Source organism: Scomber scombrus, chromosome 17 (genome assembly GCF_963691925.1).
Source record: "Scomber scombrus chromosome 17, fScoSco1.1, whole genome shotgun sequence".
Taxonomy (NCBI): Eukaryota; Metazoa; Chordata; class Actinopteri; order Scombriformes; family Scombridae; genus Scomber; species Scomber scombrus.
The window spans coordinates 3544829-3616273 of NC_084986.1; the positions used below are offsets into that span (position 1 = coordinate 3544829).

At 37.8% G+C, this 71445-nt stretch overlaps 5 protein-coding genes and 1 long non-coding RNA gene across 7 annotated transcripts; 1 reads left to right on the forward strand and 5 right to left on the reverse strand.

The window, feature by feature from the left end:
- Positions 1-4987: 4987 nt before the first annotated feature.
- On the reverse strand, positions 4988-20224 carry LOC133998019 (uncharacterized). Its single transcript, XM_062437757.1, has 12 exons — positions 20173-20224; positions 19933-20063; positions 19078-19150; positions 17570-17902; positions 17152-17427; positions 16907-16954; positions 16529-16630; positions 15910-15990; positions 15757-15785; positions 15228-15275; positions 5669-5737; positions 4988-5546 (listed from the first exon to the last, which is right to left on the reverse strand). The coding sequence occupies exons 1-12, from the start codon at positions 20222-20224 to the stop codon at positions 5442-5444; spliced, it is 1347 nt and encodes a 448-aa protein (XP_062293741.1). The 3' UTR covers positions 4988-5441.
- LOC133998098 (uncharacterized) lies at positions 5915-6775 on the reverse strand. Its single transcript, XR_009927333.1, has 3 exons — positions 6671-6775; positions 6061-6141; positions 5915-5936 (listed from the first exon to the last, which is right to left on the reverse strand). It is a non-coding gene; the product is annotated as an uncharacterized LOC133998098 (long non-coding RNA).
- An 8126-nt stretch (positions 20225-28350) lies between the features above and the next one.
- On the forward strand, positions 28351-33203 carry LOC133997132 (cytochrome P450 2K1-like). The gene is made up of 9 exons (XM_062436665.1): positions 28351-28639; positions 28803-28965; positions 29075-29224; positions 29315-29475; positions 29601-29780; positions 30724-30865; positions 31021-31205; positions 32187-32328; positions 32415-33203. The coding sequence occupies exons 1-9, from the start codon at positions 28433-28435 to the stop codon at positions 32600-32602; spliced, it is 1518 nt and encodes a 505-aa protein (XP_062292649.1). The 5' UTR covers positions 28351-28432; the 3' UTR covers positions 32603-33203.
- A 7518-nt stretch (positions 33204-40721) lies between these two features.
- Positions 40722-46257, reverse strand: LOC133998020 (uncharacterized). Its single transcript, XM_062437759.1, has 7 exons — positions 46197-46257; positions 44536-44844; positions 43574-43861; positions 43265-43390; positions 42787-42812; positions 41704-41793; positions 40722-41333 (listed from the first exon to the last, which is right to left on the reverse strand). Exons 1-7 carry the CDS (start codon positions 46240-46242, stop codon positions 41235-41237), a joined length of 984 nt encoding a protein of 327 aa, XP_062293743.1. The 5' UTR covers positions 46243-46257; the 3' UTR covers positions 40722-41234.
- Positions 46258-55388: 9131 nt separating this feature from the next.
- On the reverse strand, positions 55389-57319 carry LOC133997937 (uncharacterized). Of its 2 annotated transcripts, none has more exons than XM_062437674.1 (5): positions 57178-57319; positions 56208-56507; positions 55904-56002; positions 55793-55821; positions 55389-55705 (listed from the first exon to the last, which is right to left on the reverse strand). In XM_062437674.1, exons 1-5 carry the CDS (start codon positions 57290-57292, stop codon positions 55634-55636), a joined length of 615 nt encoding a protein of 204 aa, XP_062293658.1. In that variant the 5' UTR covers positions 57293-57319; the 3' UTR covers positions 55389-55633. The 2 variants fall into 2 exon arrangements, with proteins under 2 accessions (XP_062293658.1, XP_062293657.1); XM_062437673.1 differs by having other exon boundaries at positions 56181-56507.
- A 4621-nt stretch (positions 57320-61940) lies between these two features.
- On the reverse strand, positions 61941-63950 carry LOC133998021 (uncharacterized). The gene is made up of 5 exons (XM_062437760.1): positions 63620-63950; positions 62529-62837; positions 62225-62323; positions 62114-62142; positions 61941-62026 (listed from the first exon to the last, which is right to left on the reverse strand). The coding sequence occupies exons 1-5, from the start codon at positions 63948-63950 to the stop codon at positions 61955-61957; spliced, it is 840 nt and encodes a 279-aa protein (XP_062293744.1). The 3' UTR covers positions 61941-61954.
- Between the last annotated feature and the right edge of the window lie 7495 nt (positions 63951-71445).

Consider the following 71445-nt stretch of genomic DNA (forward strand, 5'->3'; position numbering starts at 1 on the left):
GTTGTGGATTACTCACCTGGGGCCTGTACTACAAAGAAAGTTAAACATGCCCAGGACATTTTTTCATTATCTGGCTTCACTGAGCCTAACATTGGCCATCCAGCACCCTGCTCCTGAAACTCATTTACGTTTCCAATTATCATCAATTATCATCACACAGTTGTCTCCTGTTATTCTGATGGAGTGATGGAATCAGGGTGTAAAATCATCCACACTGTCAGCTTTCACTCAACAGTAAAATCAACTTTGCATTATAAAAATGCAGCTAAAATCCTCATGATGTGTTTGGCGTTGGAAACTATATCCCTGTTTGTTAGATGCTCTGTTTCAAAACCACAGAGGAAACAGAAAAGTGAGAGAATACTAAACTAAATGAGGCAGTTTACTCACCTGAAGATGGAGGGATGAAGGTAAACTGCTGCACTTTTCTGATTTTATCTGTCACGTTACACTTGAATGACCCAGAATACTTTGACATCTCAGTAAGATAAGAAGTTGTAAACTCCACAGTGGAAGAACAAGAAGACTGTGGCTCCTTCATGTGCCGCGTGTTCACTTCCTGATCATTACCCTCATACACCAACTTCACTGTGTGTTCACACCGTCCATATATCGACACAGAGCAGCTTAACTTCACCTTATCAGTGTCCTTATGTTCAGTCACTGGTGAAGATGGAGATATTGTGAGAGAAAGACAACAAGAGTCAAATTAACTTCATCACTGTAATCATAATTATTGTAATGTTTCAGTATAAGTAAATACTCACTGATAACAACAGACAGATAAACCGGAGACTCTTGAACAAGATGTTCTGATCTGTCGTACTGTTGGCATAAGTAAAGACCAACATCCTCAACTGTGACATTCTTTATAACCAGAGAACAGTCCGCTGTAACATTCAGTCTTTGATTCAGCTTTGGCACTTTCACTAATTTGCCCAAGTTCAACCAGCTGTACTGTTTCTGTCTTTGTTGAACCACTGAAGATCCAGGAAGTACTGTTACATTTATCCTGATCAGTCATCACATTTTTACAGGACAAAGTGGCTTCATCTCCATCTCTGACAGTGATGTAGAGGGGTTTTTGTCCAGTTACTGCTGTTGAGAATTTGAGAGAGAAATGTGATAAGTGAACTGAAATGAGAATACGATTGTAGTGTGAATGTTAAAAAAAAACCAATCTTTTAGACTATCTCAGTAAAATGGTAATTTACTAAAGGTTCATTGGTAATAGTCTTACCTGTAAACTGAAGCCCCAGAATCAGAATTAAAAACGCTTTAATCCATCTGAGTTCAACCATCGTCTTCTTCTCACACTCTCGGGTCTCAAAATGTTCTTAGTAGTGCCTCATACTGAGAAATGCGGAAATAGAAAATCTACTTCCTATCAGAAGGGAAGTGTCTCCTCCTCCTTTTGTAGCCGAATCATATTAGCTTTCCTCTTTATGTTTTTGCATTTTACGAACAATGGCGCTTACATCTGCTGTATCATATATAATCTTATAAATCAATCAAATATCCATATGTCTACCTTATATAAACAGCAATAGTAAATACATTAATCATTAATTATTTTATGAGTTAAGACTGATTGTCTCCACTCACTCACTCACCACCAAAACCACTTCCCTTCCACTGCTGCATCTCAAAGATCATGTTTGTAATCATGAACATCAGATAATACTTTTTGTAAAGTGTCAAAACAAAAAGCTCTTTCACATCCTGTTCACAGTAGCAGCATTTTTGTGCTATGTCTTGACAGTGATGAAGAGGGATGTTTGTTCAGTTACTGCTGTTGAGAATTGAGAAAGAAATGTGATAAATAAACTGAAATAAGAAAATGACTGTATTGTGAATGTTAAAAAAACCCAACTTATTTATAAAGTGTATTCAATAAGATTTGATTACATTTACCTACAAACTATCTACTTCCTATAATGAACAAAGTGTCTCCTCCTCTTTGCGGCTTCAGTCTTTTTTTCTCACTTGTAAGTTGTCAACTTTTTGTAGGCGGACCACATTAGCTTCCTTTAAGGGTTTTGCATTTTACAAGAAATCTGCAATATGTTAAATAATCTTGTAAATCAATAAAATATTTATCTATCCACTATCAGCAGCCAATAGTAAATACATAAAGGATTAGATATTGTAGGAGTTAAGGGTGAATGTTTCCACTCAATCACCACCAAAACCATTTCCTTTCCACTGCTGCATCTCAAAGATCATGTTTGTACTCATGAACATCACGTAAAACTATTAAGTGTGAAAACATTGTTCTCTCACATCCTGTGCAGAGGAGCAGCATCTTCCTCTCTAATATTGGTTAACCACACAATTAGAAGTTGACTGTAGTTCAACGATGAGACTGAGCCACGATTCTTCACGTCTTTCTCTCTGGTACAGAATCTCTTCTGTTCTCCTTCCACCCATTTCATCCCATTCATACAGTCACTGCATGCATTTAAGCCTTCTATTACACCTCTTATTCATAAATTGTCCTCTTCCACATTGTCTGCTTGCTTTTCTTACAGGCATCCACCAGCACCACAACTCCACAACCACCAGAGAGATCAGGACTCCTCACTGGGTCAGACTCAGATGTCCTCCTGCCAGGATCTGGTCCAGCCTGAGTCACGCTGACCATGGAGTCTGAGTCACAATTTGCTTTCTAACTCTGCAGCAAGAGCCAGTCTAAAACTGAGGCTCACATGAACAGAAACGACCACACTTTATCAAGGCACAAGACAAACCCAATAATGAAAAATTAAAATTAAAATTAAAATGTCCCTATCGTTGGACTAATAAAGGAATATATTATCTTATCTTAAAGACACAGTCCTTTCAGTTGTGTTGAAAATTACACGCCAAGATGATGAGCATTTGACACCTTTCTAAACCCGATGACAAACACTCAGTATAATAAATCAATCTAACTGAATGTCTGTCCTGATGTGCGCTGCTGAAAGTGGTAAAGACCAACATCCATGGGTGTGATCCTTTTCACAATAAGTTTGATGTAACACTCAATCGGTCTTAATCAACTGTAAAGGGTTGAAAAAAATGTGTTTTAAAAGACATACATATTCAGAGTATATGGTTAAAAAATACAGTGTTGTACAATAATCTAAAATTTCTTAAACATGCTTAAACATTAAATAAGTTAAGTGTGGTTAAAAATATACACCCTTATATTTTTCTTTTATTTTCTTGTGTCTTAAATAGTGATTAAAATGCCAATTTCATTGTACTTCATACTGGTCACAGTGTTAGCGTAATACTCAAACATGTCAACAGAGGGCGCATAGAGTATGGGAGGAAACTAAGAGGCAGCCCTGAAGGGAACATGAGCTAAAGTTGTCTTCCTCTTTGTTTACATCTACATGTGGGTTAATATTCCCCTAAAATACATATATGTGCTCAGGTATAAGAGTTAAGAGTAGGGTGTTTAGTAGTTGATGAGTAATTTTGCAGTAATGTGTTGCAATAGAGATGTTTTTTCTGTACTGTGCATTGCTAAGCTAGCGCACCTGTTGCTAACGAGTCACAGAAAAGGACTGGGGGAGATTGAATGTGTGAAGGGTATTGATTACGAAACAGGAACTAGTCTTTTTTTTTTTAAAGACCGCATGGAGTAAAAAACAGACAGAATAGTGTAAAGACAGAATTGGACTCTAGTGGTGCAGCATGGTGATACTGCAGCAGCTGGAAAGAACATTGTTAAGATGGTGTATTAGTGGTCTGACACCTGTTAGTTTCTCTTTATACCTTTGAGGTCAGTTATTCTGAGAACTGAGGGGAAGTGTTTTGGTGAGAATGTGGGTACAACAGCAGCAGAGCTCTGATGTGACAACATGAATACCACAGAAAAGGACTGAGGAAGTTGAATGTGTTAAGATTACTGATTACGAAAAAAGGAACTAGTCTTTTTTCTTCTTTTTTTCTAAAGACAGCATGGAGTAGAAAACAGTCAGAATAGTGTCAATACAAAATTTCACTCTAGTGGTGCAGCATGGTGATACTGCAGCAGCTGGAAAAGAATACAAATAAGATGGTGTATTAGTGGTCTGAGACCTGTTAGTTTCTTATTATACCTTTGAGGTCAGTTTTTCTGAGAACTGAGGGGAAGTGTTTGGTGAGAATGTTGTGCAACAGCAGCAGAGCTCTGATGTGACGACATGAACACTACAACCACACGAGGCTCACAGTCACAGACAGGCCAAACTTTATCAAGGCACCAGACAAAGAGAATACTTTCATCTCTGAAAATCACCAGTGAGACTCCAGCAGTATGTTTCTGATGATAACTGGTGTGCTTGCTGCTCTGTGTTTGTCCCAGAAGTGTGTACATGAATCAGTCATCACTAATAACCTACTTAGTGGTTACTTAGACCTTGTCTCTAGTCTTTGGACAGTAGTTCTGTGTGAGGCCACTGAGCATGTGCAGAAATGCAGTTGTGTTGACAGGACTTTGTTAGCTTGTTGAGCTACATATCACAACCTCTCCACTCAAAGAACTTCAGTACAAAGTGAAGAGGTTGTGATATGTAGCTCAACAAGCTAATGAAGCTTGCTTCTGTTTACACAGAAGCAAGTTCCTGCACATGCTCAGTGGTGTCTGCCTTACACACAAAAAACAGCAACAAGAAGAATTTGTTTGTATTTGTTTTATTGAATATTGTGTATTGCTAATATCTCTCATAGATAATATACAATATAATATATAATCATCAAGCAAACATGTTCACAAAAGTCTGAAAAAAGCATGAAATATATTAAAATATATTTTAAACTCTAAAACTGTACAATGAATCTACAACCTGTTTGAATCTCTCAGGTTTCACTCATTCAGATGTTTAATATTTGACTCTAAAAGGTGACACCACTTATTTAGTCAGTGATGTCACATGATCACATCACACCTCTGTTCAGTTTGTCTTTTGACACTTTAGTACCACAACAAAGCAAACTGAGCAGAGGCGTACATGTTTAAATTATGACACTAAAAAATACCAAATACATGCTTAGAGAATTCAGTTCAGTCCTAAAATGATAAGAAATAAAATAACAGTGAAAACTTTCACTCAACACCAGCAGACACATCACTGAGCTCAATAAAGGGCCTGATATAGAGTTCATTAACGATATTTGAACTCACTGTATTTCTTTCTGTATAAAAAGATATTTACAGCAATACTATATAAAAGACAAAAAAGCTGTTAAAAATCTTATCCAACAGTAAATCATCATAATACTGAAAAAACATGACATTTTTTATCATTACCTTCAATAAAATATACATTTCTTTGCACTGCATAGACAAATTCCTCACAAGGATACAGTCTCTATTATGACGTAAAGGCTAATTGCTTTGCTAAAGCTTTAACTAATCAGTTATAAATGAAATGTAATGATATTAACACTGTGGTCTCTTATTTGTTGGGTTAGTTGACAGTAGCGTAGAGGTTGCTGGGATCAGTGGAGGCTCCAGCTGAAGAGGAGGAAGCTTTCACAGTGCTGTAGGTCACTGCATCATCATCACCATGAACCTGGGAAACAAAAGGGAAACAACATCACATATAAATGAAACATGATGACATGAAAAAGCAAAACTCAGCATAACTCAACAAGAGCTGGAAGCTGTAGCAGTATAACCAAACACTCAGCTTACCCGGGCTTTACTGTTGGTCTTCTTGGTGTAGCTGATGGAGGCGTAGGAAACACCTTCTTCAGGATCAACCTACACAGTGAAGACAACATGATGGCTGCTCAGTAACATCTGGATTCATATTAATGTTATTTGATTCTCTCTTTTAAAAGAAATTAGGATCAATAGTCACTGTGTCACATTTTACAGGACGGTTATGTACAAAATAAAGTATAACTTTATAGTGAGTGTTTTAAACTCACAATGTTTTCATCCGTCTGTGTTTTGTTCCCTGAAAAGACAAAAGAGTCGACTTCAGCTTTTACAGTGAAAATCTATATTTAATTTATATTAGTATTTAATTAAATAATATTCAATATCTTGTTTATGAAAGTTTCATCTGTAAATGTACTCACGTTTAGATTTCTTTAATCTGATGAGCACCAAAACAATTATCAAGAGTGATGCTAAACCCACAGCCACACCGATGATGGTTGCTGTAAAATATGAAAATGTTAAAAACATTTTGACTGCACAGTTCAGTTCTGTTCAAAATCATGATCAAAAGAGAGAAAGATACAAATTGTTAAGTCTCTATATTAGGAAGACTGAGGAGAGAACTTAAGTTTGTTGTTGTCGTTGTTTCCTTCCTGTCCGGTTTATGTGTTATACGCTATGAAGCATCACTGAATGATAAGTACATTATAATAAGTGATGTTTGACTGATTGTTGTTTAATCACAACCTGTTCAGATATAACATTTTTCTGTTATCGGTGCCATAAATAGCAACAAAGTTATTTATCATCAGTAACACGCTAATATATCGCTATGAGAGACATTGTAATGTAACCACACATCCTCCATCACTATGTCATCACCTGTACCGTCTGCTGATGAAGAATTATAATTAAATGTTCACTAAATGAAGATCTCCAGTCTCTGACTCTTTCATGAGAGTCTCCTGTTCATATTGCTGCTTCAACCAGTGTTAAATTATAAAGTGTAGAAGAGCTACTACACTCTACCTTGTTGTTTAGTTTGATTGGTTGTTGGTGGTGTTTGGTTCATCTTTGCCTCTGTGCTGTTTCCCATTGTTGTTTCTGTTGAAGGTTTTGTTGATGTTGATGCTGTTGCTGGTTTTGTTGTTGGTGTTGATGATGTTGTTGCAGCTGTTTTTGTGTCCTCATCTGGACAAATGAAATCCAGGCATACCAACAAACTATGATGAGAAAATACTCCATAATTACCATCTATACAAACATGAGATACTAAATGAAGCAGTTTACTTACCTGAAGATGAAGAGTTGAAGGGAAACAGCTGCACTTCTCCACTTCGTTTATCTGTCACTCTACACTTGAATAACTCAGAATACTTTGACTTCTCAGTAATCTCAAAACAAGAAGACTGTGACTCCTTCATGTGCTGAGTGTTCACATCCTGATCATTACCCTCATACACCCACTTCACTGTGTGTGTACACGGTCCATATGTCGACACAGAGCAGTTTAACTTCACCTTATCAGTGTCCTTATGTTCAGTCACTGGTGAAGATGGAGATATTGTGAGAGAAAGACAACAAGAGTCAAATTAACTTCATCACTGTAATCATAATTATTGTAATGTTTCAGTATATTGTTCTAACAAGACAGTTTGAGCTGAAAACATTATGATGTAAATACTCACTGTTAACAACAGACAGATAAACCTGAGCATCTTGACCTTGTTTTTGTCTGCAGGTGTAACGACCAAAATCCTCAACTGTGACCTTCTTTATAACCAGAGAACAGTCCGCTGTAACACTCAGTCTGTCTGATTTAGCTTTGGCTTTTTCACCAATCTGCCCAAGTTTAATCAGCGCTACTCCTGCTCTGTTTCTTGAATCACTGAAGATCCAGGAAGTACTGTCACATTTATCCTGATCAGTCATCACATTTTCACAGGACAAAGTGGCTTCATCTCCATCTCTGACAGTGATGTAGAGGGAAGTTTGTTCAGTTACTGCTGTTGAGAATTTGAGAGAGAAATGTGATAAATGAACTATAATAAGAATATGACTGTAGTGTGAATGTTACAAACAATCATCTTATTTGACTGTCTCAGTTAAATGAAGGTTATTTAATAAGATTTTTGTATCTTACCTTTAAACTGAAGCCCCAGAATCAGAAATAAAAACATTTGAATCCATCTGAGTTCAACCATCATGCTTCTCTGTCTTTCTCTCTTTCTTCTTCTCACACTCTCAGCTCTCAAAATGCAGAAACACACTATCTACTTCCTATAAAGAGCAAAGTGTCTCCTCCTCTTTGTGGCTTCAGTCTATTTTTTCTCCCTTGTAAGTAACAACTTTTTGTAGGCGGAGCGCATTCGATTTAAATCAGAAGATCTTATATCATAATCAACCAAGAGTAAATGCAAAGCTAGCATTCAAATCGGCAGTATCTTATATAATCTCATTTATCTATATAATATCTTATATTTTAATCAGTCAAGAATAAATACATAAAGGATTAGATATTGTAGAAGTTAAGGGTGAATGTGTCCATCCACTCACCACCAAGACCACAACACACTTCCTTTCCACTGCTGCATTTCAAAATACTTCATGTGTGTTGTAAGTGTTCGTGGCAGATATTGATGCCTTGATGTCAGAGATTATACATTGAACATTGTGGGCTGTTTGGGTAGAGCGCTACACAGACTCGTGTATGAGAACCTGCTCGCAGAGGGGGACAAAACTACGTAGTTTCCAAATTTACCCGGCAACAAGAAATACTATTTTCTGATTGGCTGGTAGGTCACCAACTCGGGACAGCTGTGAACTCAGCAGAGAAATGTGCCTACGCCTCGCTGTTCATATATTATATTAATTTCTGTGCGGTGGGCTCTATCACTTCTCAGCGTCAGAAATGACAGATGTGGCGTGTGAGCGTGTGAATTGCTTGAAATGCGTGAGAGTTAACTTACTCTGAGTTTTCACATAACCCGCCTTCTGGAATAAACCCCAGAACCAATGAAATCCAAAATACCAACAAACTGTAATGACATAATACTCCATAATAACCATCTACACAGTAAATGAGAAACGTAATGAAGCAGTTTACTCACCTGAAGATGGACGGATGAAGGTAAACAGCTGCTCTTCTCCACTGTTTTCATTTGTCACTCTACACTTGAATAACTCAGAATACTTTGACGTCTCAGTAAGATGAGAAGTATTAAACTCAACAGTAGCAGAACAAGAAGACGGTGACTCCTTCATGTGCTGAATGTTCACATCCTGATCATTACCCTCATACACCCACTGCACTGTTCGTAGACACCCTCCATCTGTCGACACAGAGCAGGTTAACTTCACCTCATCAGTGTCCTTATGTTCAGTCACTGGTGAAGATGGAGATATTGTGAGAGAAAGACAACAAGAGGAAAATTAACTTCATCACTGTAATCATAATTATTGTAATGTTTCAGTATATTGATCTAACAAGACAGTTTGATCTGAAAACATTATGATGTAAATACTCACTGCTAACAACAGACAGATAAACCAGAGAGTCTCGACCTTGTTTTTGTCCTGATCCGTCGAACTGTCTGCAGAAGTAACGTCCAGCATCCTCAACTGTGACCTTCTTTATAACCAGAGAACAGTTCACTGTAACACTCAGTCTGTCTGATTTAGCTTTGGCTTCTTCAACAATCTGCCCAAGTTTAATCAGCTCGACTGCTGTGTTTCTTGAACCAATGAAGAACCAGGTAGTTCTGTCACATTTATCCTGATCAGTCATCACATTTCCACAGGACAAAGTGGCTTCATCTCCATCTCTGACAGTGATGTAGAGGGTTTGTCCAGTTACTGCTGTTGAGAATTTGAGAGAGAAATGTGATAAATGAACTAAAATGAGAATATGACTGTAGTGTGAATGTTAAAAAAACAAAGTTTATGTAATAAGATTTTTATATCATCCCTGTAAACTGAAGCCCCAGAATCAGAAATAAAAACATTTTAATTAGGGATGCTCGATATTGACTTTTCTACCGATATCCGATATTCTGATATTCCCCAACTCTTAATTTCCGATACCGATATCACCTGATACCAATATATGCAGGCTTTTTACACCAAAACTGTTAGGTAACAACATAACATATCTCCTATTGTCACATTAACACATTATGCCTAATTCTATTGTGAGGACCCACTGGATGCAGACATAAATGCAACATGGCTTTCCAAATGTAAACACTGTCTGTGCAAAATAAGAGAACAACTTCAACTTAAGTTATGGAAAAAAAGTGCCAATATGGCACTGCCATATTTATTATGCTGCTTTGCAGTCATTGCAAATTACAAATTTACTATCCGTAGGACACTCGGAAATAGTTCCAAACCACAGAAATAAGCCCCGTTTCTGGAGGCGGGACCTTTATAGAAACGTCCTCTCACTTGCTCCTCTCAGCTGTTGTGTCTCCATAGCAGAGTAAGATAGGACCCAGATAGGACCCAGATAGGACCCACCGGACTCTGACGGTGATGTCACAGAGGCGACTCGCCGAAAGCATAACAGAGAAAATGACAACGAGGAGGTAAACCTTCTGTTTGTGTGTGTTTTCGTGTACATGGCGGTGGACGCTATGAACTTGTTAGCCACGGTTAGAGACCCACGAGTCTAGCGTGTTGTTGTTGTTATACGTCATCAAGCGTGCGCCGGTAAACGTCCCATGCTGCATCCACGCAGGCTCGGAAATGCTGAAGCCTACAGAACAAATATCGGCTATAAAAACCAGATACCGATATATCCTGATATTAAATTTTTAAGTGAATATTGGCCGATAATATCTGAAATCCCTAATTTTAATCCATCTGAGTTCAACCATCGTGCTTTTCTGTCTTTCTCTCTGTCTTCTTCTCACGCTCTCAGCTCTCAAAATGCAGAAATACACTATCTACTTCCTATAACGAGCAAAGTGTCTCCTCCTCTTTGTGGCTTCAGTCTTTCCTCACTTGTGAGTTTGCAACATTTTTGTAAATGGAGCTTATTCACTTTAAATTTTAACATTTTTGTATTTTATTAGAAAGCTAGCACTCACATCTGCAGTACCACTATATAATCTCACATATTTATATAAGATCTTATATTTTAATCAGACAAGAATAAATACATAAAGGATTAGATATTGTAGAAGTTAAAGATGAATGTGTCCACCCACTCACCACCAAGACCACAACACACTTCCTGTAGTGACTATGCCCTGTATTTTAGCACTACTGGAGGAATAATCTGACGTGTACGCAGGTTTCCCATTTTATTACCTTTATATAACTTGACCATAAACAAAACAGAAAAACAGCCCATTGCCCTGAGCACAGTCAAAAAACTTTTCCTCATCATAGCACACACCTGGGCTTGATTGGCATCATCCCTTTAACTGTGCACAGCCAGCCTTTTACCATGCTCCCCCAGTGCTTGGGAGGAGCACTACCATTCATAGAAATCAAATATATGGCTCCTACACTTCCTTTCCACTGCTGCATTTCAAAATACTTCATATAATACTTTTAAAATGTGTAAATACTGTTTTCTCACGGTGCACAGGACCAGTGTTTGTCAATATTGTGGTGCCCCAATATTTATTAAGACACATCCTACATAACTGCAACATCTGACAAGCATAAAGTAGTTTAAAGTATGTGTTCAAACAGAATTCATGATGTTTGACAGCACACATGAACGGACAGTTGAAGGGTCAAACTTTGACTCTTGATGCTCATGATGCAATATGGTGATACTGTAGCTGCTGGGAAAGAACAGATAAGATCTGGTCTGAGACCTGTTAGTTCCTCATTGTATATAGCACTTATTTTTGCCTGTGAACTGAGGGGGAAGTGTGATGGTGAGAATGAGCGAAAGACAGCAGCAGAGAAGTGTTGTCTTGTAATGATGACCTCACAAACATCACAACCACAAATGCTTCACTTTGTCCTGACTGAACATCAAATTCTCAGTCTTACTTTTGCACATATGTACTGTCAATGTTGTTCATGTTGTGAAGCTAAATAAGTGATTAGTAGCATTGTTCTTTCCTTCTCACAAAATAGCACATTTGTGGTCAGCTGAATGTGGTGAACTGTGGTGTCTGTGCTGCTGACGCTTGATTTCCGTCACCACTCTGTGTGTGAGAGGTTGTTTGTGCTACATGCACACTGCAGAGATGACTGGAGATGCATTTACATACATTTATGTCACAGTATGTTCATGCATTCACAATCATCACCTCTGAATGTAGATCGAGCAGTCGTGTTTTTGTGCATTCTCATGTAGGAATGGATGCATTTTGTGGTCTATGAGCCACTGGTTCCTCATTGTAGCTTTGTCTTAAGAATTAAGAGGGAAGTGTCATACTGAGAATGTGAGTACAACAGCAGCAGATCTATAGATATAGCAGATCTACAGCAATTATAATGGTGGTCTATCTTCTCTGACTTTCAAAGTTTATAAAGCCCCTGTTAAGTCTCTTTATTATAGCTTATTTGACTGTCTCAGTAAAATAAAGGTTATTTAATAAGATTTTTGTATCTTACCTGTAAACTGAAGCCCAAGAATCAGAAATAAAAACATTTTAATCCATCTGAGTTCAACCATCGTGCTCCTGTCTTTCTCTCTGTCTTCTTCTCACGCTCTCAGCTCTCAAAATGCAGAAATACACTATCTACTTCCTGTAATGAGCAAAGAGTCTCCTCCTCTTTGTGGCTTCAGTCTTTCCTCACTTGTGACTTTGCAACTTTTTTGTAGATGAGGCATATTCACTTTAAATTTGAACATTTTTGTATTTTATGAGAAAGCTAGCCGTCACATCTGCAGTATCTTTATATAATCTCACATATTTATATAAGATCTTATATTATAATCAGCTGAGAGTAAATGCATAAAGGAAGGTAGAAGTTAAGGGTGAACGTTTCCATCCACTCACCACCAAGACCACAACACACTTCCTTTCTACTGCTGCATTTCAAAGTACAACCACACGAGGCTCACAGTCACAGACAGGCCAAACTTTATCAAGGCACCAGACAAAGAGAATACTTTCATCTCTGAAAATCACCAGTGAGACTCCAGCAGTATGTTTCTGATGATAACTGGTGTGCTTGCTGCTCTGTGTTTGTCCCAGAAGTGTGTACATGAATCAGTCATCACTAATAACCTACTTAGTGGTTACTTAGACATTGTCTCTAGTCTTTGGACAGTAGTTGTGTGTGAGGCCACTGAGCATGTGCAGAAATGCAGTTGTGTTGACAGGACTTTGTTAGCTTGTTGAGCTACATATCACAACCTCTCCACTCAGAGAACTTCAGTACAAAGTGAAGAGGTTGTGATATGTAGCTCAACAAGCTAATGAAGCTGTAAACAGAAGCAAGTTCCTGCACATGCTCAGTGGTGTCTGCCTTACACACAAAAAACAGCAACAAGAAGAATTTGTTTGTATTTGTTTTATTGAATATTGTGTATTGCTAATATCTCTCATATATAATATACAATATAATATATAATCATCAAGCAAACATGTTCACAAAAGTCAGAAAAAAGCATGAAACACATCAAAATATATTTTAAACTCTAAAATTGTACAACGAATCTACAACCTGTTTGAATCTCTCAGGTTTCACTCATTCAGATGTTTAATATTTGAATCTAAAAGGTGCCACCACTTATTTAGTCAGTGATGTCACATGATCACATCACACCTCTGCTCAGTTTATCTTTTGACACTTTTGTACAACAACAAAGCAAACTGAACAGAGACATATGTGTTTAAATTATGACACTAAAAAAATACCAGATACATGCTTAGAGAATTCAGTTCAGTCCAAAAATGAAAAGAAATAAAATAACAGTGAAAACTAAGATTTTGACTTTCACTCAACACCAGCAGACACATCACTGAGCTCAATAAAGGGCCTGATAGAAAGTTCATTAAGGATATATGAGTTAACCGCATCACTTTCTGTATAAAAAAATATATTTACAGCAATATTATATAAAAGACAAAAAAGCTGTTAAAAATCTTATCCAACAGTAAATCATCATAATACTGAAAAAACATTACATTTTTTATCATTAACTTCAATAAAATATATATTTCTTTGCACTGCATAGATAAATTCCTCATAAGGATACAGTCTCTATTATGAAGTAAAGGCTAATTGCTTTGCGAATGCTGTAACTAATCAGTTATTAATGAAATGTAATGATATAAACACTGTGGTCAAGGGATGTCCGATAATATCGGATATTTACTTAAAAATGTAATATCGGGAAGTATCGGTATCGGTGGGTATCGGTGGGTAACTGTGGCTAACCGTGGCAAAAAAGTTCATAGTGTCCACCTCCATGTACACGTGCACACAAACCAGAAACAAGGTTTACCTCCTCGTTGTCATTTTCTCTGTTATGTTTTCGGCGAGTCGCCTCTGTGACATCACCGTCAGAGTCCGGTGGGTCCTATCTGGGTCCTATGTGGGTCCTATCTGGGTCCTACTCTGCTATGGAGACAACAACTGAGAGGACCGAGTGAGAGGACGTTACTATAAAGGTCCCGCCTCCAGAAACGGGGCTTATGTCTGTGGTTTGGAACTATTTCCAAGTATCCTACGGATAGTAAATTTGCAATTTGCAATGACTGCAAAGCAGCATAATAAATATGGCAGTGCCATATTGGCACTTTTTTCCATAACTTAAGTTGAAGTCGTTTTCTTATTTTGCTCAGACAGTGTTTACATTTGGAAAGCCATGTTGCATTTATGTATGCATCCAGTGGAGCATCACAATACAATTTGGCATAATATGTTAATTCCGCAATGGGAGATATGTTATGTTGTAACAGTTTTGGTGTAAAAAGCCTGCATATATCGCTAACAGGTGATATAGAGTTATTAATCGTAAATTAAGAGTTGGACAATATCGGAAGATCGGCAAAAAAGCCAATATCGAGCATTCCTACTGTGGTCTCTTATTTGTTGGGTTTGTTGACAGTAGCGTAGAGGTTGCTGGGATCAGTGGAGGCTCCAGCAGAAGAGGAGGAAGCTTTCACAGTGCTGTAGGTCACTGCATCATCATCATCATCACCATCACGGACCTTGGAAACAAACAGGAAACAACATCACACATAAATTAAACATGATGACATGAACAAGCAAAACTCAGCATAACTCAAGAAGGGCTGGAAGATCTGATCATCATCATTTTGATTATATTTAATAACTGAAATTAACTAAATATTTCCTTTTTTCTTCATCCTGATGGAACTTTTCTCTTCCTTTATAGCAGTATAACCAAACATTCAGCTTACCCGGGCTTTACTGTTGGTCTTCTTGGTATAGCTGATGGAGGCGTAGGAAACACCATCTTCAGGATCAACCTACACAGTGAAGACAACATGATGGCTGCTCAGTAACATCTGGATTTATATTAATGTTATTTTATTTTATTCTCTCTTATTAGGATCAAAAGTCACTGTGTCACATTTTAGAGGACGGTTATGTACAAAATCAAGTGTAACTTTATACTGAGTGTTTTGTGCAATCTCACCATGTCCTGACTGGTTCCTGGAGTCACTGCAGTGTTTAAACTTGGTCCCTGGACAAATACAGTCTAGTTACTGTTTCATATTGACAGTAATGGATACTTAAAGGGGACATAAAATGTGTTTTGGTCATTTTCTGTCTTTTATGTACTGTTGTAATGTCATATGTCTATGTTACTATCTAACTTTTCCAGTCAAATATGTACTCTCCAGAGCCACAGGAAGTTTCTTGAATCTGACCAATCAGAGCAGAGTGGGCTCATCAGGAGGCGGGTCTTAAAGAGACAGGAGCTAAAACAGCCTGTTTCAGACAGAGGCTGAACTGAGGGGCTGCATAAAGAGCCAGTATAAGACTAATAAAGAGTATTTAACTGTAAATTATGCAACAATATTCTAGTAAAGCCCCTGAATATAAAAATATAGACCAGAAGATATGAAGAATAAGTCCCCTTTAAAACAGAGTATCAAAAACACTGGTTTACTCTGAGAAATTATAACCGTGTAAACATTTGTTAAATCAGCTTTTAAACTCACAATGTTTTCATCCGTCTGTGTTTTGTTCCCTGAAGAGACAAAAGAGTTGACTTCAGCTTTTACAGTGAAAATCTATATTTAATTTATATTAGTATTTAATGAGATAATATTCAATATCTTGTTCATGAAAGTTTCATCTGTAAATGTACTCACGTTTAGATTTCTTTAATCTGATGAGCACCAAAACAATTATCAAGAGTGATGCTAAACCCACAGCCACACCGATGATGGTTGCTGTAAAATGTGAAAATGTTAAAAACATTTTGACTGCACAGTTCAGTTCTGTTCAAAATCCTGATCAAAAGAGAGAAAGATACACAAGTTGTTAAGTCTCTATGTTAGAAAGACTGAGAGCAGAACTTAAGTTTGTTGTTGTAATTGTTTCCTTCCTGTCCGGTTTATGTGTTACACGCTATGAAGCATCACTGAATGATAAGTACATTATAATAAGTGATGTTTGACTGATTGTTGTTTAATCACAACCTGTTCAGTTATAACGGTTTTCTATTATCAGTGCCATAAATAGCAACAAAGTTATTTATCATCAGTAACACGCTAATATATCGCTATGAGAGACATTGTAATGTTTATTGAAACCACACATCCTACATCACTATGTCATCACCTGTACCGTCAGCTGATGAAGAATTATAATTAAATGTTCACTAAATGAAGATCTCCAGTCTCTGACTCTTTCATGAGAGTCTCCTGTTCATATTGCTGCTTCAACCAGTGTTAAATTATAAAGTGTAGAAGAGCTGCTACACTATACCTTGTTGTTTAGTTTGATTGGTTGTTGGTGGTGTTTGGTTCATCTTTGCCTCAGTGCTTTTTCCCAATGTTGTTGCTGTTGCTGGTTTTGTTGTTGGTGTTACTGGAACGGATAACACAGAGTTTCCTTCATGTTAGGGTTAACCAGGGCTCTCAAGTTTCATGAAAAGTTTGGAGTGAGATTATTTTTGCTACTTAAAAACCACTTCAATTTTACATACTGTTCATAATTGACCAGCACAAAGGTTGTGCTTTGTGTGTTTGCGTGTGTGTGTGTGTGTGTGTGTGTGTGTGTGTGTGTGTGTGTGTGTGTGTGTGTGTGTTTGCGTGTGTGTGTGTGTGTGCAACGTTTTTGTGTTGAAGAGCTGCTACACTCTACCTGGTTTTGCTGTTGTTGGTTTTGTTGCAGCTCCGTTTGTGTCCTCATCTGGACACATGAAAGAGAGACAAAGAACAAGACAAAATAACTTTCAAATCCTCACCGGCTTAATCCGCTATCTAGGTTTTGTGCAACAGTCCTCTGGAAAAATTAAATCCCAAAATACCAACAAACTGTGATGGGAAAATACTCCATAATAACCATCTACACTATAAATAAGAAACTTAATGAGGCAGTTTACTCACCTGAAGATGGAGAGTTGAAGGTAAACTGCTGCACTTTTCCACTTCTTTTATCTGTCACTCTACACTTGAATAACTCAGAATACTTTGACGGCTCAGTAAGATGAGAAGTTGTAAACTCCACAGTAGCAGAACAAGAAGACTGTAACTCTTTCATGTGCTGAGTGTTCACATCCTGATCATTACCCTCATACACCCACTGCACTGTGTGTAGACACCATCCATATGTCGACACAGAGCAGATTAACTTCACCATATCATTGTCCTTATGTTCAGTCACTGGTGAAGATGGAGATATTGTGAGAGAAAGACAACAAGAGTAAAATTAACTTCATCACTGTAATCATAATTATTGTAATGTTTCAGTATATTGTTCTAACAAGACAGTTTGATCTGAAAACATTATGATGTAAATACTCACTGATAACAACAGACAGAAGAACCACAGAGTCTAGACCTTGTTTTCGTCCTGATCTGTCGTACTGTCTGCAGAAGTAACGACCAACATCCCGAACTGTGACCTTCTTTATAACCAGAGAACAGTCCGCTGTAACACTCAGTGTGTCTGATTTAGCTTTGGCTTTTTCACCAATCTGCCCAAGTTTAATCAGATCTACTGCTGCTGCGTTTCTTGAACCAATGAAGACCCAGGTAGTTCTGTCACATTTATCCTGATCAGTCATCACATTTTCACAGGACAAAGTGGCTTCATCTCCATCTCTGACAGTGATGTAGAGGGTTTTTCCATTTACTGCTGTTAAGAATATGAGAGAGAAATGTGATAAATGAACTGAAATGAGAATATGACTATAGTGTGAATGTTATAAACAAACAGCTTATTTGACTGTCTCAGTTAAATGAAGGTTATGAAATAAGATTCTTGTATCTTACCTGTAAACTGAAGCCCCAGAATCAGAAATAAAAACATTTTAATCCATCTGAGTTCAACCATCATGCTTCTCTGTCTTTCTCTCTGTCTTCTTCTCACGCTCTCAGCTCTCAAAATGCAGAAATACACTATCTACTTCCTGTAATGAACAAAGTGTCTCCTCCTCTTTGTGGCTTCAGTCTTTCCTCACTTGTGAGTTTGCAACTTTTTTGTAGAGCTTATTCACTTTAAATTTGAACATTTTTGTATTTTATGAGAAAGCTAGCACTCACATCTGCAGTACCTTTATATAATCTCACATATTTATATACGATTTTATAATCAGCCAAGAGTAAATACATAAAGGATTAGATATTGTAGTAGTTAAGGGTGAATGTATACATCCACTCACCACCAAGACCACAACACACTTCCTTTCCACTGCTGCATTTCAAAGTATTTCATGTTTATAACCATGACCTCATCATGTGACACTTCTCTGTGCACAGGACCAGTATGACCAGTAAGACAAATGATTCCCCTTTAAAAATGAAATTTTCTGTGTTTCCCACTGTAATGTCTGATAAATAAAAGTATAAAATATGTGTTGAAACAGAATTAGGATTCAGTAGTGACAGGATTCATGGTGATGTTTGACACACATGAACAGACAGATGAAGAATCAATCAGATAAGATGGTGTATCAGAGGTCTGAGACCTGTTAGTTCCTCATTGTATCTTTGAAGTCAGTTTCTAAGAACTGAGGTGGAAGTGTTTCCATGACAACGTGGGAACAACAGCAGCAGAGGTCTGCAGGTTTTAACCTCTAATGATGACCTAATAACACCAAAACCACACGAGGCTCACAGTGACAGAAAAGGACTGAGGAGGCTGAATGTGTGAAGATTATTGATTATGAAAAAGGAACTAGTCTTTTTTAAAGATAATATTTAGTATGAAACAGACAGAATAGCGTAAAGACAGAAATGGACAGCAGCTGGAAAGAACACAGATAAGATAAGTGTATTAGTGGTCTGAGACCTGTTAGTTTCTTATTATACCTTTGAGGTCAGTTATTCTGAGAACTGAGGGGAAGTGTTTTGGTGAGAATGTGGGTACAACAGCAGCAGAGCTCTGATATGACAACATGAACACTACAACCACACGAGGCTCACAGTCACAGACAGGCCAAACTTTATCAAGGCACCAGACAAAGAGAATACTTTCATCTCTGAAAATCACCAGTGATACCCGAGCAGTATGTTTCTGATGATAACTGGTGTGCTTGCTGCTCTCTGTTTGTCCCAGAAGTGTGTACATGAATCAGTCATCACTAATAACCTACTTAGTGGTTACTTAGACCTTGTCTGTGGGAGTAACTACAGCAAGGATAAAAAGCCTGCTTGTGCTGCCATCTAGTGGTTGCTTCTGGGAGATTCAAGCATGGTCTGACTTGTTCCCCTGGTGATGGGCTTTATAGTTTACTGTTACCATGGATACTGTGTAGCCTATTAAATATGGACATTAAAATGACAGCTTTAAAATATGAGTATTGTATTGTATTAAGTATTATAAGCACTCTATAAATAACATGTATTATTATGATTATTATTATTAATAATAATTATGACTGAATATGACTGTAGTCCTAATCTTAGGCCCTGGGGCTGAGAGGTCTGCACAAACAATGATAATAATAGCTTAAGCAACTGGCCTTAGCGGGCCCTGTGAACCAATCACATGCACCTGAACACAGACTCCATTCAGCACTATGGATAGTGACATGGCCTATATACATTAAAAACAATATATATATATAAGGGTAATCTGACTCGTCTCCCCCTGCCTGGTTTGCTGCCTGGTCCTCTCTCTGGTGCCCGTGGGCTCCCCCCCCCCCCCCCCCTCCTCCGCTCCACTTGTCTCTCCTGAGCACTGCGGGTAGTCCCCTGCTCCTCTCTCGTTACATCCACCTGCAAGAGCCGCACTTCGTCCGCTCCCTCCGGTGGGAGAGGTAGCGAGCTATCCGGGCGCTTTGCTCTAACACGCGCTGCATTGATAGTCACACAAACACACACACGGGGATGTCTGATCTTAGGTAGCAGCTGGTTTAAAGACTCCTGTAAGCTTTGGCGTATTTTTAAGTAAATCTTTCTCACAAACCATTTTTCTTTTGTGGGCACCGCTCTCACACTTCTTCTTCCCCGACATTTTGCAACTGTCACTCAATCATAGAGGGACAAACCCCAAAACTAGATATACACATTCTGATAAGTGAGCCCACGTGGGTCACTTGTAATTTGGATCAATCAGCAGCCACAAACATGCGTATAAAGTGATGACAGAAAACCTGACAAGATACAAAACAATATTACTTTTTCAGCTCATCATGACCCCAAAATGATTGGCCCCTGAACATGTTAGGCCCCCTGGCTTCAGCCCGTGAATTAAAGCGGCCTTGACTGTAGTGTGAATGTTAGAAACAAACAGTATTTTACTGACGCAGTCAACCTCAGTAAAATGAAGGTTATTTATTAAGATTTTTGTATCTTACCTGTAAACTGAAGCCCAAGAATCAGAAATAAAAACATTTTAATCCATCTGAGTTCAACCATCGTGCTTCTCTGTCTTTCTCTCTGTCTTCTTCTCACGCTCTCAGCTCTCAAAATGCAGAAATACACTATCTACTTCCTATTAAGAGCAAAGTGTCTCCTCCTCTTTGTGGCTTCAGTCTTTTTTTCTCCCTTGTCAGTTAACTTTTTTAGATGATGCATACTGACTCTACATTTGAACATTTTTGTATTTTATGAGGCTGGCACTCACATCTGCATGATCTCATATCATAAGATCTTATATTATAATCAGCTGAGATTAAATACATAAAGGATTGTAGACGTTAAGGGTGAATGTGTCCATCCACTCACCACTGAAACCACAACACACATCCTTTCTACTGCAGAATTTCAAAGTAATTCATCTTTCGTCACATCCTGTGCACAGGACATGTATTTATATTCAATGATTTCCTCCTAATAAAGAGGATATTTTCTGTGGCATCTCAGTATTGGTTAAGACACATATCACATAACTGCAACATCTGACAAAGATCCTGTGAAACTGGGATGTAATCATGGATCACAAGGTAAAGAAATATGTTTCTGCATTCAGAGCAGCCATATTAAACCATTTTAAGATTCAACAAGTGCACACTGTGTTTGGTACCAGGGTGTGTTTGTCACAATGACGTGTTTGACCTCCTAAAAATAAGTACTTACATTACAAAGTACTTCATGTTTATAACCATGACCTCATCATGTGACACTTCTCTGTGCACAGGACCAGTATGACCAGTAAGACAAATGATATAAAATATGTGTTGAAACCGAATTAGGATTCAGTAGTGACAGGATTCATGGTGATGTTTGACACACATGAACAGACAGATGAAGAGTCAATCAGATAAGATGGTGTATCAGAGGTCTGAGACCTGTTAGTTCCTCATTGTATCTTTGAAGTCAGTTTCTAAGAACTGAGGTGGAAGTGTTTCCATGACAACGTGGAAACAACAGCAGCAGAGGTCTGCAGGTTTTAACCTCTAATGATGACCTAATAAACACCAAAACCACACGAGGCTCACAGTCACAGAAAAGGACTGAGGACGTTGAATGTGTGAAGATTATTGATTATGAAAAAGGAGCTAATCTTTTTTTTAAGACAGCATGGAGTAGAAAACAGACAGAATAGCGTAAAGACAGAATTGGACTCTAGTGGTGCAGCATGGTGATACTGCAGTAGCTGGAAAGAACACAGATAAGATGGTGTATTAGTGATCTGAGACCTGTTAGTTTCTCTTTATACCTTTGAGGTCAGTTATTCTGAGAACTGAGGGGAAGTGTTTTGGTGAGAATGTGGGTACAACAGCAGCAGAGCTCTGATATGACCACATGAACACTACAACCACACGAGGCTCACAGTCACAGACAGGCCAAACTTTATCAAGGCACCAGACAAAGAGAATACTTTCATCTCTGAAACTCACCAGTGAGACTCCAGCAGTATGTTTCTGATGATAACTGGTGTGCTTGCTGCTCTGTGTTTGTCCCAGAAGTGTGTACATCAGTGTGAATCAGTCATCACTAATAACCTACTTAGTGGTTACTAATGGTGCTTTTCCACTACACAGTTTCAGCACGACTCGCCTCAGCTTGCCTCGACTCTGCACGGTTCCTTTTCCATTACAAAAAAGTACCTACTCAACGTGGGCGGGGTCGTCATAGCATGGCTCCGCGAAACTGCAGTGATTTCGTTTTATACGCGACACAAAACACATAAACAATGGAGGACATTGAGGCAGTGTTGTACTTGCTGCTGTATGAGGCTTTTTGTCACACACAAAGCAAGAAAATTGAGCCGTATGGCTGTAACTATGGTGCTGCCGGTATTTAAAAATGCCGGGTTTGATTCTTGTGTGGGACGGCTCATGACTCTTCCAGCGACAACTACCAATCAGCGGCCAGCAGTGTGTCAATGTCACATTTTAGTACCGGCTTGGTTGTCCTGACTGAACATCAAATTCTCACAGTCTTACTTTTGCACATATGTACTGTTAATGTTGTTCATGTTGTGTAGCTAAATAAGTGATTAGTAGCATTGTTCTTTCCTTCTCACAAAATAGCACATTTGTGGTCAGCTGAATGTGGTGAACTGTGGTGTCTGTACAGCTGACGCTTGATTTCCGTCACCACTCTGTGTGTGAGAGGTTGTTTCTGCTACATACACACTGCAGAGATGACTGGAGATGCATTTACATACATTTATGTTGCAGTATATTCATGCATTCACAATCATCACCTCTGAATGTAGATCGAGCAGTCGTGTTTTTGTGCATTCTCATGTAGGAGAGGATGCATTTTGTGGTCTATGAGCCACTGGTTCCTCATTGCAGCTTCGTCTTAAGAATTAAGAGGGAAGTGTCATACTGAGAATGTGAGTACAACAGCAGCACATCTATAGATCAGATCAGACAGTTAACACTTGATTAAGATATACGTTGAAGACTCATTTGAGTTTGTTGGACTGTTTTAAACCCCGGCAGTGTACATTGATATATAATTATGACAAATAAAGTTTAATACACTGAATGAAGCCTCTAGTCAGTTATCTTGCCATGAGACCACAACTCAACTGTGACCTTCTTAATAACCACAGGACAGACTAACTGGTTTCGTTTTGACATTTTCTCCGGCCTACACAGTACAACCAGCTCTAAATGTAACTTCCTATTCTGTCTGATCAATCAGTCAAACTTTATTTGTATAGCAGTTTTCATACATGGTAATGTAACACAAAGTGCTTTACAAAATAACAAACAAAACAAATAAAACAAAACATGAAATGAGTGTTTGTAGCATTGTTCTTTTCTGCTCACAAAATAGCACATTTGTGGTCAGCTGAATGTGGTGAACTGTGGTGTCTGTGCTGCTGACGTTTGATTTCCGTCACCACTCTGTGTGTGAGAGGTTGTTTGTGCTACATACACACTGCAGAGATGACTGGAGATGCATTTACATACATTTATGTCACAGTATGTTCATGCATTCACAATCATCACCTCTGAATGTAGATCGAGCCGTCGTGTTTTTGTGCATTCTCATGTAGGAGCGGATGCATTTTGTGGTCTATGAGCCACTGGTTCCTCATTGCAGCTTCGTCTTAAGAATTAAGAGGGAAGTGTCATTCTGAGAATGTGAGTACAACAGCAGCACATCTATAGATCAGATCAGACAGTTAACACTTCATTAAGATATATGATAAAGACTCATTCGAGTTTGTTGGACTGTTTTAAACCCCAGCAGTGTACATTGATATATAATTATAACAAATAAAGTTTAATACACTGAATGAAGCCTCTAGCCTCATCTTATCATGAGACAACATTGCAACTGTGACTTTCTTTATAAGCAAAGAACAGACTAGTTTCGTGTTGACATTTTCTCTGGTCTGCACAGTACAAACAGCTTTAAACATAACTTCCTATATTGTCTTATCTGTTAAATGCAGCAACAGCATCAGAAAAGTAAAAATGTCACACATCTGTTATCAGACACTCTGCACTCTTTAATTTCTACAATGAACTTGTGGTGCAGTTGGACTCCCGCCAGGGCTGCCCTTTGTCACCGATTCTGTTCATAATCTTTATAGACAGGGTTTCTAGGCACAGCCAGGGCGTTGAGGGGGTCAGGTTTGGTGACCTCAGGATTGGGTCACTGCTTTTTGCAGATGATGTGGTCCTGTTGGCTTCATCAGACCAGGACCTCCAACTCTCACTGGATCGGTTCGCCACAGAGAATGAAGAGGCCAGGATGAGAATCAGCACCTCCAAATCCGAGTCCATGGTCCTCAGCCGGAAAAGGGTGGAGTGCACTCTCCGAGTCGGGGATGAGATCCTGCCCCAAGTGGAGGAGTTCAAGTACCTCGGGGTCTTGTTCACGAGTGAGGGAAGGATGGAGATCGACAGGCGGATCGGTGCGGCGTCTGCAGCGGACTCTGCACAGATCTGTTGTGGTGAAGAGGGAGCTGAGCCGAAACGCAAGGCTCTCGATTTACCAGTCGATCTTCGTTCCTACCCTCACCTATGGTCATGATGACCTTTGGGTAGTGACCGAAAGAACGAGATCGCGGGTGCAAGCGGCCGAAACAAGCTTCGTCCGTAGGGTGACTGTGCTCTCCCTAATAGGGTGATAATAGGCTGCTGCCCCCGCGACCCGACCCTGGATAAGCGGTAGAAGGTGGATGGATGGATGGAACTTGTGGTTCCTTTTTTTGTAATAAGATGCAAATGTCACACCATCATTGATTCTTAATTAGGTTTTGAGGAACTGTTTTCATGTGAAGCTGCTGGTCAGAAGAAAATAACCTCTAGACATGGAAAAGGACACAAATACAACATATATCTTTGAATTCAGGATTTATAACCAGAGGATTTATAGATTTATATGTTTTTCTTGGAGTAATAATTCCTCCTGTTCATACTGACTTCAGCTGCCCAAATGAGTCAAATCTTCTATGTTTCAACGTTACAGTGTTTTTAGTGCCAAAGTCTTTTTGTTACTATACTTCCACCACAGCACAACAGGGAAACACTAAGAGGGAATCTGATGCTTAAAAGACTGCTGAAGCTGAATAGAAGCTGATTATCTACTTTTAAATGACTGTGTGGACACACTGTGGATTTTGTCCTCCATCACTTTAAATTGAAAGCACATTTGAAAGAGATATTTTAATAGTCAGTATGAACAGGAGGAATGATTACAGAGAGGAAAAACTCTTTCAGTGTTCATGTAGACACCTGTCTACTGTTTAACACATCATATCGCTGCATTAACACTAGAGGGCGACAATGGTCAGGATAAAACTAAAGGCTTATGGATGAAATGAATAATAGACATTCAATTGAACATGTTATTCACATATTAAAGATGCTGACAGCTTTCTACAGGTCTGTATTAAGCAATCTGTTAATCTACAGTCATTTTGTGTTTTTTATGAACAATTTAGTTATAAAATACTATAGGATGAATCCTATCCAGCAGCTCCCACACAGAATAATAGAAACAGTCATTCAGCCAAAAAAAAAATCTGTTTCACCTTATCAGATAGCATGTTAGCATGTAAAGATTTGCTAATTAGCACTACTAGATAAAGCTGAAGGGATTGCAATTAGTTGTGCAAATTTGGTCATGAAAAGTATCAAATAACTTAAATATTAGAGTATAAAAACTCAAGTGATTAACAGTATTATTATAAAGGGGAACTTGAACATCTATACCAAATTCCAGGGCCATAGTTGTTGAAACATCTTAATCAATTCCACAGCAAATTCCAACCTCATGATAACACTAAAGGAATTAAAAGTCTGAATATCTGCACCAGATGATGTGGCAAAGTATCTAATAGGTAATGGGATTTGACCACAGGAAATCCACAGACTAACAGAAAGGCCAACACTTCCATCCTCAAATGCAAGGATTTAAAAGCAAATCTTGCCTTCCCTACTTTCTTTGATATGCAAACAAATTAGGCAATAAGAGACAATCTTGGCAAAAACCCAATGATACAAAATCATTTAAAAAGATTTGCTGTGTGGGTCAATATTCACTGATGTTTTAGCCCCATTTCTATTATTATTCAGTATGTCTCTGTGTTCTCTTTATCTGTCTCTCACTTGACTATCTGAAGCAAAAGTTGCTGCAGGTAGATGTTGAAGAGGATGAGGAACTCCAAAAGCTTGAAGTCGCTTGTCAAGACCGACTTCAAAAGCTGTGTAAAAATGCTTGTATGAGGTATTGTAATACAACTTTTCAGCTTTGTTTTGCTGCAGCTGAAGCTTTGAGGAATTCCCTCCTAGATAAATTGTTAGGAGGTCAAAGGCATGCCTGATGTGAAACACTTATTGTGATAGTCTTTGCTCCCAATCTAATAAACTGGTTTTGTGACGCGGTAAGCTATAAAATTCATTCAGTAAAGTTTATCATTGACAAGGTTTAACGTATCTAGGTAAAAAGACACATCTGATACTGAGTGTGTATGAAGGTGAACTGTGTGTGTATCTCCTTAAACTATGTGTGGACACAGTCCTAATCTAATTTAGTTTCAGTTCAGTCAGTTGGCAGCTGTGGCTTAAAGTCATTGTGTCAAAGTGTTCAGCGACCCAGATACCTGAAGTTCACTTTCAATTATGAGTCACTGGGCCCTGATGGATGGATGAAGTTTTCCATAAGCTAATTTAGCAGCTAAAACTAATGCAACAACACTGTCACGAAGATTAAGATGACGTTAAATTTTCATGGAAATGTTTTATAAAAGTGTTCATTCAACTTTTTGGTCACATGCTGTATCACAACTATGCTTCAACAGGCTGTTGGGCTGGTTGCTTATCTTTGTGGGTCTGCCACTACCATCCGGCCTGCGGTGTATCTATCCACAGGAGAGACTACATGGTTTGCAAACAACATCCTGAGGATCTCGGACACCTGTTCCTTCTGCATCCCCTTTGTCTGTCAGGTCAAGCTTCTGTTAAAACATCTCACTGGATTTAAATAATTAACCGAAACAGATTGGACATGTATTAGATTTTTTAGATTGACCCAGAGAAAGACTGATGTTAAACAGAATATTGATTAACATCACCTCTAAAAGGCCAAAAATATGGACCAATGGAAACTGTTCTGTTCCTATTGCTATATAATATATGTTTTAGTAATCAGAATCAGCTGAAAGTGACAATGAGGGGATGTACTTAAGTTCTGTGTGGTTGACTCTGGTGGGCATCCTCTGGGGGGCAGCACATATTCTACTCACATTTTCCTTATGTGTGTTTGGTGGGGGTTGAGAATAGTGCAGCACTCATAGACCCCCACTATAAACAGTTGCAAAGAACTCCCCACAGAAAACAGTAGACAACCAAGAATCAACCTGAAACATCTCAGTGGTTAAAGGTTAACTCATAATCCATTCAGGTTCAACCGTTGCTCCTTATGTGAATAGTGCTACCAGATCAGCCCACTATCAGCTGTAAACCACCAAAGGTTTGCATGTTTTTGATCAATGTCTAATTCTGAATGTCATATTTGTGTCTCTATTAGTCTGCTGTAATGTTCATGTTTTTTTGGACTGACCAAAAAGCCCATTTGATCTAGAATAAGTTAAATATTCTATGTGCATGTTCATATGCCAGTCATGCCATAGGGATTATATCTCATATATTTTTACTCTGAGGCTCTGCTGGAATGCTTTTGCATGATTAACAGTTAAAAAAACTCCTTATTGATATTATACTGACCCTTTATGTAACCCCTCAGTTCAGCCTCTTTCTCAAACAGGCAGTTTTAGTTCCTGTCTCTTTTAGACAACGTGACAACCTTAGCAGCCAAAACAGAAAGTCTTCTTTAAAATGTTTAAAACTTAACACAAAAGACAAGTACAAGGGTTTCTGACTTTTTCTTAAAACCACCAGTCACAGTTGTCAGAAACAAGCATCAGCAAAATAAGTTGCCTAAGTTGTCTGTGTAAATCTTTATTTGATTTGTGTCGTTAACCTCTAGCCTCATTTACCGTCGCTTTCTGATCACAAGTCATGCCAAGACATGGCATTCAAGATAACAGAAGTACTGCTATCTCTTTAAATCCAACAAGAAACAAAGCAGTCTGTCCTGAAAGCAGCTGATAACAACAATCATTTACTACTTATTGTGGGTGAACTTTTCCATACTTCTGCCCCACCCATGGGCTGTGCCTTACTCTCACTGGCAGCTACAAAAAGGCTTCACTCCTTGCCAAAGCACACACAGAGCAAAAGGCAGCAAGGCAAGGGACATATTTGTTTAGTACACTGGGAAGGATACAGTTTGTTTTAAAGTTATGGGGCTATTAGATGTATTTCTCCAGTCCTCCAGTTCTGTCTCCTTGTTAGCAGCTCTCATAGTACTGGTGCTGGTCTACATCATCTCCTCCTCAAGCTTCAGCTCCAAGTCAGATGGAAACGATCCTCCAGGACCAAAACCGTTCCCTATACTTGGTAACCTGCCGCAGCTGGACCTTAAGAAACCACACAGCACATTACTGGCGGTGAGTGTCATAGTACTTGTTTTCTTTTAGGGTAGTTTAGTTTCCTTTCTGCAGCTCTATCATCCTGTCTTTTTTCTGTGTGTGTGTGTGTGTGTGTGTGTGTGTGTGTGTGTGTGTGTGTGTGTGTGTGTGTGTGTGTGTGTATGTGTGTGTGTGTTTGTAGCTTTCCAAGAAATATGGGTCAGTGTTCACTATCTATTTGGGATCCAGAAAAGTGGTGGTCGTGGCAGGATACAAAGCAGTAAAGGAGGCACTTGTCAACCATGCTGATGATTTTGGAGACAGAGATACAATACCAATTCTGCAAAAAATTAACAAAGGACATGGTAAGAAATGAAAAAAACCCTGAACTTTTACTGATTTTTATATGTATAGCCTTTGCCCACAATCTGCTTATTAATATACTTTTTTATATATATCTATACGTCATGTCAGGGGTTTTATGGTCCAACGGGGATTCATGGAAAGAGATGAGACGCTTTGCTTTGACTAACCTGAGAGACTTTGGAATGGGTAAAAAGGTATGCGAGGACAAAATCAGTGAGGAATGTCAGTACCTTATGGAAGTGTTTAAGAAATTCAAAGGTAAGTGTTTTAATTTGAAACAACCTCAATGAAAAGCAACATTTGAAGTTTTAATTTTTATTAAATCTTTTTCTGTTTGCCTTATTGCAGGAGAAGCTTTTGATACAACCCAACCAATGAACTATGCAGTCTCTAATATCATCTGCTCCATGGTCTATGGCAGCAGATTTGAATATGATGATCCAGAGTTTACATCCCTGGTAGATCGCACAAACAAAACCATTCAAATTGCGGGCTCCCCATCAATACAGGTATCATTTTTATAATTTTGTTAAGCTTATATTTTCAGGATTGACATTTCATAGGATACATATATAAAATGTGGCAACTGAATAAATAATAAGAATTTTTAAACTTTTTTTTTTTTTTCAAACAGTTGTACAACATGTTTCCTTGGATCGGCAAATTCTTCGCTGACACTAAGGAAATCCTGCAGTCATTTCACAGCAACAAGGAGCAGACCTTTAAACTTATCAGTCATTTGAAAGAGACCCTCAATCCACAGATGTGCAGAGGTTTCGTGGATGCCTTTCTGGTCCGACAACAAAATCTGGAGGTTGGGAAACATATCATCACCAATCTAAAAAATGTGCATTGCTATTATTTTATGTCTAATTAAATTCACAAGTGTCACTTTTGAGTCCCACATAAGATAGTCATGGCGCATATCTTTCCACAAAATTAGGTTCTTTATTATTCCTAGTTTGATTCTGGGGTGATTTATTTTTTCACTAAAATTTAGAATTGGTGGAGTAAGATGCGGTTGTGTTGGGATCATTATAGAAATGATAGCTCAGAAGTAGTTTCATTTCCTTTCCTATGATTGAGAAAGGCAGGTTCATCCAGTGTAGTAAATCATCATTTATTGTATTGAACAGTGGGTTTGAGAGGTTAAAGTTGAACAACTCTGACAGCTTGGGGAGAAATGTTGACAACCCAGATATGTGATGTTGGGAGAACTGGTGACTGGGCTCTCATATTTCATCCAGTTAATTGAATAATTTGAGAATTAGTGGCTCTAATGCTCTCTTACAATGACGAAAGTGTTTTCTTTACGGATATCAATACATCATCTGCATAAAGACATATTTTAGGTCTACAGTTGATATTTGAATACCTTTTGATATTGATGTTTTGGTGGATTGTAGCTAAGAGTGGTTGAATGAAGAAGGGGGAAAAGTGACAGGAGAGCATATTTTCCTTTTGCCCCTATGCAATGTGAAACTTTATGATATTAGTATATTAGAGATAACTGTGGCTTTACGTTGATGGGACAGAATCTTAACCCAATTGATATTCTCTGTACATGTACATGTACTTTGCTTTGGTGATTACAAAGTGCTTTTGAAATCGTGAAAGGTATTATTTATCCCTGAGGAGGGAAAACGGGCTTCTCAGCTGAGTCCTTAATTACTTAAATTTATGTTGTTGTTTTGGGGTTGTTTTTTAAAAAATTGTTATCATTTTCAATAACTACTCTGTTTCATCTTAACATGCAGGAATCTGGGACTAACAACAGTCACTTCCATAATGAAAACCTAATAAGTACCGTCGCTAATCTCTTTGCTGCTGGCACTGATACAACAGCAACTACACTGAGATGGGGACTTCTGCTTATGGCCAAGTATCCAAAAATACAGGGTAAGGAGATGGAGCTATACACAGTGTTCATCCTTCAACAGAGAGTCCTAGCTTTACTGACACAAAAATCATCATAAACAATGAAGAAAACAACAATAGAACCAAACACCATGCACCTAAACATAATTTGTTCTCACCCCTCTTTCATCTTCTAGACCAGGTCCAGGAGGAGCTGAACAGGGTGATAGGTAGTCGTCAGGTTCAAGTCGAAGACAGGAAGATCCTGTCCTTCACCGACGCTGTCATCCATGAGACACAGAGACTAGCCAACATCGTGCCCATGGCTCTTCCTCACAGGACCAGCAGAGACGTCACGTTCCAGGGTCACCTAATTGAAAAGGTAAGATCGGGGCGCCCCTGTGGAAAGGATGTTAAGAAGCAACGTCCCTGGTTCAAATCCGGCTGGGGACTTTTGTTGCATCTCCTTTTCCTTTGTTTCCTGTCAACTGTCTACTGTGATAAAGGCCTAAATATGCCTATTTTCCCAAAGGGGCAAGGTCAGTGCTGGTCCAAATACAGTCTTTATGCAACTTCCCTGAGGCACAAATCTACTTTTTGTGCATCTGTGCTTGTTCTGTAATTTCCTGTCACAAGAAGAGCACATTTGCACCAGTGTGGGAGAAGGGGCACAAGTGAGGCTTTGTTAATGCTGATTAGTGTAGCGCACTGCAGTTTTGGACCACCTCTCATTGTACAGGCATAGCAGTTTTCATGGTCTCATTTGACAGAGGTGCTTGTCTCCAAAATCACAAAACAACAAGTTTTGCCCCTTTCAGTTTACTACATGTTTTTCATGTGCTGTAGATTGACATAGGAATCAACATCAAACTCAGTCAGGAAATCAATCAATCAGTCAGATTGGAAAGCTCACAAATTCCAAGTTTAATAATAAAATAATTTGAAGTAATGCAATAACGTGTCAATCAAATCTGTCTGGACCTTTTTATCAAATAAAAGTTCAAACTCAGGTCAGAGAGGGAGTGAGTTTTCAGTTGTGCCACTTACCGTCAAGTCTCAAAATAACTGTGCATGGACCTGTATCCATATCATCAGTGTGTAAAATAGCCTATAACCACTCGAGGTCCTAAACAGCATAATTGGTAAGCATAATTTATGGCATCTATTTTTTAAACTGTAACTTTAAATTATCTATTTATTTATTTATCTTTCAAGAAGTCTTGTTGGTCATCCATACCCATATTCGTGTTCAGGATAATAACATTAGCAATACTGGGCTACATTAATTGTTTTCTGTAGTTGATGTAAAAAAAGTGTTATTGCTTAGCGTATTAAAGGCTTAAAACTTCTGTGTTGTCTACAGGGGACGACAGTTTATCCTCTCCTGACGTCTGTCCTCTATGATGAGAGCGAGTGGGAGCATCCACGCACCTTTCATCCTGCCCACTTCCTGGACAAAGATGGAAAGTTTGTCAAGCGAGATGCATTCATGCCTTTTTCTGCAGGTTGGTGAATTTAGCTTCTTTAACTTCCTGATGATGTTCACGTACTTACAGATGAGCTGAAACCTTTCCTCCATTCTCTCTTGCAGGTCGCAGGATTTGTCTCGGCGAGAGTCTGGCCAGGATGGAGCTCTTCGTCTTCTTCACCACCCTCATGCAGCACTTCCGTTTCACTGCTCCACCCGGAGTTTCGGAGGATGAGCTGGATCTGACACCACGAATGGGCTTGACTCTTAACCCCTCACCTCATAAACTGTGTGCTGTCCCCCGTTTGTGAGGAGCAAGGTGTGAAAATGCTGCTTGAACTTATATTTGAGTCGTTTCTAATTTCTACAATGTTATACTCCGTGTAGTGCAACAGCAATTGTTAAATTCAACATGGATTATGTAATTAACTCAATTTATGTTGAATTGCTGCTTGAGAATGTCCCAGCTATTGTCTTTGTACTTTCTGTGCCTTCAGAGCTCAGTTGTTGAATACTTGTACAGTCATTCTCCCTCCTGTAAATATACTGTATATATTTGTAATTATTAATAATACAATTATTATTATTATTGCTGCTACCATTCTGATTATTAATATTACACCAAGTACAGTACAATAACAACAATTAACAATCAAGTGTGTGACCATATCCTGTAACCTATTTAATTAACCAGAGGTGTGCTTTGTTTTAATGTTTCATGTTTCTGTATTATCCTTGTGTCAATGTATTTTATGTGGTCTTCTGCTCTGCTACATATAGTATTGCTGTTCCTGTTTAAATTCATTTTATATGTCTTTTGTAGCTGTCATTACACCTGCCCAGGGACTGCAGTTGAAAATGACCCTAAATGGCCAAGAACTGGCACATTTAAAGAAATGTTTATTAATGTGTAACTTTAGACGGTATAAATAAATAAGAACAAACAACAGATCCAAGGCGTCCAAGCTGTGTTGCTGCATGTGTTTCTGCCGGTGTACTTCTGTGATTTCCCAAAACCAAAAGCAACTTTGAAAATTAACACTACATTAACGGGAGAAATTGGTATTCTTCTGCCTTTGATAGACAGCTTGAAGTATCAAGACTAGATTTATACATCTCACAATCTTTTAAATGTTCTAGGACAGCCAAAAACTGCTTATCTCCCCACAGCGAAAGAGGCAAAAAGCCACACAAAAATAAATTGTAGCCTTAAGCCAGCTTTGGTGTGTTTGTAAATCTTTAGAGAAGTGGTCTTCCTTTGTGGTCTGATTTGTGGCACTAGACTATAATGCAATTTTGCTTTATGATTATTTTTGGCCAGTAGGAAGCAAAATAGCATGTTTTTGCCTATAATTGCATTGCTGGCAGGTGGACATTAGTCTCTTATATGTACAACAGTTACACATACTGGACTGTGGCCTCGTAATGTTTAACTGAAAAATTCATGCCGGTTCTAGTTTTAGGTGCAATGAATTGTAGTCACTTATTTTCTACTGCTTTCCTTCCTACAGTATGTGGAGCTTTAATGAAGTGTAGACTAGATTTGTTATTTGAAATTGACCTAGATGCCAGTCAGCAGTTTTGTAAATTGTAATGTTAATGTTTAAAATGAATGTTGCTCATTGCAGTGACGAGGCCCTCTTCAAAGAGGTGACAGACCGAGGGAGACAGGAAGGGAAATAGTTGTGTGGTTTCAAAACAGTGAACAGGGTGAATTATTACTATATAAATATCCAACATCCAGTTCTTGTGAACTTTGTCTTATTTAACTATGTTTGTCTCCATATTATCTGTTAAAGTTAGATGTAGTTATGAGTTAGTGAAGGGTTACGTTTTAACATAACATATTGATATTCAATGTGTATTTTATGTGCATCGACAAATTGTGTTGAATCCTCATGCAGACAAGTATTAGCATGTATGTTTGTGTGTTTGAGCATATCATTTCATATGTGCCAACATCATGGGTACAATAGAGGGGATCCGCTCTGGTCTGCCAGTACTGATACGCTATCCTCAACCTCCATGTGACATTCAAAAGTTGAACTGTCCTTACAGTCCTGATAATAGCCTCAGTGGTCAGCAGTTCTCTCATCCTTACAAACTCATCTCATGGGGAAATGTCTTTTGACTTCTTTTTGTATTTAAAACCTTTTGACCATCAGTTGCTCTGTACGGATCAGCAGCAACTCTGTTTTGTTAAGTTTTCTTACTTTATTTAATAAGTAAAAATATAAATAATAAATAAAATAAAATCTGTAAATTGTGGTACTGAAAAATGAAGTGTCACTAAAAGATTTTCATTGTGGAAATTTATGTTGTTAATCGCTGCATATAAACACCTTCAAGTTTACAGTTTTACAACATCATATAACATACGATTGTATCCAAAGTGATGTAAATCTGAAATTACAAGTGAGTTTCCTGAAGCTAAGTTTAAGTCCAATAGGATGTAGGTGCTAATAGGCAGTCCAGAGAGGCGATGCATATAGAGTTCATAAATGCAAAATTTGAAATTGTGGAGCTGCAAAATGCTGCAGGGTCCACAGGAGATCGAGGTCGTTTTGGAGATCTCAAAACCAAGAAAGCCGTACTGGCAGACCTACTGGGCTCTAAAGCACAAGGGGCTTTGGTCAGGTCTCGTTTTGAAAGCGCTAACCTGATGGACTCACCATCTCAGTTTTTTTTTGGCTTAGAGAAGAAGAATGGGCACAGCAGATTCATCCATGCTCTGCATTCGGTCACAGGAAACCTGCTTACCGAGGCTGGTAAGATCCGTCAGAGGGCAGTGGATTTTTACTCTCAGTTGTATAGAAGTGAGTATACTGAAGATGACGGGGCGTTTGACTCCTTCTGCAGTGGGCTGCCCAGGGTCTCGGAGGAGGCCAATGAAGAGCTAGAGGGTCCGCTGACAACAGAAGAAGTTCTTACTGCGCTGCAGAGTATGCAAGGGGGGAGGGCCCCTGGTATGCAGGGGGGGAGGGCCCCTGGGATCGATAGGCTCCCACCGGAGTTCTATAAGGCGTTTTGGTGTGTTCTACAGAGTGACGTTATGGAGGTGTACAATGAGAGTTTTAGTGACTCGTCTCTGCCCCAGAATTGTAGGAGGGCAGTGTTGACTCTGTTGCCTAAGAAGGGGGATCTGCAGGACATAAAAAACTGTACAATACACAATGCACTTTTTTGCAATTTGGGGCACTTTCTCTGGGAAGCGCCCCTGTTGACCGGAGGGCGCCTAAGGGGCCCCCCACCCACTTTCACAATGGGGTACTTCAGGTACCCCGTTTCATTTTGGGACACTCAAAGTGCCCCCATATGGAACCTGGAGTCAGAAAGGGGCACTTTTTGCAATTTGGGGAACTTCAAGTACCCTGTTTCATTTTGGGACACTCAAAGTGCCCCATATGGAACCTGGAGTCAGAAAGGGGCACTTTTTCCAATTTGGGGCACTTTCACAATGGGGCACTTCAGGTACCCCGTTTCATTTTGGGACACTCAAAGTGCCCCATATGGAACCTGGAGTCGGAGAGGGGCACTTTTTCCAATTTGGGGCACTTTCACAATGGGGCACTTCAGCTACCCCGTTTCATTTTGGGACACTCAAAGTGCCCCATATGGAACCTGGAGTCGGAGAGGGGCACTTTTTCCAATTTGGGGCACTTTCACAATGGGGCACTTCAGGTACCCCGTTTCATTTTGGGACACTCAAAGTGCCCCATATGGAACCTGGAGACAGAAAAGGGGCACTTTTTTGCAATTTGGGGAACTTTCTCTGGGAAGCGCCCCTGTTGACCGGAGGGCGCCTAAGGGGCCCCCCATCCACTTTCACAATGGGGTAAATGTCTAGTTTTAAACGGGTTACCTCCTTTTTATCAAAGTATTTTTAAGTCTTGGAACATTTTTTCGCAAAAAAGGTGTTCTACAGCTGACTCTCTGCACTGGCTTCTCAATGAACCGCTGATCAACGGGGCCAGACTGGAGATCAACAACACCACAGCGCCTGGTCTGAGGGGGGCGCTGCTCCGGTCAAGGACTCTGAACCTCAAACAGCTGGTGGATGCGGTGGGGCCGGCCCTGAGTGACGCCCAGGCCCTGGGCTCTCTGCTGGGAATACAATCCGTCCGGGTGGCACAGCAGATCCTGGAGCTGTGGAAGCTAAGACTCACTGGGAGGGAAAGACGGCTCCTCGGTGAGTACGTGGAGGGGACACTTGAGGCAACCGCTACAGACGCCTTCCCGGACATTTTCCTGAGCCCAGGGCTGGGGGACCTGACCGGCCCCCTCTTAACGGTAACCAACACACAGAAACTGACACTGCACAAGGCAGACAAACGGACAATATACGTGAACTGTGTGAAAAGCATCCACAAGGTCGGACTGAGCAACAGGCCCTCCACTGTGTGGACACAGACACTGGGACCAAACACACTCAAACCACAGTGGAGGGTTCTGTACAAGCAACCCCTAGCGAAAAGGACCGGTGACCTCCAGTGGAGAATTTTACACGGTGCTGTTGCCACAAACGCTTTTATCTCGGTTCTTAATCCTGCTGTTTTTAGTAATTGTCCTTTTTGCGATCTCCGTGAGACTGTTTTCCACATGTTCACTGTGTGCAGCAGGCTCACGGAGATCTTTTCAGTTTTAACTTTGTTTTTTTATCTTTTTAACGTAACTTTTAATAAGAAGGTTTTTATCATGGGAGCTGGGTACAACAAAACAGATAAAGATAAATGGCAGCTCCTAAATTTTATATCCGGTGAAGCAAAGATGGCAATTTATTTAAGCAGACGCAACAGGGTTGAAAACAGAGAAGGGCAGAACGCGAAGAACATGTGGCAGGCGAAACTGAGGGCCAGACTTAGACTAGAGTTTCAATTTTATAAACAGGTGGGAGATTTGGAGGGTTTTAAAAAGGTGTGGTGTTTTAAAAACATACTGTGTTCTGTAAAAGACAACGACTTGCATCTTGCACATTTTTTATGAAATTATTTTATTTTATTCTTTATCTCGATGATTTTTGCACAGTAGCACTTTATTTGTAACTGCGGTCAATGACATGAGAAAAGTATAAATAAAGTGTTTTGTAAAAATCAAATCTCTCTCTCTCTCTTTGTCTCTCTCTCTCTCTCTCTGTGTGTCTCTCTCTCTCTGTCTCTGTCTCTCTCTCTGTCTCTCTCTCTCTCTCTCTCTCTGTCTCTCTCTCTCTCTGTCTCTGTCTCTCTCTCTGTCTCTCTCTCTCTCTCTGTCTCTCTCTCTCTCTCTCTCTGATTGAATGGCGGAGTGAGCGTGTTGAGCGTTGTGAGAACGGTTGTGAGTGCGTTTTCTATCTTTTCTACTTATCTTTTTTTCTTACCGGTTTTATTGTTTTAAGCATCATTTTAGTATTTTCAAAGGATGCAGAATAATTCCGGTGGGTTTTTCCGGTCATTCAATGGTGTCCTGTACTGTTTTTATTGCAAACGTGAAACATAAGTCTGCATATTGGCATTTTAACACTGCTTTGTTATTAGATGAACATTTTAAAGAAACGTTTTTATTTTTTTGGAGAGTTTTTAGAACAAGAAAAGAGGATTTTATATCATTGAAGCAGTGGTGGGATCGTGGAAAAGTTGAGATAAGGCAGTTTTGTCAACAGTACACTCTCAATGTCTCTCGTGACGTCACCAAATCTATCAAAGATCTAGAGATTGAAATTGTTTTCGCTTTTCAGTCCATCTGCTGCATAGGTGTTAACTGAAGAGCTGGGTCTTTTTCTTAAAAGAGGGATCCTCTAATGATGAACAAAGATTACAGCAATAAAAACATGTTGTTATTCACCTGACCACTTGACTGTAGTTTTAGAACAAACTTGAAAAATGTCCTATCCTTTGAATCTAAAGATTTGTGGCTGATTAATGATTAACAAAGTTCATCTAGCAGTTTAAGAGTGAGATATTCTTTTCAATGTAATGTTAATGTTGTCTTTTGTTCACTAGTTGTAAATACACAGCTTGTACAACACGTTAGTAGTATGACACACATGTAAGTGCTGTGTGTTATCTTGCTTTTTGAGTTCTTCTGCCTCCTATTGGCCAAAAATAAGAACTACATCTCAAATTCATGGGACAAATTTTCTGTTGAACATTTTGAAAAAAAGTCACTTAATGTACTGCTGGCTTGACACTGCATGAATTCATGTGAAAGTCTTGACTCATTTTGTGCGTTATGAAGAAAAATATCAAAACACAGTTGATTTGTGATAATATTTAAAAAATAAAATAAATAGCATAATTATACTGTATGTAAGAATGTAAAGTAAGCTATGTCAAGGTAATGTAACAATGCTAGATATGTCCTCAGTCACAACATGAATATTATTATGTTATTATAGCCTGTTTTATTCAATACTTGACATATTACCTATATTTTTTAACACAGACCTGCTGAATAATAACCCAAGTTTCCTGGCTCTTTCACGAGACAGAACTATAAAAAGGATAATCAAAAGCACTTTTGTTCACTAGATGTAAATACACAGCTTGTACAACACGTTAGTAGTATGACAGATGATCACACATGTAAGTGCTGTGTGTCATCTTGCTTTTTGAGTTCGTTTGCCCCCTACTGGCCAAAAATAAGAACTACATCTCAAATTCATGGACCTCCCTCTTAAAAACTTATATTTTATGTTCACTAATGTATAAAAATAAAAATAATGAACTATAATATATTATTCTTATGATAGTGCATCTTAATAGTGCTGCCTATGTTTGGTTCAAATATATAATTAAAGAAGATTCAGTTAGTATGACACTTTGTATAAGTGGTGGATATCCTGCAGTACCAGAGTTGCATTTGGTTAAAAAACTGTCAAAACAACACAAAATAATAGGATGGTTAGATTTCTACCTGGGTTGGATGAACTTGGGCAAACAGCCAACTGGTGGCAAAGTGTTTAGACCGGAATCAAACAGCTGATCACACACAGATCAAAGGTCATTTGGAGGCTCTGATAGTACTGTGGACGTTTGCCAGCTGAATATAATTTTATCTGAAAGACACTGATAAGAGCGAGTTTAACCTTAACACATACTTAACATATACTACTTTATATTTTTATAACACTGTTGAATGCATGACACACAGCGTGCACTGTTAGAAATGTTAAAAAGGAAACAGGGGGGTCAATGTTTTATGATGTGTTGTGAAGAGGTGATGATCTTTGCATGTACTGGACATAAAGATCATTTCAGAGCTGCGTGCACTGCAGTTACAGGAAGAGTTGTGACACAGCAGCGAGGAACATGGAACTGTCTTTCTTCATTCTTCAAAACCACACAAAGGCACACATGATGCAATGACTGTCACGTTTATTTGTAAAACTACACTTTGAACAAAGGGAGTAAGACTTCAGTGTAGGAATGGCAAATATAACAAAGAAAAAACATGCAGTAAAGGATAGCCCGACCAAATCATAAAGACAGTACAATACAACTGACCAACAACACAGTAGAACAGACTAATGTGTAAATACCAGTGCTAAGCTGCTGTTGTAACGTTAACTTTTCAGTCATTAACAACATTTATGGAGAGAAAAACAACATATACAGTAAATTTCTGGCCTACATTTACATATTTACATCCTGCATAGCTTTTCTTATTGGTCTGCTCTATGTGACACACTCTACCAATGACCGACTGGTGCTCTATTACATCATTTTTGACTTTATAAATTGTTGAGGATTACTTTAACTCTTTATAACTTAGGCAAAAAAGGATACATTAAAATTGTGGCAGTTGGAAAATTTGTGATTGAAGTTGTGATTTTGGGCGTATAGTTTTTAAAAAGTATTATAACTTACAACAACAAAAAAAGACATGATTGCATACCTGAGGGCACGGAAGGATACAGTGATTCAGACAGAGAGGATTTCTCTGCTGCATTTGGAGGAAACTTAGAAATAGGACAGACCTTTTCAGAAATGAAACAGTAATGTCATCCAGCCAGGCGACCAGAGGATGAAACAGCGACTAGACATACACAACATACACATCTGACACATCAGAAAACACTATGGTACAGTCCATCCAACATCACAGTGAACATTTAGTCGCTTCTATTAGTTACATCATGGTTATAGTCCTTATTATCAGACATGGGATACGAAACACTGCTGAATTCATCAAGCTGTGATCCATCAATATTAGCTCGAATCATTTAAGGACATTCAGATTTCAACATTCAAAATTGAACACACCAATGAGGAGAATAAAAATGGTTCCTGCTCTCAGTTGCATTACAATTTTACCTTAAAAAGATGATAATAAAGTAAAGGCAATGGATTTCATTTGAAGGATTGTTAGCATTATCCCAATCAAAATTCAACAGCTCTTTGAAATCAGTTATTTCAATCCAAGATTCAGAGGTTGAAGTTGAAATCACAGCAGTGCTAATGCAATATGACACAAAATTAAAACACTATGAAGTGCTTCAAACATAAAAATAATAAGTAAGGCTCACAGCCTACCACTTACAATGCTAAATCCCAAGGTTGGGCACATTTGAATGCAACAATATGTTCATAAAATAATTGCAAAATAAAGATTCTCTCACAGCAAGAGCTTATTTAACTATTAACATTGTTTTTTTTGTATTTTTTTCTTACCTAAAAAGATGCAATCAATCACTATAAGAACTTGTAATTTCACCTGTTGTAGACGACAATGATGCTGCTAATTCTAAGTCTATTTAAAGATCATACACTCGTTAAGTGATGGATCACCAACTATTCCTGCTGAGCAAAGCAAATCCAACAATAACCAGAAACAACTACTCAATGTTTGGTAAGAACACTGAGTCACAAATCCTCTCCCTTCCACAAACCACTCAACAGGTTTTTATTAATGCTACAACTACATTACAAGTAGTCTCATTTCCTCTTCCCTGTTTCCTCTCATTTATTTTTACCAGTTGATATTGTAGTAGATACTGTTGGGATCAGTGTCTGCTTTTGTGTTCACCGGAGTCTTGACTGTAGAATAAGTCACCTGCTCCTCTGTGACCTGTACAACACAAAGCAGAGGTTTATTTATTAAGCAGACTACGAACTGCAAAATCTCAACTCATCCTAGGGTTGAGTTTAGGACTCTGTAGGCCAAAGTCAAGTTCTTCAACCCCAAAACTGAAAAAAACATTTTTTTATGGACCCGGCTTTCACTCAGTGTAATTGTAATATTTAAATAGGAAATGACGTATAATAACAATACTGAAAGTATTTTATTTCCCCTTCAAGGTTTTCCTTCATTGGAACTCAAAGGGTTAGGGTTAAACAGTCACAAGCAGCCCCAGATTAAAATACATAAATTGGTAATATTGAATAAATTTAAGATCATTATTAATGGACAATACAGAAAGGAGTTGTAAGTCACTCACTTTTTTCTTGGAAGTTGTCTTTTGATTGGCATGGTTCACAGTGACATAGGTCAGACTGCCGCTTGGCTCATCCTGAGGTTGATGAGGATCCTGTAGTGTATGAAGTATAACCAGAAAGTGCACGTTACCTGCCTGTAATGCTGTTGTTCAACCTTTCAAGGAAATGCTGTATTTTTTTCATATGCGTCTAAAATCACATACTAGGTACAACATACTTTTGTCTGAATAAACAGTAGTGTGCATCATTTTTTTTAGCCGTAACTATCACATCACCTCCAGAAAGCCTCCATGCCGATTGGACATGTTTAACCATGATAACTTGCGCCAACCTTAAAGTCTGAACTAATTTAAAAAGTACAACTAGCAGATTGAACCTTTACTTGAATTGAAGTATTAGTGACGAGCTGCCTTGGTCGCTGTCCGTCATTGTCTGTTATGTTTTTGTTTGTCACTGCTGCATTGCATTGTGGGGTGTTTATGCCAGCAGGGTGTTCAGTGGTTGAATACTGTAATGTTTCAGAAATAGTATGCACTTCACTACTACTGGTTTTATACTAAGGTTTCAGACATACTTAAAGAAATTTCACATACTATTTTAGCATACTAGATAGCATGTTAGTGTTGAGTTTCGGCTACAGAATTTTGACTTTAAACTCACAATTCTGAGAAAAAAGTCAGAACTTAAATTTTTCACATGTGGCACTAATCCTCTTCCATCTAAATTGTACATAGACTCGACATTTATCCATTATGGAACTTAATGAGCATTAAATGGCACACATGTTGCTTCACTCTAGTAGCCATCCAGGATTGTTATATATACTATGGTGGCTTTACATCGGGGGTTAACCAACAAGAAACCAAACTCCAATCATGTGCCTTTACTGTGCTGCAGAGAGAGAATCCACATTCATTTAAATGAACTGGATTTGAACTTTGGTTGTCCGGATAAATCCATTTTAATGCATGATTCAAATATTGTAATTTCATTTTTTACTGCATCCTGAAAAACACCAGGGGATATATGTGGATGGATATATGTGTCCGTCTATCATATTTAAAATACAAAAAAAAAATACTCACAGGAGGATTGACTGTGTTTTGAATACCTGGGGAAAAAAGGGACGGTAAAATTTCAAGATTAGTCTTCAAACATCATCATTCTTTAAAGTATACACATTATTTACATTGTGTTAATGGAAAGTAAGAAACATGTTTCAAACCATCATTAATTAATAGTTTTAGTACTTTAATTAATGCTAAGCTATCAATTCATTTTAATTAATACATTACCATTAACTTATCATTGTTTTAAATGAATTCCCAATTATAATAGCCATGGTATAAGCACTCTGAGGTGTCTGGATATCTAGGTGAACTTGGGACAAGACACCCAACAAAAGTTTTTGATAGCCAACATTGTGGCAGTCTTACCAACCCAATTGTAATATTCAATAAATGCTATGGTTAATCATAATCACATAAAGTTAAACAAAAGATATCTGCAATAACCAGTGCTTTAACCAGTCACAGTCCAGTCAGGAAGCCACAAAGGAAATACCATTCTCTGATGTTGTGTCTCTCTTTCTGAATTTGATGAAAACAGCAGTGATGATGACGACGACCACTGCCGCCACCACCACCAGCAGCACCACCACCACCACAGCTTTCATGTCAGGAGAGGGATCTGTGGTCAGAGGATACAATTAGCCAATGATATAAAATTACCAAACACACAGTCAAACATGTGGCACCCCATCTTAAACTATAGAATATATTGACTTAATACAGATATTTATATATTTACATATTTTTTTACCACCCTTTCAAAATCTTAGAGGCAAAGTTTATTTCACATCACTTATCCCACCTTTGAAAACAGGCGTGTAGTGATCCTCTATCTGGACATTGTTCCTCTCATCAACCCGCTGGCAGGTGTATTTTCTGTTGGGACCACTCTGATGCGTCACAGTCAGAACAGAGGCACAGTCTTTCTGTACGGTGACTTTGTATCCGAGACCTTCACCACGCAGCACAGAGCCTGTCTCATTCACCCAACGGATGCTGTTTGCTCGACACTTGTCATATGACAGCAGAGTACACCTTAATGTGATATTTCCATCTCTCTTTGGATCAGCATCTGGTGTAGATGGTGTGACTGAAAGACAAAAGTACAAATGGATCATTTAGATTAAAAAAAACTGCTTATTCTGGCTTTATTTCATGTTTTTACCTAACTAGTGTCAGTGTTTCTGGTTTAACATGTAATTTTTAAAAGCTGGGGAAATTTGGTCTCACTGGAAAGAACTAAAGTGAAATGAAGTAAAACTGAGCTGAACTGAATCAGGACCTATCCATGGTGTTTCCTTAAATAAGACAAGCTGGCTCAAGCTGAAAATAAGTATGTTATAAATATCCTGTAGTGTTTATTAGCCAAAAAATATAACAACAGATGAACTCTTAATGGGGTCTTTACCCCACTGCCATCGTGGCACCCATTTATGTGCATGACTTTAATCATCATTTAGATTATTCAAGTGTTTCTTGTAGGAAAATGAATTACTGTTTTAAATGTCGATCTATCAAATACTTGCTGAGATATTTCAGTCTGGACCAAAGTGACCAAATCACCTGACTGATGGACACTGTCATCTGAGAGCCTCCCTCATACTGAACCCTCCGCCTGAATTTGGAAACAGAGTTGTGGTGGATGGTTTCATAGCTGGTTAGAGATTGACCTCTGTGCTCCTGTCATTTGAAACATTTGGCACCACATGCCATTTAAATTAAAAATAGTTCCATTCTTTAATCTCAGTGAGAAATGAGACTCACTTGTCAAAATATTTAGACGCACAAAAATTTCCACTTTATTGGCCTGTTGACGGTTGTAGAGACCAGCATCCTCATCAGTGATGTTGTTGATGAGCAGAGAGCAGTTAGTGTCCATACTCAGCCTGGCAGCTCGGACTGACGGTCTCCTAACATTTGGCTCGATAACGGCAATAGTTGCCTGAAACATATCTCTGTTGTAAAGCCAGGTAACGGTGGAGCAATCACTGTCAGAGACTGATGCACCGTCACTGGGCAGAATGACATCATCTCCAGGTCTGTTGAAGAGATTGATGCGTTGTCCGCTGATGCCTGTTAAAAAGAAATCACACGTTTTCTAAGAAATTACGCATTACTTTTAAAATCATCTGCATTTTACATTTGCAACCACAAGGAGAGAATGTGACAACCTATGCCATCTAGTGGTGATGTTTATAGGAGATAATTATTTTCATTTATATCTCAGTTATTCAGTGAGTTGTGGGTTTTTTGAAATATATAAAACTATTCTCCAGTGTTAAAACCACCAAAAGAGAGTAGAGACATCTGCTGATCTAATGTACTGGTATGGTTTTGGGTGTGCTTTCATAAAGAATACATTATATGTACTAACTGTATATTACATTATAATATAAATATCTACATATTATATCACATGGACAGAGTTTAAAGGACAGATTGACAGCTTAAGCAGTTAAGTCTGTCTTAAAAAAACATTCAAGAGCCCAAATGAACATTGACACCTGTTTTTCGTGCTGTAATCATTCCTCCAGTTCATGCTGGCTATTAGAAGATCTCTTCATAATGCACTTATGAAGTATAGCGTTAGTTCATGCAGGACACTGAAGTCATATGCCCCAGCTGTAATCAGCTGACAGCCACTGATTGAATCAGCATACCTTATCAGTCACACACCAATCACAGCCATTCTCACCACAAGGCGGTCCCTTTAAATATTACTCCCACCTACACTGATGTAGCTTCACCATTGCTCACACTGCTGCTGGCAAAGCTTTCCTCCACCATCCCAGCCTCCACCTTTCTGGTTCAGGGTCCCATCATGGCACTAGGGTCAATCTGCAATTAATTGCTTTCTTTCGGCCCACTCCAAGGGGGTTTTGCATTGCGCTCCCTGTTTTTAGCTCAGCATGCTGCTGGCTAATCCAGGGAGCATCTTAGAGTGGAGCCTTCAACGCCAAGTAAAACTGTATTACCATTTGTTGCAATAAATAGCTTAATTTATGACGAAAGTGTTCCTGACTGAAATAATGTAAGTGATGCATGAAATTATAACTTTATTTATAGAGCACTACACAGTCCTCCTTCTGTGCGGGAAAACCTCTTTCACTCTTCATATGGAGACCTGGCTGCTCTGTGAATGTGAACGTATCCTTTAAAGGAACCACAGAGAGAACAGAGAGCAAACAGACTATTTGATGTAGTCCTTGAAAGTACTTCTAAATCTAACTGACTTATAATTGTTGTTCTTTTTACCGTCTCACTCACACAAATATTTCTATATATTAAAACACTTTTAAATGCCAAAAAGCTTATAAAAGGTGCAGCTTAAGCAGGCAAGTAGTTCCTAGTAATAGCAAATTAAACACTAACCTTTATTCATTAATGACAAAAATGTACATCTAAGTAATAAAGCGTTGCCTTACCTTCAAACTGAAGCACAAAAATGAGAATGAATTCGATTAGAGCCATTCTGTGTCCTTTCTCTGTCAGCAGACTGAAGTCGTGTGCCGTTTCTCCTCTGCTACAGACCTGTTTGTGATGGCGCTGTTTCCTCTTTGTGGTTGAGATTCTGAGTAAAAATGACAACATCAGTCACCCTGTTGTAAGTCCACCAGTGTAATGGGTTACAACACTACTGTGTGTGGGTTGTGCATTCAGACAGCAGAGCACAGCACGCAACATCCACAATTAAAAGAAATGTGTTTTCTGCAAACTGCTGTTTTTGAAAATACAAAGAAATTCATTTTTAAGAGCACCTAACCTCTTTCAACATGGGTGTTAACCATCATATCCGTTTTTCTATGGAAATAAAATGCACTTTTATTTCTGTGAGGTGTGTTTGTCATGAACAGTGCAGAATAAAGGAGAAGTTGCAAAAGTTGTGAAATTAAATGAAAAGAGGAAACGCTTGTTTGGTGAGAAAACAAAAAAGAATAAAAAGACTATCGTCTTATCAGCCATCTGGGGCTCTACTGAAATATCTTTATTTACTCATCATGACTTACACTCATTGATCTTATACTGGTCCTTTATGCAGCCTCTCAGCTCATCCTCTGTCTGAAACAAGCCGTCTTAGCTCCTGTCTCTTTAAGAGCTCCCTCCCAACGAGCCCTCTCTGTTCTGATTGGTCAGCTCTAAGAAGCTACGCCTCCACACATAAGAGCCGGCCACAGACGCTGTGTAAACCAAACATAAAACACAGGATTTCACTGTATATTTTTTTTATCATTCTTTACTTGAAACATCAACTCCTCAACTAAATCAGTACATGTTGATTCTGAAATCTGATCTGAGATCTGAGAGTGAGCGGTCAACACAAACAACACATGGAAAAATGTTTGCATTGACCTCAACAACAAAGGCTACGGAAGAGACGACATGTTGAAGTCCTGGCTTTGGACTTACAGGAAGCATTTCTACATATTACGTTAACCTCAAGTTTTTTTGGGACTTTGACCATGTTAAACATCTGACATCAGAAAACCAGAAAAGGCATGATAAGTCCTGTTTAAACTCTTAGCAGTGTTCCACTTCACGTTTGAAGTGTTTCTTTGTGTGCACCATTTAACGTTGTCATGTTTTGTTCATTTCCTGTGACTGACTGCTCTACTGATGTCCTCACACTGACTGAGTGTCAGTCACCGGCAGAAAGAAGCTGTGTTTAAATGTACATTTAGGTTTCAGCCACAGTTTGAGTTTTCCAAGCACCCACACTGCAAAAAATAAATAAGATAAAATAAACTGCATGATTTTTGAGTGAGGTGTTGTCAGACACCCACAACAACAACTCAATATAAATGGAAAAGCTCATTCATGGATATATGCAACTATTTTCTTATTTCAGATTTTTGCAAGTTTGTATTTCATAGTTATAATTAGATTGTGTGATTGCTGTAATCCTGTTTATTCTGGCACTGAAGTGGTTAATAATGTGACACCTCAGCAGTCTGAGTTAGATATATAAAGTGGATGAGCCCCCATTTCTTATGACCCGGCTCAAGTGGCCACAACAAAAGGGAGACACACCATGGCTAACATTTAACAAAATATGTTTATTTAAGCCAAAAAAGAGAGAGACCAAATAAAAAGCTGTGCCAAATTAGAATAATTAAAGTGTGAGGTGTGTGTATCAGTGGCATCAGTGGTGTAAGGGCTGGATGATGGATGTGGATATCCACCAAACTGCCAGTCTGACAGATTCACAGACTGCTGGAGCCTCATATTAGCTTCAGCTGCACTTTTTCAGTCAGTTCAACAATTAAGAGTCTAATTTATTAAGAATTCTTACAAATAAACAATAACATATGAACTCAATTATAATGAGTGAACACTTAGCAACTCTGCAATTGTAACAAATTATCCTTTTCTGTAAAATACCCTAAATATTGACTGTTAAATACCTGCAAATTACTCAAAATGTTCAGGAAATTAATATTAATTTAAGAAAACTGTGAAATAAAGAGGAAACCAATCTTTCACCTGTTCTGATATCCTGATGTGGACTGAATGAAATCCACCTGTTACTGAGACATGGAGCCATTAAAGACCATTAGCACCATCTTGTGGAAGGAACAAACAACCATCAAAGCATCCAGAGGACATGTTGTATTTTATTCACCAATGACAGAATCATATAATGTTTATGATTTAGCTTTTTATCCATATGTACATTTAATTTATGTGTAAGTACAGCTGACTTAAACATCTAAACTTTGATCAAACTGAAATTCCGCTTCATGAAGCTTCTTTAATCCATCATAACACACACACTTTTTAAACTTATACATGTTTCATTTACATTGACAACACTTCCAACAGTGTAAAATATATATTTCTAAAAAGCCTGTGCAGTATGTGAACTTATTTCTACATTTAAGCAAATAGTGAATGTAAAGAAAGCACTCTTAGGAATGGTGTACACTTAGGTATTGCTCAACATATTTTATTAAATGATGTGCTATTAAAGAGAACTGCCATTAACATACTAAATATTGTGTTAGCAAACTTATTTACACTTGCAGCAGACAAAAGCAACAATATCATCTCATTGGAGACTTTCTGTCACCAATTTAAGCCCAATATTAACTCTCATTTTAAGTCTGCTTTGGTCCTTACTTTCTCCTGAGATACATATCTGGCTCTCTGGCTGCTAAATGCTCCACTTTCTTCACCAGTTAGTCAATAACTTTGTGTGCCAGCTGTTTGGATCGGGGAGGGTAAAACACAATTTGTTTATCAGAGCTTTTTTTCTGAAAACAGCTGCCTGCTGCTGCTGGAAACAAAGTTCATGGGAGCTCTAAGACTGAACCAGAAACTAAATGAACCCTTAAACTATAGCTATGAGCTGAAAGAGAAAAAAAAGCTGCTTTAAATTCTTTGTTTGTTAATAAATGATTATAAATGATTTTTTTTTTCATTACAAGTGCACATTGTAAATATAAAAATATCCAAAAACCTCATTTTATCTCAAAGCTTTGATCACTCATGTAAAATGACATTTTACTTGTTTTTGAGTTGATGTGAAGGTTGTTGATCATCAGTGCTGTCCGGTAGCAGCAGAAGGTGCTTCTACATTTTCATATATAACTTCATCGCCATCATTGCGCATCTGTGAAATACAACACATCATGTCAGATTCTGAAAATCTGTTTCAATGGTAGAAAATGTTGTAGTTTTTTTAAAAACTCACATTGTTTTCATCAGGTGGTGTTTCGTTCCCTGGAAAATAAATAAATGAGTATTAGTTTAAATTCTGAACTTCTGTTTTCATTATGTTGAAAAATGAATAAAATTATGTTCTGACCTCTTCTGTGTTTGAGTAGAAGAACAACAACAGTCAGAGGAATCAGGAAAAGTCCTGCAATACGCAGAGTCAGCATGACGTAGTCCAGAGGAGACCAACCTGTGGTAGATTGTTTAGAAAAATCATGTCAGAACAAAATAAACATCTTTGGAGAATATACCATTTATTATTTTTAATGTTGCTGATACATGTGACTTTTTCAAAATCTTACAGGCAAAGTTTTCTTTTTGGCATCTCAACCCCATCAGTGTGTTCAGTGTGCTGAATATTATCTTACCTGTATTGGACTCTTTTGGTGGACTACCTCTGAACCCATGTGTGAAGAAAGGTGTGTAGTGATCCTCTATCTGGACATTGTTCCTCTCATCAACCTTCTGGCAGGTGAAGGTTCTGTTGGGACCACTCTGATGCGTCACAGTCAGAACAGAGGTACAGTTTCTCTGTACGGTGACTTTGTATCCGACACCTTCACCACGCAGCACAGAGCCTGTCTCATCCACCCAACGGATGCTGTTTGCTCGACACTTGTCGAATGACAGCAGAGTACACCTTAATGTGATATTTCCATCTCCCTTTGGATCAGAATCTGGTGGAGATGGTCTGACTGAAAGACAAAAGTACAAATGGTTCATTTAGATTAAAAAACTTGTTATTCTGGCTTTCTTTCATGTTTTTACCTAACTAGTGTCAGTGTTTCTGGTTTAATATGCAATTTTTAAAAGCTGGTGAAATTCGGTCTCACTGGAAAGAACTGAAGTGAAATGAAGTAAAACTGAGCTGAACTGAATCAGGACCTATCCATGGTGTTTCCTTAAATAAGACAAGCTGGCTCAAGCTGAAAATAAGAATGTTATAAATACCCTGTAGTGTTTATTAGCCCAAAAATATAACAACAAATGAACTGTTGATGGGGACTTTACCCCACTGCCATCGTGGCACCCTTTTATGTGCATGACTTTAATCATCATTTAGATTATTCTAATTTTTCTTGTGGGAAAATGAATTACTGTTTTAAATGCCAATCTATCAAATACTTGCTGAGATATTTCAGTCTGGACCAAAGTGACCAGATCACCTGACTGACGGACACTGTCATCTGAGAGCCTCCCTCATACTGAACCCTCCGCCTGAATTTGGAAACAGAGTTGTGGTGGATAGGATGGTTTCATAGCTGGTTAGAGATTGACCTCTGTGCTCCTGTCATTTGAAACATTTGGCACCACATGCCATTTAAATTAAACATAGTTCCACTATTTAATCTCAATGAGACTCACTTGTCAAAATATTTAGATTCACAAAAATGACCACTTTATCGGCCTGTTGACGGATGTAGCGACCAGCATCCTCATCAGTGATGTTGTTGATGAGCAGAGAGCAGTCAGTGTCCATACTCAGCCTGGCAGCTCGGACTGACGGTCTCCTAACATTTGGCTCGATAACAGTAATAGTTGCCTGAAACAAATCTCTGTTGTAAAGCCAGGTAACGGTGGAGCAATCACTGTCAGAGACTGATGCACCGTCACTGGGCAGAATGACATCATCTCCAGGTCTGTTGAAGAGATTGATGCGTTGTCCGCTGATGCCTGTTAAAAAGAAATCACACGTTTTCTAAGAAAATTACTTTTAAAATCATCTGCATTTTACATTTGCAAACACAAGGAGAGAATTTGACAACCTATGCATCTAGTGGTGATGTTTATAGGAGATAATTATTTTCATTTATATCTCAGTTATTCAGTGAGTTGTGGGTTTTTTGAAATATATAAAACTATTCTCCAGTGTTAAAACCACCAAAAGAGAGTAGAGACATCTGCTGATCTAATGTACTGGTATGGTTTTGGGTGTGCTTTCATAAAGAATACATTATATGTACTAACTGTATATTACATTATAATATAAATATCTACATATTATATCACATGGACAGAGTTTAAAGGACAGATTGACAGCTTAAGCAGTTAAGTCTGTCTTAAAAAAACATTCAAGAGCCCAAATGAACATTAACACCTGTTTTTCGTGCTGTAATCATTCCTCCAGTTCATGCTGGCCATTAGAAGATCTCTTCATAATGCACTTATGAAGTATAGCGTTAGTTCATGCAGGACACTGAAGTCATATGCCCCAGCTGTAATCAGCTGACAGCCACTGATTGAATCAGCATACCTTATCAGTCACACACCAATCACAGCCATTCTCACCACAAGGCGGTCCCTTTAAATATTACTCCCACCTACACTGATGTAGCTTCACCATTGCTCACACTGCTGCTGGCAAAGCTTTCCTCCACCATCCCAGCCTCCACCTTTCTGGTTCAGGGTCCCATCATGGCACTAGGGTCAATCTGCAATTCATTTCTTTCTTTCGGCCCACTCCAAGGGGGTTTTGCATTGCGCTCCCTGTTTTTAGCTCAGCATGCTTATGGCTAATCCAGGGAGCATCTTAGAGTGGAGCCTTCAACGTCAAGTAAAACTGTATTACCATTTGTTGCAATAAATGGTTTAATCTATGACGAAAGTGTTCCTGACTGAAATAATGTAAGTGATGCATGAAATTATAACTTTATTTATAGAGCACTACACAGTCCTCCTTCTGTGCAGGAAAACCTCTTTCACTCTTCATATGGAGACCTGGCTGCTCTGTGAATGTGAACGTATCCTTTAAAGGAACCACAGAGAGAACAGAGAGCAAACAGACTATTTGATGTAGTCTTTGAAAGTACTTCTAAATCTAACTGACTTATAATTGTTGTTCTTTTCACCGTCTCACTCACACAAATATTTCTATATATTAAAACACTTTTAAATGCCAAAATTATTATAAAAGGTGCAGCTTAAGCAGGCAAGTAGTTCCTAGTAATAGCAAATTAAACACTAACCTTTATTCATTAATGACAAAAATGTACATCTAAGTAATAAAGCGTTGCCTTACCTTCAAACTGAAGCACAAACATGAGAATGAATTCGATTAGAGCCATTCCGTGTCCTTTCTCTGTCAGCAGACTGATGTCGTGTGCCGTTTCTCCTCTGCTACAGACCTGTTTGTGATGGCGCTGTTTCCTCTTTGTGGTTGAGATTCTGAGTAAAAATGACAACATCAGTCACCCTGTTGTAAGTCCACCAGTGTAATGGGTTACAACACTACTGTGTGTGGGTTGTGCATTCAGACAGCAGAGCACAGCACGCAACATCCACAATTAAAAGAAATGTGTTTTCTGCAAACTGCTGTTTTTGAAAATACAAAGAAATTAATTTTTAAGAGCACCTAACCTCTTTTAACATGGGTGTTAACCATCATATCCGTTTTTCTATGAAAATAAAATGCACTTTTATTTCTGTGAGGTGTGTTTGTCATGAACAGTGCAGAATAAAGGAGAAGTTGCAAAAGTTGTGAAATTAAATGAAAAGAGGAAACGCTTGTTTGGTGAGAAAACAAAAAAGAATAAAAAGACTATCGTCTTATCAGCCATCTGGGGCTCTAATGAAATATCTTTATTTACTCATCATGACTTACACTCATTGATCTTATACTGGTCCTTTATGCAGCCTCTCAGCTCATCCTCTGTCTGAAACAAGCCGTCTTAGCTCCTGTCTCTTTAAGAGCTCCCTCCCCAACGAACCCTCTCTGTTCTGATTGGTCAGCTCTCAGAAGCTACGCCTCCACACATAAGAGCCGGCCACAGACGCTGTGTAAACCAAACATAAAACACAGGATTTCACTCTATATTTTTTTATCATTCTTTACTTGAAACATCAACTCCTCAACTAAATCAGTACATGTTGAATCTGAAATCTGATCTGAGATCTGAGAGTGAGCGGTCAACACAAACAACACATGGAAGTTTGGATTGACCTCAACAACAAAGGCTACGGAAGAGACGATATGTTGAAGTCCTGGCTTTGGACTTACAGGAAGCATTTCTACATATTACGTTAACCTCAAGTTTTTTTGGGACTTTGACCATGTTAAACATCTGACATCAGAAAACCAGAAAAGGCATGATAAGTCCTGTTTAAACTCTTAGCAGTGTTCCACTTCACGTTTGAAGTGTTTCTTTGTGTGCACCATTTAACGTTGTCATGTTTTGTTCATTTCCTGTGACTGACTGCTCTACTGATGTCCTCACACTGACTGAGTGTCAGTCACCGGCAGAAAGAAGCTGTGTTTAAATGTACATTTAGGTTTCAGCCACAGTTTGAGTTTTCCAAGCACCCACACTGCAAAAAATAAATAAGATAAAATAAACTGCATGATTTTTGAGTGAGGTGTTGTCAGACACCCACAACAACAACTCAATATAAATGGAAAAGCTCATTCATGGATATATGCAACTATTTTCTTATTTCAGATTTTTGCAAGTTTGTATTTCATAGTTATAATTAGATTGTGTGATTGCTGTAAACCTGTTTATTCTGGCACTGAAGTGGTTAATAATGTGACACCTCAGCAGTCTGAGTTAGATATATAAAGTGGATGAGCCCCCATTTCTTATGACCCGGCTCAAGTGGCCACAACAAAAGGGAGACACACCATGGCTAACATTTAACAAAATATGTTTATTTAAGCCAAAAAAGAGAGAGACCAAATAAAAAGCTGTGCCAAATTAGAATAATTAAAGTGTGAGGTGTGTGTATCAGTGGCATCAGTGGTGTAAGGGTTGGATTATGAATGCATGAATGTGGATATCCACCAAACTGCCAGTCTGACAGATTCACAGACTGCTGGAGCCTCATATTAGCTTCAGCTGCACTTTTTCAGTCAGTTCAACAATTAAGAGTCTAATTTATTAAGAATTCTTACAAATAAACAATAACATATGAACTCAATTATAATGAGTGAACACTTAGCAACTCTGCAATTGTAACAAATTATCCTTTTCTGTAAAATACCCTAAATATTGACTGTTAAATACCTGCAAATTACTCAAAATGTTCAGGAAATTAATATTAATTTAAGAAAACTGTGAAATAAAGAGGAAACCAATCTTTCACCTGTTCTGATATCCTGATGTGGACTGAATGAAATCCACCTGTTACTGAGACATGGAGCCATTAAAGACCATTAGCACCATCTTGTGGAAGGAACAAACAACCATCAAAGCATCCAGAGGACATGTTGTATTTTATTCACCAATGACAGAATCATATAATGTTTATGATTTAGCTTTTTATCCATATGTACATTTAATTTCTGTGTAAGTACAGCTGACTTAAACATCTAAACTTTGATCAAACTGGCCTTCAGGAAGAAATTCAGCTTCATGTAGCTTCTTTAAACCATCATAACACAAACACTTTTTAAAAATAATACATGTTTCATTTACATTGACAACACTTCCAACAGTGAAAAATATATATTTTTAAAAAGCCTGTGCAGTATGTGAACTTATTTCTACATTTAAGCAAATAGTGAATGTAAAGAAAGCACTCTTAGGAATGGTGTACACTTAGGTATTGCTCAACATATTTTATTAAATGATTTGCTATTAAAGAGAACTGCCATTAACATACTAAATATTGTGTTAGCAAACTTATTTACACTTGCAGCAGACAAAAGCAACAATATCATCTCATTGGAGACTTTCTGTCACCAATTTAAGCCCAATATTAACTCTCATTTTAAGTCTGCTTTGGTCCTTACTTTCTCCTGAGATACATATCTGGCTCTCTGGCTGCTAAATGCTCCACTTTCTTCACCAGTTAGTCAATAACTTTGTGTGCCAGCTGTTTGGATCGGGGAGGGTAAAATACAATTGGTTTATCAGAGCTTTTTTTTCTGAAAACAGCTGCCTGCTGCTGCTGGAAACAAAGTTCATGGGAGCTCTAAGACTGAACCAGAAACTAAATGAACCCTTAAACTAAAGCTATGAGCTGAAAGAGAAAAAAAAGCTGCTTTAAATTCTTTGTTTGTTAATAAATGCTTATCAATGATTGTTTTTTTTCATTACAAGTGCACATTATAAATATAAAAATATCCAAAAACCTCATTTTATCTCAAAGCTTTGATCACTCATGTAAAATGACATTTTACTTGTTTTTGAGTTGATGTGAAGGTTGTTGATCAGTGCTGTCCGGTAGCAGCAGAAGGTGCTTCTACATTTTCATATATAACTTCATCGCCATCATTGCGCATCTGTGAAATACAACACATCATGTCAGATTCTGAAAATCTGTTTCAATGGTAGAAAATGTTGTAGTTTTTTTTTTTTTTTAAACTCACATTGTTTTCATCAGGTGGTGTTTCGTTCCCTGGAAAATAAATAAATGAGTATTAGTTTAAATTCTGAACTTCTATTTTCATTATGTTGAAAAATGAAAATTATGTTCTGACCTCTTCTGTGTTTGAGTAGAAGAACGACAACAGTCAGAGGAATCATGAAAAGTCCTGCAATACGCAGAGTCAGCATGACGTAGTCCAGAGGAGACCAACCTGTGGTAGATTGTTTAGAAAAATCATGTCAGAACAAAATAAACATCTTTGGAGAATATACCATTTATTATTTTTAATGTTGCTGATACATGTGACTTTTTCAAAATCTTACAGGCAAAGTTTTCTTTTTGGCATCTCAACCCCATCACTGTGTTCAGTGTGCTGAATATTATCTTACCTGTATTGGACTCTTTTGGTGGACTACCTCTGAACCCATGTGTGAAGAAAGGTGTGTAGTGATCCTCTATCTGGACATTGTTGATCTCATCAACCTTCTGGCAGGTGAAGGTTCTGTTGGGACCAATCTGACGCGTCACAGTCAGAACAGAGTTACAGTTTCTCTGCACGGTGACTTTGTATCCGAGACCTTCACCACGCAGCACAGAGCCTGTCTCATTCACCCAACGGATGCTGTTTGCTCGACACTTGTCATATGACAGCAGAGTACACCTTAATGTGATATTTCCATCTCCCTTGGCATCAGCATCTGGTGGAGATGGTCTGACTGAAAGACAAAAGTACAAATGGTTCATTTAGATTAAAAAACTCGTTATTCTGGCTTTCTTTCATGTTTTTACCTAACTAGTGTCAGTGTTTCTGGTTTAATATGCAATTTTTAAAAGCTGGTGAAATTCGGTCTCACTGGAAAGAACTGAAGTGAAATGAAGTAAAACTGAGCTGAACTGAATCAGGACCTATCCATGGTGTTTCCTTAAATAAGACAAGCTGGCTCAAGCTGAAAATAAGAATGTTATAAATACCCTGTAGTGTTTATTAGCCCAAAAATATAACAACAAATGAACTGTTGATGGGGACTTTACCCCACTGCCATCGTGGCACCCTTTTATGTGCATGACTTTAATCATCATTTAGATTATTTTAATTTTTCTTGTGGGAAAATGAATGACTGTTTTAAATGTCGATCTATCAAATACTTGCTGAGATATTTCAGTCTGGACCAAAGTGACCAGATCACCTGACTGACTGACACTGTCATCAGAGAGCCTCCGTCATACTGAACCCTACGCCTGAATTTGGAAACAGAGTAGTGGTGGATAGGATGGTTTCATAGCTGGTTAGAGATTGACCTCTGTGCTCCTGTCATTTGAAACATTTGGCACCACATGCCATTTAAATTAAACATAGTTCCACTCTTTAATCTCAGTGAGACTCACTTGTCAAAATATTTAGATTCACAAAAATTTCCACTTTATCGGCCTGTCGACGGTTGTAGCGACCAGCATCCTCATCAGTGATGTTGTTGATGAGCAGAGAGCAGTCAGTGTCCATACTCAGCCTGGCAGCTCGGACTGACGGTCTCCTAACATTTGGCTTGATAACGGCAATAGTTGCCTGAAAAAAATCTCTGTTGTAAAGCCAGGTAACGGTGGAGCAATCACTGTCAGAGACTGATGCACCGTCACTGGGCAGAATGACATCATCTCCAGGTCTGTTGAAGAGATTGATGCGTTGTCCGCTGATGCCTGTTAAAAAGAAATCACACGTTTTCTAAGAAAATTACTTTTAAAATCATCTGCATTTTACATTTGCAAACACAAGTAGAGAATGTGACAACCTATGCCATCTAGTGGTGATGTTTATAGGAGATAATTATTTTCATTTATATCTCAGTTATTCAGTGAGTTGTGGGTTTTTTGAAATATATAAAACTATTCTCCAGTGTTAAAACCACCAAAAGAGAGTAGAGAAATCTGCTGATCTAATGTACTGGTATGGTTTTGGGTGTGCTTTCATAAAGAATACATTATATGTACTAACTGTATATTACATTATAATATAAATATCTACATATTATATCACATGGACAGAGTTTAAAGGACAGATTGACAACTTAAGCAGTTAAGTCTGTCTTAAAAAAACATTCAAGAGCCCAAATGAACATTGACACCTGTTTTTCGTGCTGTAATCATTCCTCCAGTTCATACTGGCTATTAGAAGATCTCTTCATAATGCACTTATGAAGTATAGCGTTAGTTCATGCAGGACACTGAAGTCATATGCCCCAGCTGTAATCAGCTGACAGCCACTGATTGAATCAGCATACCTTATCAGTCACACACCAATCACAGCCATTCTCACCACAAGGCGGTCCCTTTAAATATTACTCCCACCTACACTGATGTAGCTTCACCATTGCTCACACTGCTGCTGGCAAAGCTTTCCTCCACCATCCCAGCCTCCACCTTTCTGGTTCAGGGTCCCATCATGGCTCTAGGGTCAATCTGCAATTCATTTCTTTCTTTCGGCCCACTCCAAGGGGGTTTTGCATTGCGCTCCCTGTTTTTAGCTCAGCATGCTGCTGGCTAATCCAGGGAGCATCTTAGAGTGGAGCCTTCAACGTCAAGTAAAACTGTATTACCATATGTTGCAATAAATGGTTTAATCTATGACGAGAGTGTTCCTGACTGAAATAATTTAAGTGATGCATGAAATTATAACTTTATTTATAGAGCACTACACAGTCCTCCTTCTGTGCAGGAAAACCTCTTTCACTGTTCATATGGAGACCTGGCTGCTCTGTGAATGTGAACGTATCCTTTAAAGGAACCACGGAGAGAACAGAGAGCAAACAGACTATTTGATGTAGTCCTTGAAAGTACTTCTAAATCTAACTGACTTATAATTGCTGTTCTTTTCACCGTCTCACTCACACAAATATTTCTATATAATAAAACACTTTTAAATGCCAAAAAGCTTATTAACGGTGCAGCTTAAGCAGGCAAGTAGTTCCTAGTAATAGCAAATTAAACACTAACCTTTATTCATTAATGACAAAAATGTACATCTAAGTAATAAAGCGTTGCCTTACCTTTAAACTGAAGCACAAAAATGAGAATGAATTCGATTAGAGCCATTCTGTGTCCTTTCTCTGTCAGCAGACTGAAGTCGTGTGCCGTTTCTCCTCTGCTACAGACCTGTTTGTGATGGCGCTGTTTCCTCTTTGTGGTTGAGATTCTGAGTAAAAATGACAACATCACCCTGTTGTAAGTCCACCAGTGTAATGGGTTACAACACTACTGTGTGTGGGTTGTGCATTCAGACAGCAGAGCAAAGCACGCAACATCCACAATTAAAAGAAATGTGTTTTCTGCAAACTGCTGTTTTTGAAAATACAAAGAAATTCATTTTTAAGAGCACCTAACCTCTTTCAACATGGGTGTTAACCATCATATCCGTTTTTCTATGAAAATAAAATGCACTTTTATTTCTGTGAGGTGTGTTTGTCATGAACAGTGCAGAATAAAGGAGAAGTTGCAAAAGTTGTGAAATTAAATGAAAAGAGGAAACGCTTGTTTGGTGAGAAAACAAAAAAGAATAAAAAGACTATCGTCTTGTCAGCCATCTGGGGCTCTAATGAAATATCTTTATTTACTCATCATGACTTACACTCATTGATCTTATACTGGTCCTTTATGCAGCCTCTCAGCTCATCCTCTGTCTGAAACAAGCCGTCTTAGCTCCTGTCTCTTTAAGAGCTCCCTCCCAACGAACCCTCTCTGTTCTGATTGGTCAGCTCTCAGAAGCTACGCCTCCACACATAAGAGCCGGCCACAGACGCTGTGTAAACCAAACATAAAACACAGGATTTCACTGTATATTTTTTTTATCATTCTTTACTTGAAACATCAACTCCTCAACTAAATCAGTACATGTTGAATTTGAAATCTGATCTGAGATCTGAGAGTGAGCGGTCAACACAAACAACACATGGAAAAATGTTTGGATTGACCTCAACAACAAAGGCTACGGAAGAGACGACATGTTGAAGTCCTGGCTTTGGACTTACAGGAAGCATTTCTACATATTACGTTAACCTCAAGTTTTTTTGGGACTTTGACCATGTTAAACATCTGACATCAGAAAACCAGAAAAGGCATGATAAGTCCTGTTTAAACTCTTAGCAGTGTTCCACTTCACGTTTGAAGTGTTTCTTTGTGTGCACCATTTAACGTTGTCATGTTTTGTTCATTTCCTGTGACTGACTGCTCTACTGATGTCCTCACACTGACTGAGTGTCAGTCAGCGGCAGAAATAAGCTGTGTTTAAATGTACATTTAGGTTTCAGCCACATTTTGAGTTTGCCAAGCACCCACACTGCAAAAAATAAATAAGATATAAAATAAAATAAACTGCATGATTTTTGAGTGAGGTGTTGTCAGACACCCACAACAACAACTCAATATAAATGGAAAAGCTCATTCATGGATATATGCAACTATTTTCTTATTTCAGATTTTTGCAAGTTTGTATTTCATAGTTATAATTAGATTGTGTGATTGCTGTAATCCTGTTTATTCTGGCACTGAAGTGGTTAATAATGTGACACCTCAGCAGTCTGAGTTAGATATATAAAGTGGATGAGCCCCCATTTCTTATGACCCGGCTCAAGTGGCCACAACAAAAGGGAGACACACCATGGCTAACATTTAACAAAATATGTTTATTTAAGCCAAAAAAGAGAGAGACCAAATAAAAAGCTGTGCCAAATTAGAATAATTAAAGTGTGAGGTGTGTGTATCAGTGGCATCAGTGGTGTAAGGGCTGGATGATGGATGTGGATATCCACCAAACTGCCAGTCTGACAGATTCACAGACTGCTGGAGCCTCATATTAGCTTCAGCTGCACTTTTTCAGTCAGTTCAACAATTAAGAGTCTAATTTATTAAGAATTCTTACAAATAAACAATAACATATGAACTCAATTATAATGAGTGAACACTTAGCAACTCTGCAATTGTAACAAATTATCCTTTTCTGTAAAATACCCTAAATATTGACTGTTAAATACCTGCAAATTACTCAAAATGTTCAGGAAATTAATATTAATTTAAGAAAACTGTGAAATAAAGAGGAAACCAATCTTTCACCTGTTCTGATATCCTGATGTGGACTGAATGAAATCCACCTGTTACTGAGACATGGAGCCATTAAAGACCATTAGCACCATCTTGTGGAAGGAACAAACAACCATCAAAGCATCCAGAGGACATGTTGTATTTTATTCACCAATGACAGAATCATATAATGTTTATGATTTAGCTTTTTATCCATATGTACATTTAATTTCTGTGTAAGTACAGCTGACTTACACATCTAAACTTTGATCAAACTGGCCTTCAGGAAGAAATTCAGCTTCATGTAGCTTCTTTAAACCATCATAACACAAACACTTTTTAAACTTATACATGTTTCATTTACATTGACAACACTTCCAACAGTGTAAAATATATATTTTTAAAAAGCCTGTGCAGTATGTGAACTTATTTCTACATTTAAGCAAAAAAAATAACGTAAAGAAAGCACTCTTAGGAATGGTGTTCACTTAGGTATTGCTCAACATATTTTATTAAATGATGTGCTATTAAAGAGAACTGCCATTAACATACTAAATATTGTGTAAACTTAATTACACTTCCAGCAGACAAAAGCAACAATATCATCTCATTTGAGACTTTCTGTCACCAATTTAAGCCCAATATTAACTCTCATTTTAAGTTTGCTTTGGTCCTGACTTTCTCCTGAGATACATATCTGGCTCTTTGGCTGCTAAATGCTCCACTTTCTTCACCAGTTAGTCAATAACTTTGTGTGCCAGCTGTTTGGATCGGGGAGGGTAAAATACAATTGGTTTATCAGAGCTTTTTTTTCTGAAAACAGCTGCCTGCTGCTGCTGGAAACAAAGTTCATGGGAGCTCTAAGACTGAACCAGAAACTAAATGAACTATTAAACTAAAGCTATGAGCTGAAAGAGAAAAAAGCTGCTTTAAATTCTTTGTTTGTTAATAAATGCTTATCAATGATTGGTTTTTTTCATTACAAGTGCACATTATAAACATAAAAATATCCAAAAACCTCATTTTATCTCAAAGCTTTGATCACTCATGTAAAATGACATTTTACTTGTTTTTGAGTTGATGTGAAGGTTGTTGATCAGTGCTCTCCGGTAGCAGCAGAAGGTGCTTCTACATTTTCATATATAACTTCATCGCCATCATTGCGCATCTGTGAAATACAACACATCATGTCAGATTCTGAAAATCTGTTTCAATGGTAGAAAATGTTGTAGTTTTTTTTTTTTTTTAAACTCACATTGTTTTCATCAGGTGGTGTTTCGTTCCCTGGAAAATAAATAAATGAGTATTAGTTTAAATTCTGAACTTCTTTTTTCATTATGTTGAAAAATGAAAATTAAGTTCTGACCTCTTCTGTGTTTGAGTAGAAGAACGACAACAGTCAGAGGAATCATGAAAAGTCCTGCAATACGCAGAGTCAGCATGACGTAGTCCAGAGGAGACCAACCTGTGGTAGATTGTTTAGAAAAATCATGTCAGAACAAAATAAACATCTTTGGAGAATATACCATTTATTAGTTTTAATGTTGCTGATACATGTGACTTTTTCAAAATCTTACAGGCAAAGTTTTCTTTTTGGCATCTCAACCCCATCAGTGTGTTCAGTGTGCTGAATATTATCTTACCTGTATTGGACTCTTTTGGTGGACTACCTCTGAACCCATGTGTGAAGAAAGGTGTGTAGTGATCCTCTATCTGGACATTGTTCCTCTCATCAACCTTCTGGCAGGTGAAGGTTCTGTTGGGACCACTCTGATGCGTCACAGTCAGAACAGAGGAACAGTTTCTCTGTGCGGTGACTTTGCATCCGAGACCTTCACCACGCAGCACAGAGCCTGTCTCATTCACCCAACGGATGCTGTTCTGTTGACATTCATTGAGGTCTTCATATCTCGTCAGAGTGCATTCTAATTGGACATTTCCATCTGTATTTGTATCAGCATCTGGTAAAGATGGCGTGACTAAAAGAAAAGAGTAAAAACTGTTTATTTAGAGTCAAAAAGATGCTTTTTTCATGTTTTTACTTCACTTTTGTCAGTTTTGCTTAACATATAAGTTTTAATAGCCGGAGAAAAAAGAACTGAATTGAAATAAAGGAAAAATGAGCTGAGCTGAATAATGGCCTATCCATGGTTTAGATTAGATTAGATTATTTTATTTCTAATGTGTGAAAGAAAAAAAAACATAAAAAGAAAGCAGAATAGTCTCACTGTGAACTTACACCTAACAGAAAACATGATGCAATGCAATGTCAACCACATCCGAAAGGGAGTGGGAAGATGTCAACACTTATTGAATCCCACCCCTACTTCTTAAATTAATGCTTGCTAGAATAATAGCTTCTTCATATATATGAAACATAATCTATCTAATAATTATTTCCTATATTAATGCATCTAATTTAATTACTAATTCATACCATCATACAATTTCTTACTAATATATATTATATGTAATGTCAATATATACATCTATATTTACTGTTATCAATATATAAATCATTGTTAGATTTTTCCATCAAAAATAGCTATATACATATACAGTACATACAAACATAGTGTTTCCTTAAATAAGACAACCTGGCTCAAGCCGTAAATAAGTGAATTATGAATAACTTGTTTTGTTTACTTGCTGCATTGGCCGATGGGAACTTTACAACAGTACAATTCATGCATCCTTCAACATCCCATTTTGAAAATAAACATAGCTCCACTCTTTAATCTCAGTAAGAAATGAGACTCACTTGTCAAAACACTTAGAAGCACACCAGTGTTCAATATATATTTCTGATCACAGGTGTAGAAACCAGCGTCCTCAGCAGTGACGCCATTGATGAGCAGAGAGCAGTTCATGCCCAGACTCAGCCTGGCAGCTCGGCCCGACTCCTTCACAACCTGACCTTTCTGAACCAGTTCAAACGACTGAGACACATCTCTGTTGTAAATCCAGTCTACCGTGGAGCAAGCTCTGTCAGAGAGTGATGCACCGCGGCAGGGCAGAGTGGTATTGTCTTCAGGTCTGTGGTAGAGATGGGTTGTGCTGCCAGCTGGTCGAAAGAAATCACAGGACACCATTACTCTTAACATCAACTGCATTTTACGTTTGCAACAGCAGGGAGATAATGTGTCAACCTACGCCATCTAGTGGTGATGTTTATAAAACAGAATCATATTCAGTGAGTTGTGGTTTCTTTGGGATATATAAACTATTCTCCAGTGTTAAAAACAATACAAATCTGCTGGTTTTGGTTTGTGTGTGCATTTATAATTCTGTAAAATCCTGGATGGCAAAAATCTTCCTTCAATCACATGACACGTTACTCTTAACATCATCTGCATTTTACGTTTGCAACAGCAGGGAGAGAATGTGTCAACCTACGCCATCTAGTGGTGATCTTTATAAGACAGAATCATATTCAGTGAGTTGTGGTTTGCAGCACACAAAAACATACACACTTCCGCTCCACCCCTCCAAAATAAAACACCCACATATATGCTGTAAATACTAAACCGGAAGAAACAAAAATGACTCTAAGTTGTCTGCCCAGAAATACTCAGTACAAAAAAATAGGTTACATACCTCCCCTCCCCCACAAAGAAACGTCCTTGTTTCTAAACATTAACAACAGAAGTGTAATAAACGTGCTGGACCCACACATAAGAGCAACAGCACACAAAAACATACACACTTCCGCTCTACCCCTCCAAAATAAAACACCCACATATATGCTGTAAATACTAAACCGGAAGAAACAAAAATGACTATAAGCTGTCTGCCCAGAAATACTCAGTACAAAAAAACAGGTTACACTTTTAACATCAACTGCATTTTACGTTTGCAACAGCAGGGAGATAATGTGTCAACCTACGCCATCTAGTGGTGATGTTTATAAGACAATCATATTCAGTGAGTTGTGGTTTCTTTGGGATATATAAAACTATTCTCCAGTGTTACAAACAATAAAAAATCAGCCGGTTTTGGTTTAATTTTGTGTGTGCTTTTATCATTCTGTATAATCCTGGAATGCAAAAATCTTCCTTCAGCTAAACCAGATTAAAAATGAGGCGCTAATCTTTGAAGCTCCACATCCACATTCAATATCTTCAGGCCTCTGTCATTGAATGTAACATCCCACGCAAGAAGTCTTGGCACTATTTTTGATTCTGGTTTAAAATTTGATATAATAATTAACTCAATTATTATGGCTGGCTTCTTTCATTCTTTCATTTTACATTCCTTGTTAAAGATTTGGAGACTATAGTTCACGCTTGTATTTCCTTAGGCTCGACTACTGTAATTCTTTCTCTGTAGGAATCAGTCAGTCTGTCTCTTCACTGGTTACCAGTACCAGTATAGAATCTTTTTTTTTTTTTTGGAACACTACATGAACTGGCACCAGGTTACACCTCTGCTACACCTCATTCCCAGTTTAAAAAACAAAACAAAGGTGATGGAGCATTTTCAGTGGTTGGCCCTTAACCTTATGGGCCCTATTGAGCTGCTGCTAATGAACGAGGAACACTGCCAAACCAAATGTTCCCATAATTTAATCTCTCTGTAAAGCATTATATTATATTATAATGTGAATATTCTGCATATTCAATCACAATTACGGCGTTTAAAGAAATGATACTCACGCATGATAATATTTAGATTCAAAACGATGTCCAGTTCAGTACTCTGTTGACAGGTGTAGCGACCACCATCTCGAGCACTGATATCATTGATGACCAGAGAGCAGTTAGTGCCCAGACTCAGCCTGGAAGCTCGGGTCTTAACTTTTCCATTTTCAACTACAACAGATGTCTGAGACTCATCTCTGCTGTAAAGCCAGTTAACTGTGGAGCAAGCTGCGTCAGAGGATGATTTTCTGTTACAGGGCAGAGTGGCATTGTCTCCGAGGTTAAGATCCATATCGCTGATGCTCACTGCAAAGATAAAACACATTTGTTAAATATTTCGTAATCATTCATGATTTTTGTTTAATTTCATTTTCAAAGGGGGGATACAGTGGTTTTTCAAAAGTGATTCACAGTTGCTGGAATATTTTTGTTATATATAACAATAAACAAAATATGACATTTTGGGTAATATGCTCATTCACTTTCTTGTTAAGTTTTTAAAAAAATTACTCCATATTACTCAACAAATGATTTGCTATTTTTAAAGAGAACTGTGGGCCAATTAATCAGTTAGTTTCTTCAAGTTAAATTCTTTCATCCAGTTGATGCCATATCCAAATCTCTCCTTTATTCATTTTACTTAAATTTTAAATTCTTTCTCGTGACTTTCTGATGCTTTCAAAGATAACACAATTATTGTCCCTTTTTTTTTTTTTACAGGTCATAAAGGTTGCTCAAGCTTATCAAAAGTGACTGCTAAATACAGGTAAATTTAACTTGTGGCTGGAACATGTCACCCACTTAGCTGTTGCAGTAAAGTCTGCTTTGCACTTATGCAATACTGCACTTCTTTAAAATGTTAAAATGGTGAAACACTTTGAGTTTGTGTTTATCAAGTTTCAAATTACTGCCACTGAAGTACGCATTTGATTCTATTTTATTTTCACTTTATTTTATCAAATTTTTATTAATATTATCAAGAGGGTTTTATTTTCCATCTTACAGTATGTACATTTACATGCTTGTACGTTCAATTTTTGACTTTTTTTCATGTGAGTTTTGTGCACTTGGTGAGGTTAGGTTTTTTGTTGTGAAGAACAAAAAATGTTTAAAAGGTGCAAATATTATCATTATCATTATCAGTAGTACGCTAGTAGTAGTAATTAAGTAGCTTGTTCATACATGTTTGTATTATCAATTTATGTCTTTTTTCATGTGACTTTCATGCACTTGGTAAATATAATTTGTTTGTCGTAAAGCACCATGAGCTGCATTTTTGTATAAAAGGTGCAAACACAATTATTATATTATTATCATCATTTTTTTTTTTAAAGAGGAAGTATCCTCCATGGTGACGCATAAGTTTGTCATCAAATTAGGTGATTAATTATGTCATTTTAAAGCTTTTTATTTAATACGTAATGACCAGAATTCAACAAATTAATGTTCAAAATAAAGTTCAAAATAAAATAAACTCGTTAATACTCTTGTTTGCTGTCCTGGTTAAAATTTGCCAGACTTAAATAACACGCTAAGTTTACATGTTGTCCAAGATTAGCTAAACATTCAAATAACAATATAAAATATATGATTTACCTTCAAACTGAAGAAGAAAAATGAGGATGAATTGCAGTGCAGCCATTCCCAGTCTGTTTCTATGCAAACAGGAGGCTTTTCTGTAAGGTTCTCTGTTTTTGATGCAGAACTGCAGGTGATGATGAAACTTCCTCTTTGTGGTTGATGTTTCTGAGTAAATTTGTGAAACAGCATCAGTCATCACTAAGCCTGTTAAAATAGCCAGATATTGAGTGAGATCATTTCTGTAGGTTTCTGTTCTGCAGCCTTCAAGCAACAAAACAGTTTAAATTGGGGTGTTTTTTTAGTGAGCAAATGCCTACATAGTACAACAGAAAACTGGTTTATGTAAAAAATAAATAAATAAATACATTTAAAAAAAGAAGGAAGTAGTAGCAAGAGGAAGAAGAAAGAAGACGTTAAGGGCTGAGCATCATTAGGAAATCACTTCTATGTTATAGTTACGAAAGACACAATGAAACAGTATTATTTAAAACATTTCACATCCTTAATTTGATGTACTTAATGTCAGGTACAGTGATATTCTCATTGTACAGAAACAAAGAAACACACACATATTTCTACCAGGGGCCCCATACAGTCAGTGTTTTATCAAGGGGCACAGTTTCACAATGTTAATGTTCAACAAACCCTAACCCTAACCCTAACCCTTGCAAATGTCCACCTGATGTTACCCATCCTGGCCATTAAAATCCGCCTTAATTATTTTGAGCCTCCGGTCAAGCTGACATGTCAAAACACACAAAAGCTGAATAAGTGGTTAAGCTGAGCTGGGAGCAGGTCTGCCGACTCTTCAATAAACCAAGTGCTGAAATATTGCGGCACTCACAAATAACAAGACAATGATACAGTGAATTAAATAATCTCAAGGCAGTGAATGGCTTAAGATGATGGTAATATTAGTGCTCTCTGAAAACCACCCAAACAGACAGCACAACAGTTATGACTGATACATGTGACTAAGTGACAACAATCACACAGCACATCTGAATACTGGTCTCAAAATAAGAGCCATTAAGTGAGCGAGGCAACTTCTCACATTGCAAAAGCCAACATATAATGCACATGACAACTCAGTTCACGCACATAGGCCTATAGTTGCATCATTTAAAAAAATATTTTTATTCTTTCTCTTCCTTTTTTTTTCTTTTTTTGTCTTCAAAATGAGAAATGAAACAGTCAATCATGAAACTTGATTTTCTTTGCATGAAAGCGACAATAATTATCAACATCAAGAGAGTGGGACTATTTCTGTGGAACCAACCGAAAAATACTAATAGGAGGGCCCCTTTCTGATCAAGGGCCCCTGGGCACTTACCCAGACTGCCAGTGTGGTAGATCCAGGCCAGTGTACAACTATAATTGAATGACACTTCAGAGATTAAGGAAACATGCAAGTTGAAAAACTGGCTTCTGCGACTATAATACTTAATAATAAATTATATGTTGACTCCATACCAGTCTCAAATGTCTGTTTTTGTTTTGGCTTGTGTGATTCTACCCATTTAACCTGGAGGAAATCTACAGGAGCATTAAAGTACTTACAGTTACAATTACTTCTGTCTGGACTTCCACCATAACCTATGAACTGTTTAAGTGCATGACCTGGATCTTTCCCTTGGAGGTGTATGGGCAATTGCACCATATATGGATCTAAGAGATACGCCTACATTATCTTTGTCCAAGATCAAAATAAAACTTTACTAAATCCAAGCCATCCAAAGTGAGGATGTACACTGGATGAGGCATGTACTACTAAAATAAAGAGCACTGAAGTTACTTAGGTATTGTTTATTCTTCATAGCCCCTCCCAGGCTCCATAAGCATGTCACCATGCAACTGTCACAAAAATTGGAGATTGGTTTTCCCCTGAGTGTTTTTGTGAGTAATTTAAGAGGAAATGTGTGTTTGTGTGTGAGAAAACATGATAACATTCAAAGATGTTGGAGTAAAATGTTTTTATTGTTGTGACTTTACACAGCTTCCCTTGATTTAAACAGAAACATACAGAGTAATGTCGTCTATATATGAAGTGATTCCAATATTTCTGACAGAAGACAAGTTTCTTCAACATGCCACAGTGTGTTGATGACTTTCAAAGTAACTGAAAGTCCAACAGAAGCTGCACAGGCAAACAAAATGAGCACCTTTACATTTTTCAGTAGTGGTTTACACTGAGAGAGTGCACATATTAAGTACGTGCACTGCAGTTCTACTTCAAAAGACAATCTAGATTAAAGTATGTACCACAACAGTAAAAGCAGTCTGGAAAATACACAATCTGTCTTTTCATTTTATAGACATCAATTTGACAAAGATGTGGTGCGTTACACTGTAATCTGCAAAGTTATTCTTTGTTCACCACCTATTGAAACATCCTGCAAACTGCAACCTTGAATAACAATGTTAAATAATTTATATACCTCAAGGTCTGTTTCATGGATACAGTAGAGACAAGACAAGAAAGAATTCAAAGGGTTTTAATATGTAAAAAGTCTCTCAACGCATAACATCCTTTACTGATTTCACCTGTGAAATGTATTTTGGTCATTCTGAGCCTGAAAACAGGATAAATACAACATAAAATATGGCTGAATAAACATGAGATTGAAGGGATGTTTTTACCAAATGCAACAAAACATTTAGGTCACTTTCAAAAGGTTGAAAAATGTTCTTGTCAGTATTGTTTCTTTTATTATGCACAAACATAAGAAAGTCTCACAAACAATTCAAAATATCAGTATCTTACAGAGCAAATACAAACGTTATTAATTCTATTTATTATAATTTATTCACTGTGACCAAATATTAATAACTTGACAAGACAAAAAATATATAAATTAGTTCTCCTTAAAAGTTACTGTAAAAAATAATTGAAAAAAAGACAAAGAAATGTTCGAGCTGCTAATTTAGTAAAAAGCAGAAAACCGAAGAATCCAACAAACAAGTTTTACACATTTTTTCAGACTTTGGACAAAACAGAACAAATACAATAAATATTTATTCTAAATCTGAACAAAATGACGGAGCAGATTTATCAATAGTTTGGAGCAACGTGATAAAACAAGTAAAATAAGACTTTTTCATATTAGTAGGAAAAGCACAGGATTCAGCCATCATTCATTTCATTATTTATACCTGTGCTTGTCCTGCTGTGACAAAAAAGCCTATACAGTATTACATACAGTATGTCTGCTGAAGTTGTGCAGTCACTGAATAAGTTATGTGTCATACCTGCACAATAATTCACTTAAATAAAATATGACTGTCAAATGCCATTCATTTGGGAATTGCTTCTTTGATGACAAGTTTTGAAATGCTGTAAACCTTTAACAAGATAAACAAGGTAAATGACACAAACTCTCAATTGTAAGAAACACAATGTTGTTAAATGGTGAAGAATGCAACTGCTGAAGTTGTTAAATGACATTTTACAATTTCCAGTAAAAAAACAGAAAAAAAATTGTTCACTTGTTGTGTTGAGCCTGACAATGTGCAAAATATATGATTAGTATTTAATAATACTTAAGTACTAGTTTTTAATTCCAAGAAGTAGTGAAAATGCTGCTATTCATTAGCCACAATATATTTAGGGCTTCTTGTTTTTGCTTTTCATTTTTCACAGAATATTCTGTGTTTGAATTTAGAAATGGTACCAGATAAGATTAATCTGTAAATTACTAAAGACTTTAAGCCTAAAATGATTTGGTTATGTTAGCTCATCTGTTCTGTCAGATAAAGTAAAAGTCAAATGTGTAGACACAGTGTTAGGATGTGTTCACACAATACGCAAAGCAAATCTTTCATGTGATGAGATTACATACAAAATCAATGCAAAGACGCTAATTGACGTCTATCTACATTTTTCGTACAGTGTGGCTGCACCATTACTCGGATAAAAACAAATGTTACTGTGGTAAACATGTGTTTTGTGTTAAGTGTGAACATAACATTAGACTTTAAAACACAATGTTGGAAAAAAGTAAAAAAGTAGGCCTATACTTTTAATTACAATGGGTAAAGAAGGCTACAAACGTCAGAAATGAAATGAACAAATGGACCATGAAAATATAAATTAGCATCTTCTTTAGTCACAGAGAAAATGAAACACCTTTGTGCTTTCCCCGTCTACTCTGCTTGTTTTGTTGTTACTGTAGAAAAACCCACACGATGGCGCTTTCCCTTTCCTGTCACGCTTCCACATCTCACCAACATTAGCTTGACTCATCAGTGTCATACAGTGTGTAATAATGGACAGGAGTCAACATTAAAAACACATTTGAAGTCATACATGTCAGTATAAAACTTGAAGTTGTGCGTGTGTTTCTTATTGTGCACTGAACTCAGAACA

What these genes read in the sequence shown, in the direction of transcription:
- LOC133998021 (XM_062437760.1), bottom strand. Translation starts at nt 63,950, where the DNA reads ATGGTGTCCTGTGATTTCTTTCGACCAGCTGGCAGCACAACCCATCTC. An exon ending in TCTACTCAAACACAGAAGAG is followed by an intron (nt 62,143 to 62,224) that starts GTCAGAACTTAA and finishes TTTATTTTCCAG; the next exon opens with GGAACGAAACACCACCTGAT. An exon ending in CACCACCTGATGAAAACAAT is followed by an intron (nt 62,027 to 62,113) that starts GTGAGTTTAAAA and finishes TGTATTTCACAG; the next exon opens with ATGCGCAATGATGGCGATGA.
- LOC133997132 (XM_062436665.1), top strand. Translation starts at nt 28,433, where the DNA reads ATGGGGCTATTAGATGTATTTCTCCAGTCCTCCAGTTCTGTCTCCTTG. An exon ending in AGTGTTTAAGAAATTCAAAG is followed by an intron (nt 29,225 to 29,314) that starts GTAAGTGTTTTA and finishes GCCTTATTGCAG; the next exon opens with GAGAAGCTTTTGATACAACC. An exon ending in CAAGTATCCAAAAATACAGG is followed by an intron (nt 30,866 to 31,020) that starts GTAAGGAGATGG and finishes TTCATCTTCTAG; the next exon opens with ACCAGGTCCAGGAGGAGCTG.
- LOC133998020 (XM_062437759.1), bottom strand. Translation starts at nt 46,242, where the DNA reads ATGGCTCTAATCGAATTCATTCTCATTTTTGTGCTTCAGTTTGAAG. An exon ending in TTTTGTGCTTCAGTTTGAAG is followed by an intron (nt 44,845 to 46,196) that starts GTAAGGCAACGC and finishes TCTTTTTAACAG; the next exon opens with GCATCAGCGGACAACGCATC. An exon ending in AGACAACTTCCAAGAAAAAA is followed by an intron (nt 41,334 to 41,703) that starts GTGAGTGACTTA and finishes TGTGTTGTACAG; the next exon opens with GTCACAGAGGAGCAGGTGAC.
- LOC133998019 (XM_062437757.1), bottom strand. Translation starts at nt 20,224, where the DNA reads ATGTCGGGGAAGAAGAAGTGTGAGAGCGGTGCCCACAAAAGAAAAATG. An exon ending in GCAGTGCTCAGGAGAGACAA is followed by an intron (nt 19,151 to 19,932) that starts GTGGAGCGGAGG and finishes TTGTCATATCAG; the next exon opens with AGCTCTGCTGCTGTTGTACC. An exon ending in CAGAATAACTGACCTCAAAG is followed by an intron (nt 17,903 to 19,077) that starts GTATAATAAGAA and finishes TATTCTTAACAG; the next exon opens with CAGTAAATGGAAAAACCCTC.
- LOC133997937 (XM_062437673.1), bottom strand. Translation starts at nt 57,292, where the DNA reads ATGGACACTGACTGCTCTCTGCTCATCAACAACATCACTGATGAGGAT. An exon ending in ACCAAAAGAGTCCAATACAG is followed by an intron (nt 56,003 to 56,180) that starts GTAAGATAATAT and finishes AATCTACCACAG; the next exon opens with GTTGGTCTCCTCTGGACTAC. An exon ending in TCTACTCAAACACAGAAGAG is followed by an intron (nt 55,822 to 55,903) that starts GTCAGAACATAA and finishes TTTATTTTCCAG; the next exon opens with GGAACGAAACACCACCTGAT.